The following is a 72,089-nucleotide window of genomic DNA, read 5'->3' as shown; positions in this document are numbered from 1 at the left end:
GCACCTTTGCCTTTGTCATTGCTGCTCCTTCTGCCTGGAATTATCCTCAGAACCTCCCCTTCCACTCATATATGATCACCTAGATAACCCCTTCCAATCATCCTTCAAAACCCAACATACCATCACATTTTCTAAGGTTTCCATGATGTTCTCAGCTTTAACTGGCTACACATCTCCTATGAACTCACAAATCTTTATCACTCTATACCATGGTTATTTATTTTACTATCTTCATTCGAGGCTGCAAACTTCTGAAAGTCAGGTATTAGATATTTTTTTCTCTATATCCTCCAGCCAAGTATGTCTTTCACTGAAAAAGGGCTCAATAAATACCTGTATACTAATTAAAACCCATAGTAATAACAAATTTAATCTTCTTGAGTCTCTCTGTAAGTGGAACAAATGTTTTCTAGGCAAGTCAAATAATTAAATTGGAATATTTTTCTGGTTTCAAGTTTAGAATGTCTAATATGTCAACATACCAATATCAAAAAGGAAAGTTTGTGACTCTCTCCTATGAGCAAAGTATAATGCTTGAGAGAATATTTTGTATTTTTTAAAAAACTTTCTAGTTTTCAAAGTGCTGTCACATGCGTTATTGAGGTTCATAACTGTGAAGTAAGTAACACAGGTATTATTATCCTCATTTTACAAATGAGAAAACTGAAGCTCAAAAAGAGAACTGGAATACATAAAATCACTCACACAGAAGTAAGGTAATTTGAAAACCATTTTAGGACTCTAAAAATATAAACATTTAAGCATTTACTACATGCAGTTGTTATTTCCACTGTATCAGATTCCTCTCACATTACTTACAGTCAAGCTGGGAAAAATACAGAAAGAAGTAAAATGCATTAATTTATTGAGAACTACCAGGAACTAATGTACATGCTCTCATTCTGTCTTCAAAATAGCCATGGAAGGTTGGAATTATTAATCCCTTTTACAGATACAATAAAATTAGGTTCAGAAAGAGTAACTTGTTAAGGGTTGCAGAATTATTGAGTGTTAGAGTCAGATTTTGCGCTGAGATTTGTCTGATTCTAGTCCAAATATGCTTAATATGGAAAGAAAGTGCCAAGAAAGCTAAGGAAGCATGACAGTCTTTAGTCTAATTGAGAATGGCATTATATCCAATGAGTCTGATCTGGTATATGGAAGGGATTGAACACTAGGAGTTTCTGGGAAGAGGTTGAAATAAGCTTCATCCCAGGAGAAGATGGGTGGATTGAAGCAGAACTCCTGTTACTAGCCAGTGGAAAAGGAACAGTGTCTAGTCTTCTCTAAAAAGGGACTTCTTAAGCAAGGTCTTCTAGATTTTCTGTGTACTAATGAAATGGTCTTAGGGTTTGAAACAAGGCTGCTGTCCTAGCAGGAAACTGATATTGGAAACAGGTGCTGGAATGGAAGACAAATCATATGCAGAGAGAATGGAAGAAGATGCAGGTCAATTTTCTGTGATGGGAACCTCTTTCTTTGAACATCTCTTAAGCTTTCTGTTATCATCATTCTTGATGGTGAAATGATCAATTCTAGGATTTCATTCACCGTCTCTGTGTTGATGACACCCACATGTCTCTAGTTCTAAGTTATCTCTTGAAGCCCAGACTCTTACCACAACTGCATGCTAGACAGCTCCACTTGGATGTTCTGAAGATAGCTTCACACTAAATACTTACAAAGTTAAACTTATATGCCACCTTCCAGAAAGCCTAATTTTCATGTAATATCTAGTTCAGTAAAATACATTGCACTTACTCATTTGCCTAGGCAAGAAACTTGAGTGTTATCCTTTACTTTCACATTTCATTAACATCTCTCTGTCCTTATGCAATCAATTTCAAAATCTTACGATTCTGCCTCCTTAACAGCTCCTGAAACTGTCTCATTCCCACTCCATCTCCTTTAATACTTCTAGATGATTGCCTTCAGGCATGCTTATCTCTATACCGTGATCCATAATGAACTTAGAGAGGTATTTGTAATATGTCCATCTGGTCATGCCATTTTTGTGCTTACAATCTTCCATTGGTTTCTTTTTGCCCTAAGAATAAAGGCTGACCTCTTTACTGTGAAATACAAGGATCTTTCTAAATTGGCCTCCGTCAGCCTTTCTATCCTCACAACTTACTTCCAGACCACAGCATTAATCCATGCCCTTTATGCTCCAGTAAAATATTTTAAAGTCCCTAAAAGTCTTCTCTGACCCGTCTCCCATAGGATTTGATATGTATCCTTTGCACCCCTTGTCATATTTACCTGAACATAGCACTTATTGAAATTGTTTAAAGTTTCGTCTACTCAATGAACTGTAAACTCATTAAGAGAAGGAACGATGTGCTTTTTACTGTTGTTTCCCTAGCACCTCTCAAGGCAGTTGGCACATTAATGTGATCAACCAATATTACTTGAATAAATGAAATGAGTCATGGGGGAATCACACTAGCTTGAGGGTCATGGGCCAATTCCAAACTCACTGTCTGTAGGGGGATAATGAGTCTGGTGATAGACATGGTTCTCACTGGCTCAGGGCCTTAGAGAGATTGAATTTGTAACTTGGAGATGTTCAGTACCAGTAGTTGGCCAAAGCTATAGCAGAAAGCCATTTTAGGACTCTAAAATATTCAGACACAGCTCATTTTAGACAAAAAGCTGGTATCTCTCTCCTAACTTTAAACTTTCATTTCTTTGATCTTATCCCTAGAAAAACTAAAACAGAGACTTGACTTCTTCTTTGGGTCCTGGTATATGTGAATCTTACAAGCTTGGACTTCCCTTGGCTGTTTCGTCTTCATAAGCCTCATTTGTAATGAGTAGTTTCATGGGCTGAAATGAAGGAGAAGATACTATCAGATAAAATGAAATAAGTTTACAGATCTTACAGTAAACTTAGGACTTTTATTCCTTTGTTCTTATTCCCAGAAAAACTAAAACAGAGACTTTCCCTCTTCTTTGGGTCCTGGTCTATGTGAACTTTACAAACTTGGACTTCACTTGGCTATTTTGTTCTCGTAAGCTTCATTTATAATAAATAGTTTAATGGGCTAAAATAAAAAATGCAAACAAAATAAGTTTACAGCTCTTGCAGTATTTATTTTATTTTATTTTATTTGTTTCATATCTGTTTATATTGATACCAAATAGTGAATTAATAGATTCACAGAAAAATAACAGATTCATATTTCTAGTTTATTTGTGGGCCACACATCCCAAACCCTGTTTTAGTAAGGATAAAAGCATCATGGAGAAAATCCACCCATTGGCACACTGGATAGATTCTGTGTTTCCTTTTTTGCCATATAATCCCTTGGCTGTTCCTTTGATCAGCAGTGCAAATCCTAATTAAGGTTTCATCTGATAATTTGATTTCATGATAAAGATCTATTCTCAGTCAGGAGCTTTGCCTCTTTAAATTCCCGAGGTTAATGAAAATCACTAATCCAATGGATAAACAGGCAATGGAAAAGTCAAATCATAACTTTCATGTTTTCAGAAATACTGTGATTTAAGGGTTTTTGGAGCCTCTTCTAATGAAGAAAGATTAAGATGCAAATTTTACTGAGAGGGAAGAGAAAACTTCCTAAGTAGGAAAGGAAATTATGAAAATGACATTGCTGTCTTCAAAGTACAGTAATTTCTAGTGCCACAAATCTCCCAGGTGTTGAGGTAATTCCCCTCCAAATGACAGGAGAGGACAAGAAGGTGAAGTTGAACCTTGTAGAATAAGAATAGTGCAAAGAATTCTGAGAATGACACCTAGACCCTTGCTTCCCATCCACTTGTCATGTGGCCCCTGAGTTTCTGAGCAGATCCCCTCAACTCTGAGTTTGATCAATGCCGAGTTCATCAAGAAAAGGTCACATTCTTTTATCAAGAAATGAACAATGAACAAACTAGGGAAGTAAATTGATGGATTTTTCTTTTTAGAATCCTATTAGTTCTGGGAAAATTCCAAAAGACTTTTATAACATTCCCCAAATGGCCAGAGCTAATAGCAGAGTTCAACATATTAACATTCAGAGGAATGAATCCATATTTATTTCATGAAATTTAATTATATACCAGAAGAAAAAAGAACCAAGAGGGACATAAAAGAGATAATACCAATGTATTGAGAAAATAAGCAAAAGAACATTTCTGAGACACAGAAAGAAAGAGGATAAAACAGAAGCTAACTTTAAATATACCCATGACCAGTTGTTTTGAATATTACTGGGAATCACTGGAAAGACCAAATTAATTTCAGAAAATGTGTTCTATACATTTTCACTTTATTTTACTAAAACATTGAAAATCATTGAAAATCATTGAAACATGTATTTGTCTTATGCCATCTAAGAAATTACCTGTCAAGAAAAACACACATGGAACACATTTACACAAACATATCCTCAAAATCCAGATTAAAAAGTAAATACATCTGCATTTGTATGTTTTACCCTGGAAAGTCGCTGGTTCTAATTTTTCTCTTCTAAGTGTGTGTGTGTAATTTCCAACTCATTTATGTGAAAACATTTTTTTTGAGCAGTGGAGCTGGGAAATAGGATATAGAGTATACTTTTTATTTAGAATTATAGAAAGATCAGTAATGATGGCAAAGTCGCTGCCTGCTGCAAGCCCTCGGGTGCACTTTATGACAGAGGTTCGTGGCTGGAGGCTATTTTCAAGTAAATGTAAATCACCAGTCATTGAAAAATCTACTACTAATTGAGGCTCTTGTCAAAATGCTCAGCTAAGGATCTCACTGCTTTCTCATTTAAAAACAGTGGCTCTTCCTAGCCAAGTAAAGAAGGGAAACTATCAGGGAAACATGACATGACCAATAATGAAATTTATTTTCCATTGTTACCGTTCTTCAAGCTGAAGAAATGGCTTTGACTCTGACCTGAAAACAAGGTATATATGTGTTGGGCTGGGGCAATGGTGGTGGATATGTATACCTTTCTGAACCAAGCACTCAGTGCTCTATCTTTTGGGGAGAGAAAGCCACAACATTTATTCAAATAACACATCCAGAAGTTTAACTTATCCTCTTTGTAAAAAGTGGTTTGTCTGTTTTTCTCTATCAGACATAGCCCAGGCTCCATCTAAATCTAAATGGCTTAAATCATGTACAGTGGACTCTAAATAGAGTACATCTAAATGCAAAGTGGTTACAGGAATGGAACAATTGGGTTTTATAAAACAGTCTTTATTTCAATCCAGAAGTAAACAACTCTTGTGTAAATAACTGCTCCATGAGAACCAGTCTCCCCACCCTTGAATAAAACAGCTTAAGGTTTAGAACCGAGGATATTTGCAGATTGAATAACTTTTATAAAATTCAAATGACCAATACAATTACTGTGTATTGATATTGAAATGAAAAGTGTTTATTAAAATTTTTCTATGGACAACGCATTTTGCTACTGTACGATAAGAAGATTCAATGTAGAATCAATGACATCAGCCTTCTAATAATGCAAATATCTGTTCTAAGGCAAATACTATTCCCAGTTGCAATCACCATACAAATACACACACACACACACACACACACACGAGATAGCAAATAAATGCATAGAAGCACCTATATGTATATACATAAATGCTACATAACTGAGAGGCAGTGTGGTATAGTGGTTAAGCACACAGACTTGAACCATACTGTCTATGTGTGGATATCAGCTCAAAGACTTTCTAACCATGTGACCCTTAGGCAAGTTATTTAACCTTTCAGCATCTCAGTTTCATCATCTGTATTATGTCTGATCTATAGATGATGAATCAAGAGTGTTATGATGCATAAATAAGTTAATCCACATGAAGTGTTTATTGCAGTGCCTGGGAAATGTAAATGCTCCATGAGTATCTGCCAATATGATTATTATAAAAGTCATAACAAAAATTAAATATATACACATAGATAACATACACACACACACATATATACAAGAACACTTATGATAGTATACCTGTTTTCTAGTTGGTTAAATCTAATTAGAAAAGAGATGCTATAATGTTATAGGCATTAAAGTGGAGAAATCTAAATTTAAAAATGAAATAGTACAGTTAAACGTGGTGGACTGAACTCTTGCACTTATCTTTGTATCTTTCCAAAACCCCATTAAAATGAGTATAAAGTAGTTTTAAAAAATTGTTAACCAACACAAACAGAGAAACGGAAGGTGTCTGTATAAGTGAACCAGTAAGAGCATTCTTGCTTGTGCTGTAGAACCCCAGGAAAATTCCAGAACTAGGAGCACTATGAACATAGGAAAAGAGTAAAACTGGCCAAAAATATTGTTACCTAAAAGGTGTCCCAATCCAGATCCCAAGAGGGATTCTTGGACCTTGTACAAGAAAGAATTCAGGACAAGTTGGTAAAGTGAAACCAAGTTTATTGAGAAAGTAAGAGAATAAAGCATGGCTACTCCGTAGGCAGAGCAGCCCCAAGCTGTTGGTTGGTCATTTTAATGGTTATTTCTTGAATATATGCTAAAAAGGGGTGGATTTTCATGTAATTTCTTTTTAGACCATACAGGGCAACTTCCTGACATTGCCATGGTATTTGTAAACTGTCATGGTGCTGGTGGGAGTGTAGCAGTGAGGATGACCAGAGGTCACTCTCATCGCCATTTTGGCTTTGGTGAGTTTTAGCTGGCTTCTTCAATGGAGCAAGGTCTTTATGACCTATATCTTGTGCTGACCTCCTGTCTCATCCTATGACTTAGAATGGCTTAACCTCCTGGGAATGCAGCTCAGCAGGTCTCAACCTTATTTTACCCAGCCCCTATTCAAGATGGAGTTGCTGTGGTTCAAGAGCCTCTGACATTTCCCCCCTTCCTTTTATAACAGTTGCAGAAGAACAAAGATCCATCTTCTGTAACTTCTTCATGCTGAATAGGAGTGATAATATTCCTGCCTAACTATTAGCATCTCTTTTATTCAGGGTAAAGAATACCTCAGTCAGAAAGCATCAATATGCTGAGGGGCCATTTGTAACTCTGAATTCCAGCAAAAGGTGATATCTGGAAGATTAACAAGTATTTAAGAGAACATTCAGTAAGCTCATTTTGCATTCCTACACAAAGAGTACAACAGCAATACATTCCACAACAGTAAAGCAAAATAAGTAATATTATACCAAGTAAACTAAATTAGAAGGCTTCTCATGAACTGGGCAACTGTTGGAACCAAGTTGATATGGGGTTGCTAGCAGATTCCAATAGAATTAGAATGCTGATCCAGATTTTTACATTACCCATTCCTCATGTTTCTTCTGAGCTGCAGCCAGAGATCAGATATCACTGGTTGTTTCACAGGAATAAGCAGTCAGTCTAAATTGCAGAAACAAACTTTAAAAAACTGATGACACTAGAATCTAATGATAGGTATACCATAGTTCTTGAAAAAATTTTTCTCTCTCTGGTCCCCAATTTTTACTTAAGACAAATCACACTAATACTGATTTACTTTATTAACCTTGGTCTCAGTATTTGTATAAAGTGCAGCAAGAATAATTATTTTTCACACAGGCATTTTTAAATTGGCTTTGATGGAACTTTGTTCCACAGGAGTTTCAGGTAAAACTTTTTTTAAAGCTGAGACCAGCCATAAGTTTGTACCACCAGATACCTATGAATTGAGTAAATTTCTCTCTTCTTAAGGTCCCAAGATAACTTGGGGCTTCTGGGTCTGTGAGAAAGTGACATTCTTTACTTACCACAGATTAGGAACCCTGCACAGGGACTGTGCTGTGTAGACAAAATATGAGGCCAGTTTTCCCAAGGGGGTTAAATTGGCTCTACAAGTCAAGTTTTATTCCTTAAAGGAAAGCATATCATTCCAGCCAAAGGCTTAGTAAAATAACCATTTCAACTGTGCCCTGTTGCAAAAGAAAACAGACTCTTATTGCATTTATGCAAATATTATCATAAATTAAGAATACTCACAAAAAGTTGTCAAATTCTGGAGAAATTAGATAGAGAGAAACAAATATTCTCCAAATTTTGTTTATAGGAATATACTTTACTCAATTGTTAAAAACTGTAAATAGCTCAAAAGAAAAGTTTCCTTGACTCTGAAAAACAAAACAATGGATCAGAAACATTTTAACCAAAGTAAAAAAAGATTACTTCAGTCTTCTGACAGTTTAGTCAATATAGTTAACTTCTGTTCTACTTGACATTCATGAACATTTCAGCTTTCCATGAGAGTTCAGAAAGTTTTTTCCCCTATTTTGATGTTACAATCTCCTCCAAAGTTATCAGAAATCTGCATTTAAGAATACCTGTTAGAGTTCTATAGTTGATTTTGAAACCATCTTTTAAAGAGGATTAAAATAAGACAACAGTTGTTTCTAGATGGTAAGAAGTCTTAGGATAGCCACTCTTAAAGCCACAGTTGATAAGGAAATTTTGGTTACTTCTTTGGAACACATAATTTATTATAATTATAATTATTACTGATAATGTACACTAAGTCATATCAGAATTATAGCAGTTTCCCATAATTTTGGAACACATAGCAATAATATATTTATATAAATATAGCCCAAAGACAGCCAAACACCATTTCCTATTTGACAATGCTTCCTGTATGATTTTTATACCAAATAAGCCAAATTTTACCTTTACTTTAGCACTATTAATGGTAAACCTAATTCTTAATAAAACCTTATAGACAAATCTATTTAACCTTGATCAGTTTGAACATAAGGTAAGATTCTTATAAACCTTTTATAACACTTTAAAGTTTTAGTTAAAGAGCAGATAAATGCCCTAAGAAAAACCTGTTGTGCTTTTATTCCAATGTTCAATTTGTGGAAAAACTGAATAACACCTCTTTTACTTTAGCCAATATGTTCACACACCAAATTTTTTACAAGCTCATTTTTTCACAAACCTTACACAATTTGCTCAAAGGTTCAGCTCATCTTATTTAACTTAAAACAATCTTTTAACCTTTGAAATTTAGGCAAGAAATCCACATTCCCATGCCTTCTAATAATCTTTTACCAAAAACACATTTCACTTTTCTTACACACTTTGTGTGTAAAAATGTTTTTTAAGTAGTCTCAATTACATATTATAATGTTAACTCTTAGTGACTTTTACTTTTCGTGAAAACCTTGGTAAGTCAGCGATTTTAATTATGAACCAGGTGTGGAGCCTAGGACCCAGATGGAAGGGCAGATAATGTCTGACTCTTTCCAGCATAGCTAGGAGGCATGGCTAACTCCACATGTCCTGGGCCTTACCTAGCTGTAAAGCAGGCAAGTTGTACAGTTAAGAGTCATAGTGGCATATTAGGAAGCATTTAGGAAGCCTGACAACCCTCAAATTGTACAGCATTTCTTGCATAAATTCCCTTTCACAAATTCTTTCATGACTTACACAGACAGTATACAACATGCTTGGACTTTCTGACTTGACCTAAATATCTTTTTAAGCAACCAGTCATTTTACTTTAGAAATAGAATGTACCATACATGATCCTTTCTTATATAAGACTGCTTTTTCTTTATAACCTTCTTTGCATAGCTAGGAGATATGGCTAATTCCACATGTCCCTAGGCCTTATCTAGAATCTAATGGCTTCAAGGTAAGTAAACTGAACAATTTTCAAAAGTCAAAGAACCAGTTTATCATGATAAAGCATTTAGCCTACCTTATATCTGACCTGCACAATTTAGACCAAATGTTTATATTTTTGAAGAAATTTTTATTTTACTAATAATCTTTGAAACTGTTTTTATTTCCCAAAGATTACTAAAAGTCACATGAACTAAAAGGCATTACACTTTCTACTTTTCTGACAAAATATTTTGTTTAAGCTCTTATTAAGCCAATTAATCAAAACTCTTTCATATCACACACAACACATATAAATATACCAAAAGAAAGAAGACCCTGTAGTTCTAAGGCTTATCACTTGCCAATTTTTATGTTTCTCTTTAAAGCATGCAGTTTCTAGAGGCTAATAGGCAGGCACAGCTGGAACTGCCAAGTTGGCTGGGCCATTCTGAACAACAAGTTTATGGGGTCCTAGGCTCACATTCTATCCTAAGGTATCCCTCTTTATGACAGAACAACACAGAAAGACACACAAAGTATGCTAGATTCACTAAAGCTCAAGATTAACTTCATGAATCCTTTTTCCCATTAATTACTTTACAGAGGTGATAAACAGTGATTTTTACCATTCATTCAACCAGTTTGCACACAGAGAGAGAGAGACAGACAGACAGACAGACAGACAGACAGACACAAGAAGTTTGGTAAGAAATTTTTACCATGCCAGGATTCTGGGTTCCCCTTCCCTGAGCAAACCTAGTACCCAGAAAGCTGCAGTACAGCCCTGGGTGCCAAGCCACAACACAAAGGAAAATTATATTTTTCTTTTTGGCCAGAGCAAAATATGTGTGACAAAACAGACATTAGCCACTCTGCTTAGCCCTTAATATCAAATTGGCAAGGCTCAAACTTGCCCCTAGTTGGGCTCAATCATTGGTAATCCAACCTCTGACCATGAGTTTCAACTTGTGGTCTCTAGGCAAGATGGTCGCCCTGAGTAATAGAAAAGATAAGAAAGGGAAATGATCAAGAGAAAAGCATTGCCTGTTGCTGGGTGGGGAAGGTGAAGAGCTCAGGGAGGCCAGAGAAAGACCCACCCATTGCAACAGCACTGAAAAGTTCGGGCAGCCACTTTTCAGTAGCAAAGGGATCTTTTCCAGCAGGCCCATCAGCTCTCAAGTTTCGCCCTTTGAGGAGGAAAAAGCTCCCCATGTCCCACGGTCCTGTATATACCTAATCCTGTCACTCATAGCTGTCAAAAAATAGTGCAAGGGAGGTTATTCCAAAGAGCATAGCAGTTAACATCCCATAGTGCCAAACCTGTTCTTAGCTGAGAGGGACTTTACTGAGAGAGACTTCTAACCTTCCTATGATGGACCTCAAACCCAAGATTGATCAAGTATCCTTGCCTTATATTGAGAGGACCCTTTAACTCTCCCTGTCTTAGGAAAGACTCTAACTCCCCTAAGTTGGGCCTCTAACCCAATCCCATCCTTTACCCAGATATACGCACCCCACTTACCCCAAGTCAGCCAATTGGTGCAGGCAGACAATTTTCCTTTTGGTCAGGGATCTCTTCAGTATCATCCCTTCAGGGTTCACCAGAAAGATGTTACCAGAAAGGGGTCCTAATACAGACCCCAAGAGAGGGTTCTCAGATCTTGCACAATAAATAATTTGAGGCAAATCTATACAGTAAAGTGAAAGGAAGTTGATTAAGAAAGCAAAGTTATAGCAGCCCTTAGGGTTGCTGATTGCCCATTTTTATGGTTATTTCTCTTTAGAGATAAGATCTTGCTATGTTTACCAGGCTGGTCTTGAGCTTTTGGCCTAAAGTGATCCTCCTGCCTCTGCCTCACAAAGCAGTGGGATTATAGGCATGAGCCATGTGCCCAGTATTTTATGGTTATTTCTTGATTATATTCTAAATGGGGGTTGATTATTCATCCCTCCTCTTTTTAGACCATATAGCGTACCTTCCTGACATTTGTAAACTGTCATGGCATTGGAGGGAGTGTAACAGTGAAGATGCACAGAGGTCACTCTCATTGCCATCTTGATTTTGGTGGGTTTTAGCTAGCTTCTTTACTGCAGCAAGATCTTTATGACCTATATTTCGTGCCAAGCTCCTATCTCATCCTGTGACTTAGAATGCCTTAACCTCCTGGGAATGCAACCCAGCAGGTCTCAGCCTTATTTTACCCAGCCCCTATTCAAGATGGAGCTGCTCTTGTTCAAACACCTCTGACAGTACGTATAAAGAGCCTTGAAGCTCCCCTTTTTCCTCCCCAACTCTTGCCAACAGGTGACTAGCCCTTCCCTCCATCTCCCCTATGGACAGATACATAAGATGCACACACACACACACACACACACACACAGAGCAAGAATTTTGGCTGGAAAATTGAACCAGAGAAACCCTGGACTTACCAGTATCAAGCACACAGAAATAGAAACTGAAAACGGGTCAAATCAGTCTCTGTATCAAATCATTAGCTTCTTAACTTCCTAGCCCCCTACACTCAGTCATACCCTCAGCACCCAGAGTCCTGCTCCTTGGCTTACACCCATAGGTAGGAAGCTGTAGGATTTCTCATTGATAAAGTGCAATTGAAGATAATACTGTTTAGAAGTCCACTAATGAAATGACCACATTCAGTTGATGGAAACCTCTAAAAGAACGCACAGAAATTTCCATTTGCCTTTAGTGCCTTACTTTTAAATATGAATGGGGAGCCAAGCTTTCACTGTAGAAGAAAGCCTCTATAATATATGAGAGAAAAGAACACAGACAAGCATAAAGAAAACTTGGATAAAATAGAAATAAAAAGTTGAAAAAAAGTATAAATATTCTCAGAATAATAAAAAATTCATTTATAAAAGAGTAATTGTGAAATTTGGGTACCTAGAAGACAAAACAGTAAATCAAACAGAAAACAAGGCAATCATGGAGTTGGAATCTGAGGATTAGTAGTAAATATATTCAGCTGGCATCTCTCCTCCTGGGATACCAGAAATCATTGTTTTCTGCTGGAAAACACACACCCTTTCTTTCCCTTCACCCTCCATGCATATGGCCAAAAAAGTGAGAATGTAGAAATTTAAAGACAGACATCTGCCCTAAAGTTTCCGGAGAGTCAAAGGCACTCTTACATGTACCTCCAAACAAATTACTTATGTCCTAAGGCAGTAGTAGAAAGATATTTTAAAATGATAACTTTAGTAGAATTTCTTTTTGTAAATGACAGAAACCTAGTCATTAAGCAAAGAGGGGAATGCTTTAGGGATTAAGTGAGGGACTAACATGGGGGCTCCCAATAACCCATGTGCATAGAAATTCCTAGAAAATGAGTGGCAGGAAATGTTAGATGTTCATTGAAATGGTAAAACAGGGAGGCACAATTTTCTGTTTAAAACAAGATCATAGCTATGCCGAAGTGAGAGCTTTCAAGCAACATGTGAATAATTCAGGTGTCATTAAAATAACAATAGCTAAAACTGATGTATTTGTCATTGCTTACTTTATTCTTGTTGAGGAACATTGACTTTAATCAATTATTTTTTTCATATAACTTGTAAAGGAAATATTGCACCAGAAAAGTTAAACAGGTAGAGAAGACATTATTGAAGACTATTCCAATAGGGAAAAAGAGACTATGGTAATTGGGAAGAGAGGTGGAACTCAACTCCACTGAAACAAAAGGCAGGAGCATTTTTAAGTGCTGGAGGGTGTTAGTGGGGAGGCAAGACAATGTGATAAAACCATCTGAGTTTGCTAATTGGAACTTATTGAAATTAGGCTCCTATCCTCCCACAGAAACTGAGAGACAGGGACTCTTTCTTGATGACTGCATTTTAAAGGGATGGCTCCCAGGTCCACGACATTTTTGGATGGTAAAACTGGCAAGAGACTGGGACAAGATTTACATCTAAAAGGTTCAAAGAAAGACTTTATAATTACAAGTTTTCTGAAGTAAATGCTTTAAGAAAGAGGAGGTCAGGGGCCTGTAGTCAGGAAGAAACCAAGCTGTAGTGTAGTCAAGCTGAGGTGAATATGAAGGCCATTTTAGTGAAACTTAAATAAAGCGACGTAATAATTCCCTTTATTATAAATAAAAAAGAAAAAGCATGGCATTTTGGGTCAAAATGATGAGGAATTCAAATTCTGGATCTTATCTCACCAGTTGTGTGAATTCCCATATAGTTGTCATTGAACACAAATGTGCTAAATTAAATAATATATGTAGAATGTTTGGCACAGTTCCAGACACAGCCTAAGAATTCGATAAATGTTAGGGTTTACTATTATGAAAGAGACCCTGAAAATTCAGATAAAGTTTCTGGGGTCTTCTGATATGATGCACTGAAAAGAACACAATTTTTCCTTTGCAACATTTCCACACTAAATGCATAACCTGAATCTGATTATGGGACAATATCCCATAAACCCAAATTGCGAGGCATTTTACACAATAACTGACTTTTGCTCTCAAAAGTTATCCATGTCATTAGATAAAGGAGAAACTGTTACAAATTAAAGTAGCCTAAAGAGACATGATACAATCTAGGATACAACATATGATCTGATATTTTCTTTTACTATAAAGGATGTTACTGTGACAATTGGCAAAATCTGAAAAAGATCAGCAGATTGGCTAAAAGAGTAATACTTTACCCAGGCTAAATTTTCTGATTTGGATAAATTATATGGCAATTGAGAGAATGAACTTACTTTTAGGAAGTATACACTGAGTATTTAGGAGTAAAGAGGTTTCCTGTCTACAACACATTCTCAAAAGGTTCAGAAAGGAATAATATGCATATGTAGAAAGAGAGGAAGAGTAAATTATAAAGAAAACATAACATTTGGGGGCTATGGGTGAAGGCTACATAAGTTTTTTTTTTTTAATACAATTTGTGGTAACAGAATAATGCCTCCTCCCAAAAAATGTGTTAATCCTCAGAACCTGTAAATATCTTAATCTGCCTGGCAAAACAGACTTTGCAGATATAAATAAGTAAGTTAAGGATCTTGAGGTGAGGAGATTATCCTGAGTTATCCAGATAGGGCCGGTGTAATCATAAACATTCTTACAAGTGAAAGATGACACAGGACAGTCAGAGTCCCAGAGAGATGTGAGCATGCCATAAAGGTGCCACAAACTGGAAAGTGCAGATGTTTCTAGAAGCTGCTAAAGGCAAGTGAAGAGATTTTTCTCAAGAGCCTCCAGAAGGAAGGCAGGCCTGCCGACACCTTGATTTTAACCCGTTAAAACTAAATTTGCGATGTTTCAAGCCACACATTTGTGGTTGATACAACAGCAATAAAGAAGTAATACACTATTCTTGCAAGTTTTCTATAAGTCTGAAATTATTTCAAAGCAAGTTTTAAAAAATTTTCTGGGGGATATTTTTTAAAAAGGAAAGTCTTCTTTCAGGGTTTTTGTTCTAAATGTTCAGAGATGGAATTTTAGTTAAAATTTGAAATAGCCATAAAAACTAAAGGTAATTACACCAGATTCTAAGTAGATATAACCAGACTCTATTCAATAATAGTCTACATCAACATGTACCACTGAGAATGTTTAGTAACTATTTTTAACTTATTTTAATAAAAGTCAGCATGCCAAAGATTATGGACAATGAATATTAGCGTTCTAATTAGCATAACAGAGGTATTTATAACTATTTTATTATGTATTTTTTTAAAAGAGAAATTAATTGGAATACAGTTCTCTTTTGTTATTATCCAATCCTTCCTCCCAACCAAAACTCCATTATATTCTGGACAATCATTTAAACCTTTATTCTTCAGCCCCAATTAAAACAAAGAGTAATATTTAACCTTTTATATTCAACCAAATAGGGGAGATAAGGTAATCAAAACTGCACAGGTAAATACTAAAGGGATCAATGGACACAGATTCAAGGGTAAAATATAATTGTTTCACTGTGTTAAAAAGTGTAATGACTCAGAAGTTGAGGGTAAATTGTTGGTATTAACTGAGCAAGCCTTCTTTAAAATGTCAGTTTCGACCTACAACTTGAAGTAGATGAAGAGTATGGCTTAGCATTTGATAAGCTAGTAAATTGGTAAAATTTATATAGGTCAGGAAAAAGTTTGAGAGGTAGCTGAAAGAACTGAGTATAGGAGAAGACAAGATCTTTTAGGGTTTTACAGGCACATTATCAAAAGATAAAAATAAATATGAGGTGTAATTGATGCCAAAATAAAAAAGACTTAAAAGCTTGAAGTTAGGATTGAGTTAGAGTTCAATGGAAATTGAAATCCTAAAGAATATTTTAGCTTCTGAAATCGTGTTGAAGTATTGACTGCATTATACTCTTTAATTTATAGTAAAGGTCTAAATGGCTTGTCATTTTGCTGTTACTTCCCAGTGCTACAGCTAATTACCTATTAATTACAGGGGACTGAAATGAAAGTATTTACCAAATTGGGTTTGTGCTGAATGGTGGGCAAGAGAAACAGGTTACAATTTCTTTCTTTAATTAATACTTAAACTCTATCATGTTAAAACCTGGACAGGCTCTGTGAGGTCATTTGTGCTGCTATAAAAGAGTATCACAGACTGGGTAATATATAGAGAAGATACATTTCTTTATTTTTTCCAGCTCTGGAGGCTGGGGGTTGAAGGTTGAGGTCCCCACCTCTGGTAAGAGCCTTCTTGCTGTGTCATCTCATGGCAGAAAGACAAGAAAGCAGGAGAGAGCAAGACGGCACTGACGTGCTTTTATAACAAGCCCACTCTTGCAGAAACTAACCCACTGCCTCGATAATGACACAAATCCATTCATGAGGGCTCTGCCTTGATGACCCAATCACCTTTCATTAGGCCTCACCTCCCAACACTGTTGCATTGGGTATTAAGTTTCCAGCATACCAACTTTAGGGGATGCATTCAGACCACAGCAGGCTCTCAACAGTGCCAGAGACCTTCGAAAATAACCCTGTCCCTGAAGAGCAAGTTTGAAAAGGAACATTTCAGCTTTCTATGGGGATGTTTGAATCTTTGTTGGTTTAGGCTAGACCCTTGATATTATTTAACATGGTTTATTGTACATAATTAGATTCTAATTTCTGGAGAGAGAGACATTTATTTTCAGCACTGAATTGGTAATTCGAGTGAGGGTAGTTTTAAATCCAGTGTGAGCGTTATTCATGCTGTATACTAACATACTTTAGTGGTAATTGTTTCTACTGCTTTTTAGGACACAGCTTGATGAATAAAATAAATTTGGAAAAGGAGAGACACAAAATGCAGAAATATAGACCATTAAAAAGCTTATAAACCCACAACAAATACTTTAATTACATTGGATGAATGTAAATCATGAATGCCGAGCAGCTGGATGCTATGAAAATGTAAATGCAAACTAATCAGGGGAAGTAGAATAAAGCTGGAAGCCCTATAAATCAAAATTTCCATTGGGGAAAATAGGGGCTGCCATCAGGCATTTTTCCATAACTACATCCTGGACATTTCAGCACATATATATACATATAGAAGATAATAGAAAGATTTAGGATTAGGCATCAGCCTTAAAATGACCCTATGGATTCTTATTTTTGTAATGTGCTTGCTTGAAATATGTGCCTGATTTAATTTTTATGAAGCCACTAAGCCATTGTAGCTGTTTTAATGATTTGGCTGGACCTGAAATTTAAAAATTGAGTTTTCCTGGTGGTATTCTTAACAGTATGTGAGGTGAACAAAGGGGAGAAATGGGTTTGAGAATATTCTTGATCTCATTAGCCAATCTACAATAAATGTTAGTTGAGAAGGTAATCTAAGTAAATATGAAGGTTATCAAAATTCTTGTTAGTCTTTCTTGTGTCATTTTAACTTTCAAAACAACTTCCAATTCTTTAAAACCCAAATGAGTTCTCCACTCTGAGCCGCTCTTTTCAAAATGTTGGTCTCCTCAGCTTTTTAACTGAAACATTCACCTCTCCACTGTGGGCATAAAACTCCGTTTCTCCATCTCCTCTATCAGTTTTCCTGTTGCAACCAAACCAGACCTTTCTTCCTATCAGTCCCTCAGCCCTGGATGGCCATCTATAACACAGGAGAATAAAAGAGCAAAACCTGTTAGATTTCTGCCTTAAAACATCCAGCACAACAAAAAACTCTTTCTCTGCATTTCTGCAAGTACTTATACTGCATAGTGATGCTCAAACCTGGCTATACATTAGAGTCACCTGGGGAACTTCTAAAACTATGGAGGCTTGGATCCCTTCTACTAGTGATTTTGTTATTAAGTAGTCTATTGTAGGGCCTGGGAATTAAATATGTATTTTTAAAACTCCCTTTGTAATTCTATTGTGCACCAGAATTAAGAAATGTGCTCTGGGTCTTGTATGTTATAGCTATGCTTATGAAAATTACCTGTTTGAGGAGCTTCCAGAGAAGAGAACCTTCATCTTCATTTTGATTGACCCAAGAGGCTCTCTCCTGTTCACAGGGAAAAAAAATCTCTATCTTTGTCTGAGATCCAACTCTTGATCTTTGTCATCTTGAAAAGCAAGGTTTTGTTACAGTAGGTAGCTAGTTGGGTGTGAGCAGGGCAGGAGAGGGCTCCCCTCTACACACAGCAGAAGGTGATGATCAGGCTGTTAACACTCTCTTTAAAGTACTATTTGGTCACAGCTGGTATCAGCGAACTGCAGTCTCCTAATAGATAGAAAACACCTGAAACTGGTGATAAGCAGCTTCTCAATAAGATCTCAGGAGTTTGGAGAAGTAATGCAAGATTCCAGAAGTATGCCAATGTATGAAAACCCCAAGTCTAAAGATCAAACTAGGCACTTGTCTTTCAAGTTGCTTGCTTGGCCTTCTTCCAAGTGCACGTTCCTTCCTTTCACTCTTGCTCTAAAGCTTTTTTGTAAACTATCTCTCCTGCTCTACAACTTGCCTCAGTCTCTCCTTCTGCCTTCTGTCCCTCAAATTCTTTCTTCTGTGGAGGGTAGGGGGCAAGAATTGAGGTTGCTGTAGACCCGTACAAATCAGATTTGCCACTGCTAACACTTTGACTCCTCCTCTTAAAATGATTTTTTCCTTTTCTGCTATGCTCATTTTTAGACAGTTCCTATAGACTCAACCACAGATTCTATCACAATCCATGCCTACTAAATTCATCTCAGTACCTGCAGACACCGACTAGCACAATGGTCTCAGAACCATTGTTTCCTCTGAGTCACTTAGTTCATAAATGTTAGTAAGGATACATGAATTGGGAATGCTTTTCATCCCTCTTTCCTTTCAGTCTTAGCCATTAGGGTGTCAAAGTTTTTATTTAATAGCCAAGTGAATGCCTAATAACTCTCTAAATGCTAGGCTGCTGGTACATTTTGTTGGACTGAGAATCTTACTCCTAAGATTATGAGATCTTTATTATTTTGAATCTGAGTGTTTATTTAACATTGGATATTAGCAGAAAGCTTCCTCTTCTAGGGGCTGAGATGAAAAGGTAGGTAAAAGAAAAGGCATCTAGCTATAAGAGAAAGTCAGGGTATTCATTTTGAAACATAATGAAACATTCAGCACACTTGGACATGTAATAGATATTTCTATCAAAGAATGTAGAGGCATTGATAAAACAGAAAATAATCCTTTGAGTCCAAGATATGAGCCTTAAAATAAATTAGTCCTGAAAGAGACCTTAATAATATGATTCAGTGACTTTTTTTTCAGTTGGACCCACTAAGATTTAGGGATCCCAGGACACTCCTCCTGGGACCTCTGGAGGAGGGGGCACCCAGGAGTAGCTAATGGGGTTCTAGATTCCTGGCCTTCTGTTTCAGTCAGAGTTGTTCAAAGTTGAACTTTAAGATGTAAACATTGAGGTATCCTTTAAAAAGAATCTGGAAGACCTTCATTGAAGAGTGAAAAGTTTAACTACCAAGAAAATTAGAAAACAAATCACTATGCAAGGAGCTGTAGAAAACCTTGAGGGACTTTGCAGCACATGGCACATATAGTTCAACATCTCAAAGGAAATGATTCTGCTTCAGTAAGGGGAGAACCGCTTGTCAACTGAAGTAAGGGAACAATAAAGCAGCAAGAAAGAAGGTCTCTTGGTTTGCCAAGTCCCCACTACTTTCTGATTGAAGAATCAAGGGGGACTTCTACCTAGATTAAATAATAAAAGAATTTGGTTTTTAGCTCTGTCATTACAAAGAAATCTTAGAGAACAAAACTTTACCTAGAAATATTTTCTTCTTGTAACTTATAGGAACTACAGCAACTTGTCTTTTACCCTTTCTCTACAATAAGAATAAGCCATGGCACATATAAGATACGAGCGTTCTAAGTGATGCTTGTGAGACATCGCCTATATCAGGGATCAGGCAACTTTTCCTTTAAAAAACCAGAGAGTAAGTATTTCAGCTTTGCAGGCTGCGTCTCTATAGCAACTTTACAGTAGAAGAGTGAACGTAGCCATTGACAATACATAAGAGATTGGGCATGGCAGAATTTGGCTCATGGCCTGTAGTTTGTTGACCTCTAATGCACACAACAAAGCTGTTTTGTTCATTAAACTTTTCCATTTTATGCTCCAGTGAATACACAGCTGGCACCAATATTTTACAGAGGAACATGCCTCATACATCTATAAATTTCTGACTTGCTTACCATAAGCAAGCTTAGATATGCCAGGTACATGCTGCCTAAAACACACCATAAGTAAGGATTCACCATTAGTAAATACTACCAGGAAATCTACAAAAAAAAAAAATATATATATATATTTATATATATATTTATATTTTTTATATTTATGTATATATTTTTTTGCAGATTTCCTGGTAGTATTTTTTTGTTTTTTGAGATGGACTCTTACTCTGCCACCCACGCTGGAGTGCAGTGGCACGATCTGGGCTCACTGCAACCTCCACCTCCCAGGTTCACACCATTCTCTTGCCTCAGCCTCCCGAGTAGCTGGAAAAATATTTGACACATCACTTCTTTCTCTCCCTTCTCTGACCCTCCTCCTTTGCCATTCCTTCTTAATTTTTTTCCTCCCCATGTGGTCCCAGGGTCAGGGTGGATTAAAGATCAGCTAATAATTCTTTCCTATCTTACTACACTGTGAGCTCTGTAAAAACCAGAGTTTTATTTACTAAAAAAAGTGATTCATCTGGAATATGTGTCAGTTCCATTCAAAAGATAACACTGTTTCTTCCAGAGTAGAAGGGATATAATGTAATCCACTTTCTAACAAGTAGCTGGTTGGCCTCCTTGAGGGATAGTGTCATATCCTGAGATCAGTATCAGATTTTGTTGTGGCCAGGCTGGACATTTGGCAGCTGCTAACTCATCCTTGATGACTGGGAGGCCATGCTGTTTGGCCCATAAGAACTTCATTTACACAACCAACATGTCAACACAGGAGTGGCTGATGGCAGAAGTTGGCTAATATCATTGAGCAAGTCAGTCTTCTGTCTACCTGGCTGTTTATTCCCTCTTCCATGGTGGTGTTAAATCTTATATAAGGGAAGAGTGCTTCACTTTTGATAAACTCTCCCTTATCTAACTTTGTGTTCTGCCCTTGTTGATCTAGCAATCTCAAGATTCAATCCCATTTTATGCTTTCTTAGCTATTGTTGATACATGCTCCTTCGATCCTGCAACATTTTCAGATTATAGTACCATTCCTACCTTAGCCAACCCAGTGATACCCTGGCTATCGTTGTGACTTAACCTTAGTTATTGGTTTGGTGGCAAGGAGATAAGGTGGAGATAGATCCTGAGGTTGGGAGAGGTGTGTCACATTTTCATTAAAGACAGAGGTCTCAGCATCTTTTTTAAGGAAGAGGGGGAAGAATGGTAGACTTTAAGGGAGAAGGTTGGGCCACTTCTGCAGTCTCAGAGGATTCAAGGGATTCTGGGGGTTCAAGGTATTTGAGTGCATTGATTAGACAGTCCTATATCAAGCCTCAGCGCCACATTGTTTCCAATCAGTGCCTTAATTTTGCCATAGCAAACTTGCTAGGGCTGAAAATTCAGCCTTCCTTAAGCACTGTTACCTTAATAGTTGATGCTAAACTTATCCAAGGGTTATCTATCCTTTGGCTGCAAGTGATAAAAGCTAATTTGTAGAATTCCCAGAAGACCCTCTGATTTTAACACTTTGTCTTAAATTGGTGATTAATCACCCTCAGGTTTTCTTTGTTTTTAATGATACGGCATCAGCAACAGCTGTTTAAATTCTAGTGTCCTTATGATTACCTCCGCTGAACCTCTCAAGCACTTGCATCATTGCACCTGCTAATTCATTTCCTTACACAGGTATACAATCTGAGTTTAGCACTGGTGAAAATTTTAACTGAGTCATTACAGAATGTCAGAGAACATCAGACTTGACCTACTATCAATGATAAAGTCATTCTTGTCAGACTCACCAGGTAGGTGATCCAGCTTCAAAATGTTTCCTTGGTCTACTCTTGGCATCAACTGTTCTCATGTCTCCAGTCTGGTTTCCCAGCTAAAAAATTATGAGATGGAGAATTGTATGCAGTAAATAGATTGGACATGCCTTTGGCAACAATACCTGTGAGGGAGTGAAAGACTCAGGATTGAGAGAAATTGAAGAGCAATAGAATAATAATAAATCCTTAGCTGATCCCATGCATACAGTCTGGCACTGGAACAGCTGTTCTTAGTTTTCTCAGATTGTGGAAAGAGAGTCAAACCTTTGTACCCTTGCACCAATCAGTAGTCAGTGAGGGAGGGGATATAAGGGATATAACCTTAGGTTAGGCAGTTCTCTTTGAGGAAGGCTTTTGGTTGTGGGGGATTTCAACTGTGAGCCATCAGGAGGCAAAGTCTTAGCAGCTAAGAGGAATGAGTTCTTTGATCCTGAATATAGAGGTAAGTTGTGAACCTCAACATCTAATTAAGTAATAGTGTAAACGAAAAGGAGGGTATATTTGAGATATAATTTGGGAATTATAAACAATAGAGTTCAGGCAATGGGCTTGAGGAATTAGGGAGAGGAAAGGGTATAATGTCATGCTAGACTTTCAACTTGGGTGGACTTGAAAATCCTAGAAAAAGGATTTATAATTAAACAAAAAAGCCTGCAGAACAGGCTTTTCTCTAATGGTTTCCAGACCAAAATATTCCAAATAGCTATGTCAAACATCTGGTTGGTAGGGTGCTTTCAAGATTTTCCAACTCTTCTCTGTCACCGCTAAATTGCCACTTCATTGTTTTGCCCTTTTATTCTGTTACTTGACACCAATTCCTATCCAACCCCCAAAATCCAAAGCCATGCAAATCATGACTATGCTTTCTAGCTTCCTCTCACACATAGTCACTCACCAATTCCTGCTGATTCTACTTTGTACATCTTAAACCTAAGCTGTCTTCCCCAACTCTGTCTCCACATCATTGCAGACTCTTCATTTCTGATTGAGATTATTTCAAATTTTTTTTGGTCCCAATCTTCTTTCCTCCAATTCATTTTCCATTCTTCTAGTGATTTTTTTCAACTAAAAATATTATGCCATTCTCCTTGCTTAAAATTCTTTGACAGGTTCCCATTACCTAAACAAAACATCCAAACTTCCTGGCATTGCATGCAGGACTCTTTATCATCTCACCCCTGACTGCCTTTCCCTAACGATTTTCCACTCAGCTCCAATAACACTCTACACATTGGATTTGAATGTGATGACTTGAAACACGTTTGTACTGAGGTATGTCTGAGTTCTGCCAGGAGTTTTTAAAGATAATTAATTGTATTCATTTGTCTACAAGAAAATTCGCCCTTGAAATAAACGTGAAAAGTACACAGATCATTTGTATCCTACAGTCAATGAGTTTCTGAAATAATCAGAATTGTATTCTAGGAGCAAGAGATGAAACATAGCATAATGACTGCAAACTTACCGATCTCTTGGAATTTAATTTTGTGAACTTGATTTTATAGACAAGAAAGCAAAAACCTTTCAAGTCATCTTTATACAAGAAAATAGACTTCACTTCTGCAGCCAAAAAAAAAAAAAAAGACAGTGGGGAGGAGTAGGAAGATATGTTTGAAGCATCTTTCCAGTCCTCTTTAGGGTCTAGATGAATTTTGAAATTCAAAATATCTCCTTTTGAATATTATTTCCTCTTGTGGAATGTGCTTTGCCTCTTAAATTCATAAAATAATGTAAAAAAGTAAGCCTGTCACATGTACAGGCCGGATAGGCTGCAGAATATTGGAAGTCTGTAATCATTTTTCATTACTGAAATTTACATTAAAAATCTTGTTAGATAATATTAGCAATATTTCAGTACAGAATCTTAGAGAAAGTTACTTATGAGTCTTTGGATTTATTTTCATGGATCCATACATAAATATTCCTCAATGGATTGCTACCTGACCACTTCTGCTTATCCAAATATAGTTGGGCCATAGGACAGGAGAATTTGAACATCAAAATGTACTCTTTATTCAATTCTGGGCACATATTTACAATCTTTGAAGCATTTTTATAAAATTCTAGTTATTTTAAGTGGTCGGATATTAACATACACTGAAAGCTACTTGATGGGAGACTGTAGGTTCCTTTCACTATATCCTTCACAGACAATATTACATTGCCTTGAGCATAGTAGATGTTCAATAAATAACAAATTCTTATAATTTATATCTATAAGATATAATTAAACTTGAATCTTTTAGATTCAAGCTTCACATTGTTCTGTAGGAGATATTTGACATTTGGATCAGCTGCAAAGCTGACCCTTCTATTAATGCATTGTTGTTCTTATCTGTGTGGATGCACAGAAAATATAACATATTTGGTATCTTTACAATTTCCCCTTAAAGTCAAAATTAGAATTCACTGTGTTGCCAAAAAAGTTCTTCCTTTAAAAAATATAGTATTTCTACTTTATTGATAACTTGACAGGCTGCATGAAATCAAAGAAATAGAACTATGCAATGGTATTTGAAGTAGCCCACTCAAGGAAAATTTCTATTCAAACAAGCACCCAGATTACCTAAGTAAGGATACTGAAATAGTGCATACACTTACATAACAAACCACAGATGATGATAATTGAGGACCAGTGGTTCAGGAGAATGTGACCATTCTGTGCCTGTAGATATATCCAAGGTGCTGATTAGGCTTCATGAAAGACAGCAGTTCTCCTTGAATCTTTCCTTTAACCTTAATTATGCTCCTTCAACTTGCATTTTCACTGTATTTGACTAGACAATGACAATCTAAGCACATTTTCACAAAATGTGCAATTTCCATAGAAATTGAAAGTGCACTTGTAAATTTAAAGTTCAGCTTCTTGCTGATCATTTGATACTCCATTTCCCACATAGACTTAAAGTGTCCCACTTGCTTGCGGGGCTGGGAATGACTATACTGAGACCAAAATCCCTCTTATAATAAGAAAGGACTCAGTTACTTGGAAAAATACCATTAAAACCTTTACTTCTGTGTGTTCTTTTTATAAAATGACCTCTATGAAATTGAGTTTTTCTTAAGTTTTATGCTCTGTACTTTGAAAGACCATGTGTAATTAAGAGAAAATTAAAACATGACAGAATTTTTAAAAGAACATAGCTTATTAAGGTCATGTATTAAAAATAGCATTTCAGATAACTTAGACATTCATACTGAATTCTCTAGAACAGGTTGCATAAGAGAAAAGGTCTAAATTCTCTGGATTTTCTTATAAATTATTTTGCTTATAAACCTAGTCATTCTTTTGCCATAATATGACCACCTCATCTTCTCATCTTCTCCTTATTAGAACATATCCAGTATAGATTTAGAAATACCCATTTTTAGAATAGACTTAGAAATATCTGTTAATGTAAGAAATGTGTACTTTTACTGTGCAAATCTAACACATTAACTGTCACTGGCTATGACATAAAACCTGTAATACAATTATCTTAGAAAATATACTGTAACTTTCCACATAAAACAGATTATTCCAGCAAAGTGTCCAAAGGTCCTTGGTTCCATCTGAGACAATTCTTTAATATATTTCTAAGAAGAGCATTAATTACTCAATAGGTATTTAAGCATTTATTCTAAACTGGGGACCATTCATAGAAGTGGATAAGACAGACATGGAGTTCACATTTAATTGAAGATGGTGACTAGGTGGAAAGTGATGATAAACATGACCCTTGTAGGTTGAGACATTATATAAACTAAAACAAGATAGTGTGTTAGAGTTAAAAAGATGTTCGTCTTCAATTGCTGCCCAGCCAACCAACCCACACTTAGTGAGTTAAAACAACCACAGTCATTTTACTCGCTAATTGCAATGTGGTCAGGACTTGACTGGGACATCACATTCCCACTCTAAATGATATCAGTTGAGGTACCTTTACTTGCATGGATTGCAGTTTGTTACTGACTGTTGGCAGTTCCTCTCCATGTGAGCCTCTTCACAGCATTGCTTTGGCTTCCTCATTGCAAGGCAGCTGGGTCTAGGAGCACGTGTTCCAAGAGGTAAGATGGGGAACCCACCAGTCCCTGATAGCCAGAGGCAGTAAACTAGAAAGGCATTGAATAAGCAGTTTCAACTGGCTAAGCGGTTGGGAGCCTACCGAGATACAAGGGAAGGGGTTAGACCCACCTCTTGATGGGAAGAATGGCAAATAGTTTAAGTTAATCTTAAGTTTATCACAGACAGTAACTGAAGGAAGTGGTCAGAAGAGAATTCTTTGAGAAGTTGACATTTCAGCTGAGATCTGAGGAGGAAAATGAAGCCTGAGGATAAAACTCATTAAACATTCATTCAGTAATAATTACTGAATCCCTCTCACTCACAAGGCACTTTAAAACCTATTAGGTATACACATGTAAATACAATTTTGTATTTCTCCTGGCATGTTTATATTAAAATGACAAAGTAAAACATACGTAAAAGTAACGATAAGGCAATGTGGTAAGTGTGCCAAAGTGTAAGTATAAAGGTGTGAGATTATAGAGAAAGGAATTTTAAATCTGCTTGGAGAAGTCAGAGATGGCTTCTCAGAGGAGGTAAATTCTGAATTATAGTTTGAAAGATAAATTTATCAGCTAGAGAAGATAAAGAGAATATCAATTTTGGGAAGGGATGAGTATTTTCAGAGATTAAGTAGGCACAGGGGAAAATGGAAACTGTAAACTACAATGGCTTGGTTAGAGGCTCAATTATGAAGCATGTCTGCAGCTGAGGCTGAAATGGAGCCTGTGGCTAGATCATAAAGGAACCTCAATATGTAGAGTGTAGTGTGCCGGCTAAAGATTTAGAATTTTATCCTGCAGGTTAATGAAGAGCCATAGGAGTTTCAAGTTCTAGTTTTACTTTGTCATTGGACTCAATATAGCAAATATAATTATATCTAAGAATTTAAAATGTCTGATTTTCTTTTATTTTTATGTTGAGTTCTCAGTTGCAACCACCACCCCTGGAACCAAAATATTTGAGTTAGAATTCTGGCACCATAACTTTCTTGGTGTGACCTTGGACAAGTCACCTAATTTCTCTGTCTCAATTTCCTCCTCTGTAGGACAGGAACAATGATAGTCCCTTTTCTTGTTGATTTATTGTGAGAATTTAAGGAAATCATTGTATGTAAAGTGTTTAGGTAGAACAGCACGTGGCTTGCAGTAAACATTTAGTGCTCATATTACACTGGTAGTTTCTTTTTGTGAGACTGTGCTGCACCCACCTCCTTACCCCTCCTTGAAGTTAAGGCAAAGTCTGCTGGAGGACCTATACCACCGAAATGGTCGCCCCATGCTTCTGGGTTTAAAAATTACGATTGTAAAGAGTCAATTATAAATACAAATTAGAACATTTATCTATCTCTACCACATTTAACATAAACAAAGATGCTGTTTTGCCCTTTAGTAAACCTTCCGGGATGAATTACATTTTTCCAAACACCAACTCAATTTAAGCACAGCTGGTGAAATCGACAAAGAAGTAGCCAAAAAAGTCTTGTTTTTCTTTCCTTTACCTGCCCTCTTAATACTTCTTCCTCAACCCAAGTCACCTCCTACCCCTTTCTCCTGTTTCTCTGCCCCACTGCCAAGACTCCTTCCTTCTACCCCTTTCTCATGTGCATTTCCTTTCTTAGACCTAGTTCAAGAAAATCTATTAATATCTTCAAATTAAAAAAGATGCCCACTGGTCCTATAATCAGTTTGTAATTGATAGCAACTATTTTAACTCGAAGCTAAACTCTCTGTTGCCAAGTGATACTTTTAATGTGAAGAAATCCTCATATGAAAGAGAACTTTCTTATAAAAGAACCAACTTTAAAAAATGAAAAGACATTAAAAATCCATTTCAACCCAACCATTTCAAGTAAATGCTGACCACTAGGCTGAATTTGTGGCTAGTTTACTGGTCATGGTTTGTGACCAGAAAAGGCTCTAAAAGAATCCATGATCTTTCCTTACTAATAGCCTCCAGTGCACATTTGTGCTGAAATGGGTAGTACACTTGCCAGAGGTGATATTCCAGGGCTGCGTCGTGCATCAGAGCTTCTCTTTTGAGGGCAGTGGCTTTTTGTTTCTCCTTGTGTTTGTATGTGTGTGTGCACGCATGCGGTTCTCAATCTCCAAGAGCCCATTGCCCTCTGACACATGCAGCAGCTGATTGGGATGGTTAGGTAGTAGTGGCTGCTTTATAGAATATAGAATGTGTAGCAGCCAGCAGGAGTCAGATGATAAGAGAAAAAGGCATCAAAAGCCAGTGCCATTCCATATGGAGATTGAAATGCTGCATTTCACCTCACGTTTTGAAACTAGAGGCTCTATATAATGTTTTTATAGTTGTATAACACTAATTGAATGCCAACTGTAAAGTAGGCTCTAAATGGAATATTAAGAAGTGACAATCTGTTCCTAGTGGGTTGGCAACTTAAATAAGGCAAACAAAACAGTAAGTAAATCGCAAGGGGAATAGCTCACATGGATAGAAGGTAGTATTAACTGATTCCTCTTTTTCACTGAGTCCTTACACTTTTCCGACTCTCTTTTTTCCACCCTCCATCAGTCACCTCCATGATGTGTGCATGCACTCCAACCTCACTCCTTGTACATTGCATAGTGAACAAGTGCTTGAGAAGACAGTGGCACTCTTCAAGATGGCTGGGTCTTGAAGTGCTGACATCAACTCTCTAGGGAACACATTCTGTATTGATAAATGTCAAATCCCAAAGAACAAATTTAACTTCAGGCAAGTCCAAATTTGACTTTCCCAGACAGTGGCACAGCACCTAACATCACCAAAGAGTGTGCAGATGGAGCCTAATTATGATAGTATAGGTGTTTAATAATACTGGAAAGATTTAAAGGCACTATATTTTAGTCATTTTGAAAATTTGTGTTGTTTTTAGTTAAATATCCGTTCGTGTTTGATTTGTTTGTTTGAATTTGAGATGTTTGTTCAAGCAGAAATGGCACATTTATTTAATGCAAAGCAAACTGACGTCATATTTATTATTTAGATCAATAAAAGGACACCCGATATACACTCTGCCAAAGGGCACAAGTACAAATCTTAAAACACTGGAGTCAGCAGCATTACAAAAATCCTATTTCAAAACCAATTCCCTCAAAATAGCCCCCTCTCAAAGATCACCAGTTTGGAAAGTTATATGCTAGGCTTTACAGGTCACTTGACTGAAGCTCTACCAAATTAAAAGGGAATTCCATAAGCAAATGAAAAGGTGAGACATAAACTAGGGGTGGTTGTTTGGATACGAATATGTAATACTTTCCAGGAATGAGGGAACTAGGTTGTATCTTGAAACACAGCTTTCAAAACTGTTATCTTTACAACTAATGGGTTTTCCAAGGCTTGTCTGTAAATCCCTGGTAGTGGTTATGGTGGTAGGTATGAGAACTCGCAAGTTATGCTGAATTAGCTTAATAAATGTCTAATACATCAAATTAGACCTCTTTTGAGGCATGAAAAATTAACACAGAAAGCATTACATCTGAAACAAAGAAACCAAAAAGGAGCCAACCCTGAAGAAAGGGAGCAGAAGATGGTAGGGACTCCCTGTTCTTGTGTGTGGGGTTCTTACAGGCATGTTAAATTATGATCACAGGTTTTTCTTTACTGCACTTCAGGCATATGCCACGTGTAGGAGTTATGATCAAGGGCCATGTAGGTGAATTTTTCCACCCCTTGTATTTTCAGTTCCATGCCCCTCTTAAGTCACTCACTTCCTTGACCATTCTGTAGCATTTTTTTTTCCTGACTTGAAATAGAATTCCACAGTGCCATTTCTTTACCAATAACTGCTTCATCCTTAAAACTATATGTTCACATTTCTCTCCTTCAGCTTGTTCACCCCTTTATTCCTTTTGGGAGTGTGCCTCAGCCTCAAGACCTCTTTTCCTTGACTCTTGCTTGGGCTTCCTTTCTCCTACCTGTCTGCAAAGTTACTCATTCCCTGTGGATTTTCCCTCAGCACCTTAAACATGCCTAAGCTTGCTTATCTCATAGAAGAAGAAAATCCTATCAATATTATGCACGTCCCCGGGTGTTACATTTACCACCCTTCATACACCAGTATCTTGAAAGAGTCGCCTACATGTAATATTTCTACCTTCTTCCCTCTTTCAACCATTTCCGTGCTCCACTGGAATTGTTCTCTGGCCACAGTCATTGACATATTTAGTGACTAAGAGGCATTAATCTGAAGGTTTTCTACCTTGTGCTGATAGCTCTGCTGTTCTATTTGATGTAGTCTGCATATTGGCATCATCAGCATCTGTGGAAGTAATAAGTAGCCCTATTAAAAGGAGAACCAACTACAAACACTAGGGCCTCTGGAAGGCTCTCCTGACTCTCTCCTGGACAGGTGACCCTCCCTGGACAGCACATTCTGTTCACCTGCCCATGCTTCAGACCAGCTCCTCTCTACTGCTCTGCTGGGTCTGCATAGGTCACAAACTTCATTTTAACCATCATGGTATTTTATTTTTTATTAACTCTTGAGACAGGGACTCACTCTGTCACCCAGGCTGGAGTGCAGTGGTGCAAACTTGGCTCACTGCAACTTCTGCCCCTTGGGCTCAAGTGATCCTACCCCATCAGCCTCCTGAGTAGCTGGGACTACAGGTGTACACCACCATGCCCAGCTTATTTTTATAATTTTTGGAGACCAGGTTTTGCCAAATTGCCCACGCTGGTCTCAAATTCCTGAGCTCAAGCAATATACCTGCTTCAGCCTCTCAAAATGTTGGGATTACAGGAGTGAGCCACCATGCCCGGCCAATAGCATTTATATACCTTCATCCACCTCAATTTTCTCCCGCCTTAACTTTCGTTGATGTATTTTAGTTTGGTTTGGTTTTGCTTCATTCTTCCTTGGTTGCATCTCTTTATCAGGATAACTTCTAAATATAATGTGTAAAGAAAAATTTGCATATTATAAAAAATTAATCTTGATAAATACTAAAATTGTCAATGAAACACAAATGTGTCAAGATGTTCACACTGTAAGAAGCTTAGAGGAATTGAAACCTACTGAGAGAATAACACATGTCTCTCACTCATGCCCCATTGAGACTAAGTCTACTTAGTAGAATCACATCACTATCTTCCCTCCCTACCATTTTCTTTTTTTTTACTATGTAAATGAAATTTTTATTTGATAATTGGATTGGTTTCAAACTTACAGAGAAGTTGCAATTGTAGTATTTTTTTTTCTGAATGACATGAGAGTAAATTTCTCACATGATACTTCATTATCCTCATACTTTGTTTCATACAATCCAAGGCATTCTACATAACCACAATATGGCCATCAATATCAATAAATTGTGATAGTATCATATTGTGGCCTCTGTATGTACCACCATTTCCTCATATGATCAATTAAATATAACTTCTGTTTGGAAAACATAAATTATAACAATGTAGAAAGCTTCTGACCAATCGATAATAAGGATCATAAGAATTCATTATAACTGGAGTCATATTAAAGCTTAGGAAAAGGATGAAAACTAATTCCACAATAACTAGTAAACAGTAAATTGATCTAAATACAAAAAACTATCAACTTGATTCTAGGCCCTCACTTTACATATTTTAAACAGTTTTTTAGTACTTTGTAGACACTATAGAAGCTTTGAGTTTTAGTATTTTTGACCATTTTTCTCTCAGACTTCAAATTTAAGATTGTTATATTTCAATTATGTCTGTTTTGTTTGGCTAACTATTCTGAGTTTTAAAATTTTATCTTTTCTTTAAATAGATTGCTTTACATTAGTAGATCTCAACCCAGGGTAATTTTGACCCAGCCCCTGGGTTGCCTAGAGATTTAGCAATGTGTGAAGACGTTTTTGGATGTTACAGCATTTGGATGTAGAGACCAGAGATGTTATGGAACATCTTCTAATGCGCAGAACAGTCTCCTGCAACAGAGAATTATCCAGTCCACAATGTCAATAATGCTGAGGTTCAAAAATCTTGCTCTAAAGCAAATTGGTTCAAACTGAAGATTTTTCAACCTCAATAAAACATTGATAAATCAAATACCTCTGAGGTACAACTTTTTAGTGCATTTTCAAGTGAATTTTACTGGTTTCTAATTTTTTTTTAATTGCTTATAGTTCAGGTTTGCATAACTTTCGTTGGCCAAAGCTGGGAACTCACAGGTGGGGCCTGTGTGGAAGAGTGGAAATCTACAGCTGGCCCCAGTAAGACGTGGTAGGATTTACATCTACTTTTTGGTTGAAGTAAAAAAAAAAAAATAGGTAGATTCTGGAATTGGGGTGAGGCCAGTCTGTGCTTCTATCAAGGAAATTTTTTAACTGGTACATGTATAAGAGGCAAAAGAACGGAACAGGTGTAGGTTTTGAGATGTCACTTACACTCATAAAGTCTATCAAACTGTCTTACTTCTGTAAAGACAAAGACCCCAAACACCCAGAGCAAATATTTCCCCATGGAACGGTTACCATTAGCAACTACATCCTGTTGCTAGGCAAGCTCAGGTCAGTTCTGGGAGTGAGTGAGTACCCTCCAGTCACAAGAGGCATGGGAAAGAAGATGTGCAGCACCCTTCTCATGACCCGTGAAGCATATTTCGGTACCCATTGGTTTGTCACAGCATAGGTAAGAGGAGAAGATGTGTAAGAGCTCCCCACCTAATTATGTTACTCGTGCTTTTTAAATGTGAGCTGGCTTTGAGGACATCACAAAGTTGTTTTTTACAGAGTATTTTGTTGGATGAAACTAAATTTGAATGCTGAATTTAAAGCCACCGTGAGGAATCATTTTTAATTTATCAAATAACTAAGATGTATTTTTAAAAATGAAAAGCTTGAAGTCAGTGTGGAAAAGTAAGAAACTTCATCCACAGCATTATAACCCCTAAGGCAAACTGTGACTTGGATGATCAATAACCGTTTTCTTGGGGGGAAAATAAAATTTTACTAGCAGTGGCCAAGCAGAGTAAGCCTGTTTATAATATAATCTGTCTTCATGTTACTAATGGGGAAGCTATTTTGAAATAACATGATAGGCTGGGTCAGTCTGTCAAAAGCCCAGCATATTTTTCTTACATTGCTTTCCTCCCCCAGGCAGGGACCCTGGCTTGCCCCTCAGCCCTGGGCATGCTCTGGGTGGGGGATAAAACTATTTATAAGAATCTTCAAAGATCACATATAAAATGTAAAATAGGGTATATTAAAATCTAACAGTTTATACAGGGGTGCTACAATTATGAATGATTTTAACTTTTCTCATTTTACTTGAGTTTTCTAAATATTCTCTAATAAATATGCATTATTACATTGTTTAAGCAAATTGCCTCCTGTATATCACTTTCTCTTAGAGCTCTCCAATCCTCAGACAATAGAACTAATATACTTGAGCTGCAGGGCTAGTGGATTAACCCTCCTGGCAACTTTTTATTATAACTGAAACCTTATTGTCCTGACAAAAGAAGAAATTGTAAAAATGCTAGACATAACAGGAGCTGTCAAGAAATAGAATAACTCTTATGTCCCTGAATTACTCCACACTTTATGCACCATCTACTAAAGTTTGTTCTATTCTGGATAGATCTTTCTCAAATATGTGTCTATACACACACACACACCCTACAAACAATGAAATGAGAGAGACCCCGAGACTCTCTAGCTTTTAACTAGGCACCAGAGTGTCAGAAAACTGTACTGCTTGGATAAACATTGAAGCATATGTCCTATGATTCTTATCATGATAATCTTTTAAATTAAACACACCTAACCCAGGAATCCATCATTTGGTTTTTATTACTCTTTTATCTTAGAACAGATTCTTAAACAGGACTTTTTTGGGATCTCCTTAATAGGTCCATGAAGGGTCAGGATGTCCACAAACCACTAAAATTATAGGTTAGGTAACAACTTTGGGCTATAACAACACAGTTTTATCTTCCACCTTACATGTATAACTTATTCTCTAAGAATTTTGTTTAATAAAAGGCAATCTGTGACAATCTGGAAAAGGAATCTAGATTAATCCTTGCAGTAAGTTGTTCTTTTTTTTTTCTTTTTTTAAGAGACAGGGTCTCTATCACCCAGTTTGGAGTGCAGCAGTGCCATCATAGCTCACTGCAGCCTTGAACTCCTAGGCTCAAGCAGTCTCTGGAGTAGGTAGGGACTACAGGAGTATGTCACCATGCCTGGCTAACTTAAATTTTTTGTATAATTGAGGTTTTACTATGTTGCCCAGACTGGTCTTAAGTCCTGGCCTGAAGTAATCCTCCTGCCTCAGTCTTCCAACAAACTGGAACTACAGGTGCACTCCCATTCCTATACTATAGCCACTCCAGAGAGCTGCAAGATATTTTGTGTTTCCTCTCATAGCAGTATAGATGAATCCTAACCTAGAGAGACAATATTATTATTAAATGATAAATCTAAGGGATACAGAGTGGTGGGTCTAGCCAGGGTTCTCCCTAATCAGACCAGTCATTTCTGGATGGAACTACTGACAAGAACACCTTAGGGCTTCCTCGCAGTTAGTTCTGTTAACACTACACTTTATTCTTCCTAAACCAGTCGGATTTATCCTCAGTAATGCAACTCTGATTGTACCCCTCAGTTTAAAATCCTTTAATAACCACCCATGGCCTTAGAATGAAGTACAAATTCTTTAATTTGTCTTATAAAAATTGGCCTCCAAGGTCTGACTGCTGGCTGTATTTTCAATGTCACGTTACCCCTTTTTGGCCATATCAGGCTTTCCAATTAGCTCCCAAGGTACACCCTGCCCATTCATGTCTTAATACTTACTTCCCTGGCTGGTGATGGCCAGTGTGATAAGGGCAGTAATTGAGGTACATATCAGCCTATGAGTATACAGAGAAGGGAGATGACTGACTGTGTGGAGAAACTGAGAGAAGAATCAGAAGCCAAGTAGCATTGTCAAACTTTTTTACAGAACATAAGGACTTAGGGTCAAAGCAGTTAAAAACACTTTCATACATTTGACATTTATTCAACAAATACTTTTCAAGTGCTGCAAATGTGCCAATGTTAATCTAGGTCCTGGAGATATGATATAATGAACAACAGTCTGTGATCTTACATATCTAAACTTCTAGGGTAAAGGCAAACATTAAACAAAGAAGCAAACAGATACAAAGCATAAGGCAAGGAGTGAAATTGTTAGGAAGAGAAAACTGGATAATAGAAGCAATAAAGTAATGTGGGAGAAAGGTGATTGTATTAGACAGAATGTCAGGGAAGGTGCCTTGAGAGATCCTATTTGAAGGAAAATCTGAATGAAGAGAAGGATGGAGCCATAAAACTATCTCGGGAGATTGTTCAAGGCCCTGGCATTTTCAGCTATTCTGAGCCTGATTGTACTTGGCAGGTTGAAGAGCAGGGGGAACAGGGAGTGAGAGGGAGAGAGTGGTAGATCAAGTTTGGAGAGGAGGCCATGGTCAGATCTTTCAGGGCCATATATTCCTTGGTAAGAACTTTAGATTTTATTCTAAGGATGAAGAGAGCCAGTGGAACATTTTAAGAAGTGGTGTGTCTTGTTCCTACTTGTCATCTGTGAACACAGCTTGCTGAGGGCAGACCTGGTACTGGAGCTAGGATGTGTGTATGCCCAGTTTTTCCAGGCGCAGTCCCCATTTACACATACTGTCCTGGTGTAATTAGTAAAAGTACCTCCTTTCGCTCTCAGTGGTGTCCTAGTATGGACGATAAATCATATGGTTGGCCTGCCTAACACCCAAGTGCCTCCTTTCCCTGGCTAGTGGTTTTTCTACTGCACTGTATAGTGCATCTTAATCTGTTTGGCACCAAAATTTCAGTCTGTTGGGAGATTTATTTTAAAAGAAGGAATCCATTTCTACCATTTCTAAATATACAATGTAAAATCATGAAAATAAGATATACTTTAGAACTTTGGGCTAATTTGTATGGAATGAACTTGTTCTGTAAAGTATATTTACTACGAGTAGTAGATTGACTCTCCATACATCTTGACCATCATGACTTATTCAATGGAGGCTACCTACCATTGTACCTTATTCAATGGAGGCTTTGGCCAGGAAGAATCAGTCTTAAATAAAATGACCACAATATATGGAAACAACATCATTATCTGTCCCTGAGTGCAGAGACTACATCAAATTGCATTGTTTGTCCTTCAGAGCCAGGCACATTGGTAGGCACAGAACAAGCCTTCACTTAATATTTTTAAACAAATGTTCAAACAACGTGAATAGCATCAGATCCTGGAATTTAAAGATGCTGCATAAGGTTTCAACACCAATCTTATTAGTCTGGCACAGTACAATAACTAGAGGGTTAAAATGTATGATTTTTTGCATTCTATTTTAATGAAATGTGTCTTATACAACATTGTTTTTATACTCAGTGTTTTTTTTCCTTAAATGTGATTACTCTTTCAATTTACAGTTGATAACAGTAATGAGCCATAATTCCTAGACTTAAAGGTAACTAATATAATTATAAAATTTCTCATAGAGATGGCATTTTATGTGAAATTATTATGACACTAATTTCAATCCTGGTTGTTACATGTGTGTGTCTATGTTTAATGGTTAAATGAATTAAATGGAATAGTAGATTATGGAGGCATCTGAATGGTACTTTGATATATATGATCACAAATTTAATCAAATGTAAAATGTAATAACCTAATGTGGGTTTTTACAGATTGACTCTAAAGTACCATTGTTTTTCCTTATATTGGTATTTCCTGCCTTTTCTTGGATTGAAAACTTTCCTCTGTTTTCCAGAAGTAAAAGGGACCTTGCCAGGTGAGGTTCTCAAAGTATTTGGGAACCACTTTCCACTGAACACACCACTGTAGTTTTCTTTCAACTTCCCTAGTTTTTCTTAATTAATGTCTCTGACACTTGTTCAGAATGAAACATGTTTTCATTGCATGGACTCTTAAGATAAACAGAACACCACCACCACCCTGGGCAAATTTATCCTTTGTAACGTCCCCAACCTGGGCTAATTATCTATAACGTTAGATTTAGAAATTTACTGCAACGGTTTTCCTCTTGAGACAAAGACATTTTTTTTCTCTGCATGTTTTAAAGTCCAGGTCTCAGATTAAAGACAGCAGCCATCCTGCTCCCCATTTTGCAGACCTGCTTTCTACAGGAAAGTGCTGTTTAGCACTCAGGACTGCCCATTTTGTTGATGATAATACAATGTGTTTTTCTGAGCTTCCAAATAGAATCTGTTTCTGTGAAAATGGAAGGGACTCTTGGTGTGCAGAGCAGACTCTTTGGTACTCCTTCAGGGTATGACAGGAAAAGCACCAAGCCTGTATGCTGAAGCCAGGACCCTGTGTTCAAGCTTGACTGTCCCCCTCAGCTGAGTGTATGACCTCGAATGAGCTGTCTGAGCTCTCAAATTGTGTTGGTTTCCTTACTTCTAAAAGGATTGCAACGGATGATCTGTAATGTCTTTTCTAGCTCTAAAATTTTTTTAATGCTCTATTTAGTTTAGAAATAGAGGTCTTTCTTGTGGCTTATATCTGACCTGGTGCTTTAAACCTTTTTGCCTTGCAGCTGATTCTCTATAAAGTTAAATGTTCATTCTTGCGTACGCCATGGTTTATTAGAAATGACTGTCAGGAAATGTAGAGAATCCTATATTTAACATCTCAGTATTGGATACTAGTTTGATATAAATAGCAAGTTGTTATCTGAGTAGATTACAATAGATTTACTATCAAGCAAATTAAATCACTGGGGACAGATGTGTTTTTAGAATTGTCTGAGACAATCAATCCGTGAGTAGAAAATTTTTGGTACCTGCCAAGCTGTCCTGTATAATTCAAAAATATGTCACCCAAATACTTCCTTTTCTGTGGCTGATAGAGAGTGTTAGCAGGAAAGGAATGATCACAAAGGGGCAAGTGTATGCTAATGTAAATTGTACACTACAGGCTTTCTGGAGATTATGAAGCATTTGGAAGAATGAGAGAGTGAGTAGAAAAGTGACACAGGAAGCAACGTGATGGATAACAAAGGATGCAGGAAGGAGATGAGGGACAAGGAAATAATTTAATACTGCGTGGCCAATGAAGTGTCTGAGTTTTATATAAAGAGAAAAGAGGAGGAAGATATAGAAGGGAAATGACCAAAGTCATGAGCAAGAAAGATGATCTGAACTCATTAGAATGGAAGAAAAATGGTGATGTGGAGGCAGCCTGTGATAAAAATGGGAGTTTTTAAGATCGGTGGTAATGCATCAATGTAAGAGATTAGGAATATACATGTTGAGCAGTCAATGGAAAAAAAAGATACTTCTTTTTTCCCAAATGCTTTCCCAGTGGGTTTTGGATAACTACTATTATACTACTCGCAATATTCAGGTCTTTATATTAAAGACACAGCAAGGATGTCAACATATAAATTTTAGGGGAACACAACTGAGCCATAACCATGACTCTGGTTATATCATTTTAACTAAAATGTGTATGAGTGAAATCATGCAAAATTAGAATGAAATTCTTCTAGTATTAAATAGATGCCATCACAGGGAAACATTACCCTTAGATCATGTCTATGAATTTAAGGTTTATAATCTGATATAGGAATTTGTTGTGGGGAAAAGATATGTCAAAGGATATTTATTTTGCCTTATCAGCACTAATTTCTCTTTCTCTAGTGAATACTTGGGCAATTTGTATCCTGGTCAACAATCTGGTTTCGGGAAACCTACTCATACAGTGCCAGAAGCAATGGGCACATTCCACAATCTACCTTATCCTATCACTATATCAAGTGGTCTAGGACTGGGACTAATTTCTAGAAGAAGAGAAAATAGAAAGCAAACAAACTCTTCCCTCGAAGTTAGTGCAGCGGTAAAGTAAGATTTTTTTATCTCTGGTTGTGAAGATGTGAGTTGTGGCCCCAGAATTTTTGAGTGTATCTGTCCCAGGTTAGATTTGCTGAAAGATGATTTTAAACTGGAGTTTAGCATAAAAAATGTATATGAAGCTTTTTTTCTGTTACCCTTCCTTCCAAAAAAAATTACACAGCAAAACTTTAGCCAACTAGAACCTCTTTATTCATTATCTCAGAGAAAATACACTATCCCTAACCAGAATCACCCTTAAGAAAGTATGTTTGGTAGACCAGGAGGACAGCAAACTTACTCTGCAAGGATCAGACAGTGAATATTTTAGGCTTTCCAGATTAGATTAGTTTTCTTTTGCTGCCATAATAACATTACCATAAACTTAATGGCTTAAAATAATACAATTCTATTATCTTATAGTTCTGCAGGTCAGAAGTCCTAAAATGAAGATGTTGGCAGGGCAGTGCATTTTCTGGAGGTTTTAAGAGAAAGTTTATCTTCTTCCCTGTTACAACTCCCCACCTGCATTCCTTGGAATGTGATCCTTTCTTCTGGTCTTCAAAAACAGCTACAGAGTATCTCCAAATCACTCTCCTTCTCTGACCTTCACATTAGGCCCACTCAGATAATCTAGCATAATCTTCCCATCTCAATCTTTAGTCACCTGTGCAAAGTCTCTTTACCATTTAATATATTCACAAGTTCCGGGAATTAGGACATGGATATTTTGGAGGCTACCACATGAGCCCTTTGTTCTCTTGTTGCAACTACTCTTTATAGAGGAAAAACAGCCACACACAATATGTAAACCAATGGGAGTAGCCGTAACCCAATAAATACATATTTACAAAAACAGATTATAAGCCAAATTTATCCCTTGGGCCACAGTTTTCCAACCCTTGGGGTAGATTTTTATTTTTTTTATTTTTTTTTTGGCCACTGTGGATACTTTGAGTAGAAGATTTTAATACAGAGAAGTAGAAGCACCAGGAGTGGTGGCTCACCTCTGTAATCCTAGTACTTTGGGAGGTCGAGGCGGGTGGGTCACTTGGTCAGGAGTTCGAGACCAACCTGGCCCACATGGTGAAACCCCCATCTCTACTAAAAATACAAAAATTAGCTAGGCCTGGTGGCAGATGCCTGTAATCTCAGCTACCTGGGAGGCTGAGGCAGGAGAATCGCTTGAACCTGGGAGGTGGAGGTTGCAGTGAGCCAAGATCACACCACTGTACTCCAGCCTAGGCAACAGAAGAGAGGAATCCCAGAATCCCTGCCTTTACTTATGCACCTACCCTTGGCTAATGCTAAAAATAGTGGTCTATTCTTTCCATTTGCCTCCCAAATCCCACCTAGGAGCTTCTTATGATGGAATATAGCCAAATGCCTTTTGGTAAGGGAGTCTAAGGAACATAATTTCCAAGGGTTTAGCTGCTTCATGGTAAGAGTTTAGAAGGGTTTGTGTAGTCTTCAGTGAGAGATGCCATGATATGGCAGATAGACAAGAGAAATATGTGTTGAAACATGGATGGGGTTCTTTTTTGCCAGAGAATGTTTCCCAGTTCCACAGTGTGGCTGATTATATATTATCAGTGTATGAATGTGTCTGCTTTTGTCCACTTCTTGCTTTCACTGCTGGACACATGTAGCCTGCTACTCAGGCTCTGAGCTAAGTCCTAGTTGGATCACTACCCCGCCTATACCTTCTTTCCATCTATGTGACCTTGGACAAATTGTCTTACCTTTATCTGCCTTTGTTGCCTCAGGCTTTTTAATACTAAAATATTTGTGATAGTATCTAACATATGGTTTAGATAGGAGGAGAATTAGATAATATATATAAAGTGCCTGGTACAAAGCTAAAAAAAAAAACAAAACAAAACACTGTTTACCTACATCACCTACTGAGACCAAGTATCTTACAGAATTTTAAGTAAAGAACTGGTTGTTCATTAGGTGTTCATCCTGGGAAAACTTCCAACACCTACTTTATCAAGCAAATACATAAAGTTTATGACTGTGATGATGATATAAGAAGCTACCATTTATTACTTACTTCTGTATGTCTAGCTATAAAAGGGGAAGTATCTTCAGCTGTAGAAGGGGAATGACCACTAAAACTTACAAGTCCTGGTGGACAAAACTTCAACCTTTTCTCTTCCCTCCGCTGACACCCCTTGCATCTGACTTCCCTTTCTTGCTCTTATTCATCCCACCCTATGAAGGAAATAATCTCTCTCAGGTACTTGGCTTGCTTATTTATCCTTATATCCATGTATATTAGTCAGGGTCTTCCAGAGAAATAGAACCAATAGAAGGGGTGTGTGTGTGTGTGTGTGTATGCATGCACGCATGTGTGTGTAAAATGAGATTATTACAGAATTCCGTAAAATGTTATAATTATTTTATGATTATGGAGGCTGAGAAGTCCCATGTTCTGTAATTTACAAGAAGACCCTGGAAAGCCAGTGATGTCAATACCAGTTCGAGTCTGAAAGCCTGAGAACCTGGAAAGTAGGTGATGTAATATCCAGTCTGAGGGCAGAGACCAATATCTCAGTTCAAGCAATAAGGCAGAAAGAGAGAATTCAACTTTCATTCAATTTTTTCAGTCTATTCAGACTCTCAACATGTTGGATGTTGCTCACCTCATTGGGGAGGGCCATCTTATTTATTTGGTTTACCAATTCAAATGCTAACCTCTTCTGGAAATGCCCTTGCAGACATACCCAGAAATAGTGTTTACCAGATACCTGGGCATCCTGTAGCCAAGTCAAGTTGATGCGTAAAATTAACCACATCATGTGAAGTGATAAATAGAACCACAGAACCAGGTTAGCATGAATACAGAGTTATGTGGACCTGGCCATCTCTGAAAGGGAGAAAAAATATCTCGTTTTGTCTTCAGGTTCCTGACACATTCTCTGATCAAGCTTTACCATCAATAATACTGAAGTCTGATATCCCATTTGCTTCAGCCCTTTTGTTTAGATCCTGTAATCAGGACTCAGAGTTGTTGGGGAAAAATAAATGATGGGATTTATATACCAAATCCTACTCTATACCTTAAAAAATGGGTTTGAAGCATTTTACTTTTATTTATCTTTGGTTAATAATTTTATTTAAAAGTTTCTTAACATGAGGTTAACAAAGCATGCTTTACTTTCTGCTTATTATTGAGAGATACATAAAACTTCACCCAAAATAGTTTCCTTATAAGATGCGTATATACCTTTTAAAGAAGGCATATGCCTTTACAATTTAATAATTTGGTTAATAAATTTTTGTAGAGAATTTAAATTATGAGATAGAAGAGATGAGGTATAGCATGCAAGATACGACTTTTACTTTTCTGGCACATTACATATTGTGCCAGTGGAAGTTTATACTTTTATTCTTAGAAATGAGAAAAACTGAATATATGTAACTTCCTTAAGGGGGTCACACAACTAATTGTAATGTCTAAGAATTGGCCAGTGACAGAAACGTAATGAATGAACACTCACCTTTGCCATTTTTAGTCCTTGTCCTGCATCTGGCTCTTTATCATCATGGTTGGACTGGACAGAGAGAGCTCCTGTGCACATACACAACCAGGAGCTCCTGACGGCCCTCATGCATAAAGGAGCTCTGCAGTGAGTTGGAAATCAGCAGTACTGCTAAGCTGAGAAATCCTCCACTGCAGATCATCCCAGAGGCAAGAGCAAGTGAAGAATATGCTGTCAGCTCCCTGCATTTTTCCCTTTAGAAGAAACTCAGTGCTGGTTAATAGAGGCCAGAGGTCTCTATGGCCTTTGGATGAATTGAGGGTTCTATCATTGAGCACTAGAAGGGAGAAGACCAGGCCTAAGGGGAAGAAGTAGTAAAACCTCTCCTATGAAGCAAAAAATCAGCTGGAATAACCTGCTTATAATAAACTGGGATTAATAAAAGCCTAGTTGACTCAGAATTATTGTGAGCATACTGTTAAGCCAACAGAAAGATGAGCCTTATCTATGGGCATATATACAAGTATATACTGCCTATATGAGGATATTTACAAAACTTACCTTTTATTTTCTCATTGATTTGCTTTTAATACCTAGCTTGGTTTCAGTAAGAACCTCTACAAACAAAAGCATTGAGAAAAATTAAAATTCATACTGCTAGACATTTATAAAACCTAACTTACAAGGCCAGGCGCAGTGGCTCCTCCCTGTAATCCAAGCACTTTGGGAGTCCGAGGCAGGCAGATGATGAGGTCAAGAGATCGAGACCATCCTGGCCAACACAGTGAAGCCCTATCTCTACTAAAAATACAAAATATTAGCCAGGCATGGTGGCGCATGCCTGTAGTCCCAGCTACTTGAGAGGCTGAGGCAGGAGAATCACTTGAACCCAGGAGGCAGAGGTTGCAGTGAGCTGAGATCATGCCACTGCACTCCAGCCTGGTGACAGAGTGAGATTCGGTCACTAAATAAACAAGTAAACCCTACCTTTCACTCTCAAACATTGAACTGAAGGTATGGTAAAAGTTTTTTCCCCAAAACTTCTAATACCTAAACTTGAGGTCGTATATTTTAACTAATTAGAACGCCAAATTAGGCATCAGCAAGTATGAATTTCAGAATCCTAGACTGAAACTATCATTAACATTCTGTAAATTAGAGTCTCAGGTTCCTCATGAGAAATATATAATCTGCTTTATAAAGTTACTTGTGAAAAGGCCAAATTACATAGTAAGTGTAATGACATTTTGAGAATCTTCAGCGTTACTAAATTGTAGAATATATCATTTAAGAAATCTGTTTCATTTTTCCTTGTACATAATACTGGATTATGTCAGTAATGACACAGGGGGTACAATCCATGAAGGAGTTATTCTGAGGGAGACTCCTGGTTCAGATTGCAAACTCAGGAGTGACTCGAGAAGAACACACTTCATATGGATTGAGAATATCATAAGAGACTACGAACAGATGCAAAAGCAAACTACTTGTGTTCACTTGGAGAAAGGTGACTACTGGGTGCCACAAGTTGTGATATTAAGCTTGATTTTATTCAACATCTTTATTAATCATCCAGAAGATGAGCAAAACAGCACATTAATTAAATCTGCAGATGGTGATAAACAGGGAGACATTTCAGGGTCTATTGTGGGCAAAGGAACAATATGAAAAGACTGGGTTTAGAAGGAGGCAGAGCAAGACACTAATGAGTATTTGTTTTGGCGCAATAGACTTGAAATACACCTAGAATAGAATATGAAAATGCTGCTAAAGGCCTTGAACAGTGTGATGAAAAACAATTAGTGGTGATAAGGATACAAATTAAAATATTATTGGCAGCAAAAAAGAGCTGTTCTACTGAATTCCCATTTTGTTTGTCATGTCATGTCATCACTTTGCTTGACATCCAGGTGGAATTCACTTCACAGGTGAGGCATGCCAGATGAGACTAGAATCTGCAAACTGATGTGAGACTGAGAGTATAAAAGAACCACACTTGGATATCCTCTCAAATATGCATTCTAAGACTGATGTCAGTAAGGTAGTTGCCACTGGCTTGTTAAGTCATGGACCTCTTATTTCCAGGGTCTTGGGCACAGTTTATTCTACATAAAGTTACCACTAGAATCATATTCCTCTAACAGTATTCAATACACCATTTCCCTGTTGAATGAGCTAACATACAGCAGGTCCTCCAATAATGTCATTTAATTCAATGTCATTTGGTTATAACATTAAGGGGAAAAAAATTGATTCCCTGCTAGAGTCGCTGTGAAATTTGCACATGTTCCCCATGTCTAAGAGTTTTCTGTGGGTATTTCAATTTCCTTCCACATCCAAAGGTGTACATGTTAGGTTAATTGGGGTGTCTAAATGGTCCCCATCTGAGTGAGCGTCCTGCAATGGGATGACATTCCCTCCAGGGTTGATTCCCACCTTGTGCCCTGAGCTGCTGAGAAGGGCCCTGACCACCTACCATCCTGAACCTGGAATAAGCATTTTGAATGAATGAATGAATACAAAGTGTTGTAAAATGAAAATTTGTAAAGTATATAATCAAACAAATGCATCACAATAAGCGATTCAGTAGGAAAGTGCTCAACAAGCCCCTATACATGATTATTTTGAATATGTTTTGATATATTTTGAACAATATTTATGATTGCTTTGAACATGTTTTGATGTAGGTGGTAGGAGATGCACTTTACCACTTTCTCTTTTCAAACGCTTATTTCCTGAATTAACCCACCACCATGACTGTTGTAACTCTCTGATAAAAATTGGGCAGATAATTATTAATCTTTCTTAAATGTAGGTGTAGTTCATTTATTTCAGCATTTAATAGAATTGTTGTAGGTCTTTATTTAGGAGTTTGGTAATGTTTTTGTTACCAGAAATATGCCATAGGAACTTAACTTTTTTACATCAATTAGACTATGGTAAAATTGGTTTTATTATGTGTCGTTTTTTTAAAGCTGCAGTTTCCAAGAACTTATCTATGATGATAAATGAGGACTTACTGTAGAGGTGGTTAAATATCTCTGAATTAAGACTCTTGCTTGCATTCTTACCATTTTCCTTCTTTTTTTCATTTTTATGATGGTCATTGGGTTCTAAATAAACTTAGTTGATTGTCCGTCAGAATAGTTCTATATAAATTTGTAACTTTTGATATGTCTTCTCACCTGATTTTCTTTCCATCTCTATATTAGTCAAAGTCTCAACAAGAAATAGATGGCACATTAAAAATAGACTATTTGAAAAAAGATTTATTTACAAAGGGATTATTTATAGAGGTATCAGTTTAGGGGAACCACATATTTGACACAGCAACCTACGGTTTAATATGAGTCGACATCAAATGTTAGGCCCTCTAGGTCCAAAGGCGTGTGGAACTTACCAGAACCTGGAAGAAGTTATGGAGAGTTGGAAGCCTTGAAGACGAACAGTGACATTTGATCCAGGTACACATAGTCAGCTAGAGACAATACTATTGGGAAGGAATGAGATACCTTGATCTCACTGTCCTCCCTCCATCCAATCACTGCTGGGGACTCTCCATTGACTCAATCAACTAAAAGTCAGACAATGGAAACCTATTTATGTGGCCCATATAGGTCACCCTCCCATGGCAAAGAAGAGTGTAGAGGGGTACAGAGGTGTATGTGAAGGGGCAGATGGAAGATTTCCAACATGACATTTTTGCATAGAACTTTGAAAAGATGAAAAGTTTGGGATGAAGCCATAGGCACATGAGCCACCCAGAGTATATTCTAGCGTCTTCTTGCCTGAGAATATAGTCAATAGGACATATAAGTAGTGGTTGATTGACCAAAGTATATCTTATTTTGTTATAACAAACTTGAAACCAAAAGTTCTATCACAATTTTTAAAAGATTATGAAATACATGGTATATACAACAGCATATATGCAACGACTAGGTAAATTATAAAGAATAATAACAAATGTATACCCAAGCATCCATAACAAATCTTACATAGATAATTATTCTTACAGTGAAGTCCCCCTGTGGGATATTTCTGGCAACATCCTTCAATCTACTGCAGGGATAAACATTGCTCTGTTTTGTGTTTATAGCTCACTGCATCCTTGAACTTCCAGGCTCAAGTGATCCAGCCACCTCAACCTCCTGAGTAGCTAGGACTACAGGCACATGCCACCATTCCCAGCTAATTTTTAAATTTTTTTTTGTAGAGATGGGGTCTCACTTTTTGAACTCCTAGCTTCAAGTAATCCTCCTACCATAGCTTGCCAAAGCGGTGGGATTACAGACATGAGTCACCACTCCCGACTTATATAGATTCTTTTACCCCTATATGATGTACATTTAATAGCCAACTTCTGAAATGTATATAAATGGTGTCATACTAGATATGCCCTAATATGATTTGCTTTTTATCACTTAACATTGTATTTCTAAGATTCATCCATGTTATTGCACACTGTTCACTTATTTTCACAGTCAGAGTTCTTTATCACATGAATATCTTACAATTATTCTCCTGTGCTGGACATATGTTTATAGTTTGCTGCTGAAAATAAGGCCACTATGCATATTCTTAATTGTTTGTTGGCACGTATACCAAAGACATATCTAAGACCCGTGAGACTAGGTCAGGGCATATGTATATTTTCAGCTTTACTAGATAATTCCATAATTTTGTATGAATTTACTCTCCCAAGAGCAGTGTTTGAGTTTCTGTTGATTCTCATTCTTACCAACTCTGTTACTTAATTAAAAAAAAATTGTGAGCTTATGTGAGAGAGCATCCCATCATGGTTTTAGTTTTTAGGTCCATAATTGGTAATGAATTTGAGCAGCTTTTAATGCTTATTGACTGTATTTTTTTCCTTCTGTGGGAAATATTTGAGCTATATGTTTTGCCCTTTATTTGGAGATTGTTTTTATTTTTAATATTTGTAGAATTTATATGTTCTAGACAAGAAACTTTTGGTAGGGGTTATGTTGTAAATATATTCTCTTAGGTTGCATATTTACAACTTTGTCTCCTTTGAGAATCAGAAAGTCTTAGTCTTATTATACCTAAATTTTTGATATTTTTGTGGTTTACATTTTTGTTGAAGGAATCCTTCTCTTTCTCAAAGATAAAGGTAATATTCTTTTTCAAAAATTTTACCTTTTACATTTAAGTACTTAATCCATTATGTACATCTCATTCAAGAAATGTTTTTGTTACTGCACTCCAACCTGGGTGACAGCGTGACTCCGTCTCAAAAAAAAAAAAAAAAGGTTTTTAAATTCAGCAGTACATGTGCAGATTTCTTATATAGGTAAGTTGTATGTCACTGGAGATTTCTGTACATTCTTACTGAGATTGGTTGAAAGTGCATGCAATCTTTAGATCATATTGACAAGAACTTAGGATATCCTTAGCATATTTTGTCTGCTTATGCATTCACATAGCATGTTTCTTCTTCATATATTCATTCTTTAATTTCTTTCAATAAAGCATTATATCTTTCTCTTTTGTGTACATATGGTTTTTTTGTTATTTGTTTTTTGAGACAGGGTCTTGCTCTGTTGTCCAGGCTGGAGTGCAGTGGTACAATCATGGCTCACTGCAGCCTCAACTTCCTGAGCTCAAGGGATCCTCCCATCCCCATCCTCCCGAATAGCTAGAACCACAGGTATGCACCACCACACCTGGCTAATTTTTGTGTGTGTGTAGCTTTTTTTTTTTATTTTGGTAGAGATGGGTTTTTGCCATATTGCCCAGGCTGGTCTCAAACTCCTGGGATCAAACAATATTCCCGCTTTGACCTCCCAAAGTGGTGGGATTACAGGCATAAGCCATTGTATCGGACCTATATTTTACTTGTAAACAATATTATTTTGTTAGATTTACTTCTAAGTGTCTTATACATACATATTTTTGCTCTTGTAAATTTATCCTTTACAAATTTTTGTACTTTTTAATCCTGGTGGATAAAAATGCAGTTGACTTTTTCCTCCCTTTTTTGGTCTTTTATTTAGCAAATTTGCTAATCTTTTTAATGCAGTTATTTTGTTCATAAACTATTTGACGTTTTTGATGTAGGTAAAACATCTGTTAATGGTACTTTTGTTTTATTTCATTCCAATGAGTAAAGTTTTGTTTCTTTTATTTCAATCCCTATGTCTTTATTGCTTTTTCTTACCTTATGATGCTATCTGGGAGCTCCACTATGTTGCATAGATAAGGCAGTCACGGACATCCTCATCTTTTCCTGAAGTTAAAGGGACTATTTCTCAAATTGTTCACCATCAGGTAGAATGTGTGCTGTCAATAAGAATAATACTTTGAAGCTAGAATTTTGGTACTACCGAGATCATTTTAATGTCAATTCAGGAATCACTTCTGTTGAGAACATTGACAATGTTACAGAAGTTGATGCTACACAGGCCTAAAATTAAGCTTCTGACGACCTAATAGTCAAACAGATTTAGAAGTAAACTGGGAGAACAGATTTTTTTTTTCCTTTGTCCTCTTCAACTTCCCTCTTCTTCATCTCCTCGGACTCTGACCCACCATATCCCATTATAATTACTCAACCCAAATATCCAGAACTGCCTTTGTTTGATATGATGAAGATTGTGGGAACAATAACCTTGAGGGTAAAATATCAGGGGTTTGGCTTTGATGTGTTTAATTAGAACTCCTTTTTAAAAATGTCCAACTGGTGGTGATGAATAGGCAGCTGATTGCAGAGTCCAGAGTTCAGGGTAGATGTCCAGGCTAAGGACTGAAATCTGGTGAGCCTTCACTCTAAGTAGGAAGTAGTTAAGCCATAAGCCTAGGTGGAATCACTTAGGGGTGAGTGGAAACGAGGAGAGAGAACCAAGGACTGAGAACTGGGAACTCATATTTTAAGATTGGGAATATGAAGAGAAACAACGACTAAGAACTGTCAGTGAAGAAAGACAACCCAGAGTGTCTGGTTATTCTGAAGCCAAGTGCCACAGCTGTATCAAGGAGGAAGGTGCAATCACCTGTGTCAAAAGATGGTGTTAGGTCAAGAAAGAGGATTGAACTGAACACTACATTTTACAATACCAGGTCATTAGTAATCTTTGCATGATTTGATTGAATCTGTCATCAACTATTTCATCAAGAAAAGGAAGATGGGACATTATTCCATATATAATTGTGTGACCTAATGTCTTCACTTAAGAATACTTTATAAACAGTTTCTTTGTGCTTCTATGTTGTCAGTTTTAATAAACGAATAGTAGTCTTATGTGTAGATGTGTCATAGTACATTTAATTAACTCCATATGTTTAGATAGATGGTTTCTTTCATTTTTTTCCTGCTTCTAAAGACACACTGAAAACCATAAATATTGTAAAATGAATTTTCTATTTATGTAATTCTATATTTACTTCATTAGGTTACCTGGACTTAGGAAGACTTCCTGGCTCAAAAATACATGCAACATATGCTATATCATAGCATATGAAAGCATATGATGCTCTGATATTTCACAAAAACACACAAATAGCTAATAATGAAATTAAATACTATGTTTATCTACTATCAATCCAATAAATGCAAATTAAACCTGTTGAGGAGGTTTAATCAAAATTTTGAGAGCTATTCTAAGGCTCCCTGCTTAAGTGAAAGTAGTTGAGAGTTAAATCTGGTTAATGTCTTTATTTTTCTTTTATTCAATAGTTTTTTGAGTGATTACGATATGCTTGACCCTGGGGAGACAATGGCTGTAAGACAAACAAAATCCTATTGAACTACAGCCTTACAACATCCTGCATTTCCTTAGCTAGTAAACAGTGTAGAAAATCATTTAGTCTTTATCTCCTCTTCTGCCAGTTGATAAGTAGGATTTATGCAATTTTTGGTGTTTAACTGATCTCTTGATGTTAGATAAGGACCATTTATACCAGGGATTCAAATAGAGCTTTGATTGAGCTGGAAAATTATTTTGAGGTTAAGTAGTCTTGTCCCTTCTATTACTCCTGATAATTACCCTACCATTTATCATTGGATATGAATTTTTACATTTTTAGGACAGGGTTTGGGGGATGAATGTCAGAATCATAAAATGTTCCAATATGGAGGGTTAGGCTTTTATATTTGTTATTGGGGATTGGTGGGGTTTTAAGGGTGTTTAAGAAATGGTTTAAAACATAATGTAAACCCCTTGGACAATGTCTGAAATATACAATCTACTCCTATGAGAACAAAAGACAAAAGAATAAATAAAAACCCTCCAAATTCTGCAAGGCAGATGGGTTTCTGTCATCTCTTACTAAAAGAATCAAATGGGTTAAAGATGGAGTGTTTGGTTCTTTTAACAAAAACAAGTAAAAACCACCATGCTAGTGAAGAGAGGAAAAGTAAACCATGCATGGTTGGAAGGGTGCAAGGAATAGGAGCTGCATGTGCTGCTGGTGGGAACATCAATTGGTGCCTCTCTGGAGGGTAATTCAGCAATATGTTTTTAGAGCCTTAAAATGTTCCATTCCTTATAATTTATCCTGGTGAGATATTTGGAGGTATTCTCAAAGATTTATGTATTATATTTATTACAGTATTATAAGAATAAAGAGTTGAAAACAATATAAAAGTCCACCAATAGATACTTGCTAAAATAAATAAATATATATATGTGATTTGTTACTCTGTAGCAGTTTATATTTCCAAAGACGATTTGATGGCATGAGGGAAATATTCACAATATAATGCTAAACTAAAACTGTCAGATACGAACAGCATTAAATAGCAACCACTTATTGATCATTAATTTTGCACTAGGATGTATATTTAGGGCTTCATAAACACGTCATTTAATCCTCTAACAAATCTAGCAGATAACTATTGCTATACTCAATTTATGCATTATAAATTTGAGATTAGAGAGTTAAGCTGCATTTCAAACCCAAACTGTCCGAGTAAACAGAGCAGCCCCAAATATGCAAGGACACTTGGTTGAAAATGTATATGTCTGAAAATCAGAGAAACTTTATCTGTTTCAAGTGCAAGGAATAGAGAAAGCAAGGCTGTATTTTGGAGAATGTTACATCCCTCAAAATACTTCAATCTGGTAGGTGATGAAGATACCTTCAAAGATTTTAAGTAAGGGAGTGAAATGATCAGATTTCTTCTGAGGAGTGATAAATGAAGAACCATACCAAGGATGTGATTGCAATTGGGTACTTGGCAATCATATAAACACCAGTTGCTAACGGTCTAGCGTGTAGGGAGTAATTGTGAAGATGGAGAGCAAGGGGCAGATTAGAAACGCACTGTGGGTAAAGAATTAACTAGACTCTGAGAGGCAAGGTGTTAAGTTCTAAGCTACAGGAAAGGGAGCAGACAGTAAGAACTAGTTTCAGGCTGCTCTGTCTGTGCAGTAGACATTCTTTTATTTCCTTGCCTTTTTAAAAGAATGTCAGTGGCTATAGGCACAGAAATATCTAATGATATATCCCAGGGAAAGTTCATATGTGAAACAGATGATGCCATGTTTTGTTTTGCAGATATTTTATGTGAGGAACCAACGATTCAGAAGCAGGTGGTTTTGGCGTTCGGGGCAAAAACTGTTGAAAATACATATTTGATGGTTATTTGCCAATAAATATTATTTAAAGCCCTGGGACTTAATGAGATTTTCAACAAGGATATAGAAAGGTTCTCAATTGGCCATGGAGAAGTGTACCGAAATCGCCTAGAAAGAATTTCTAAATTACATATTCCAGCATTGTGCACTTCAGAGATTGTTATGTATTCAACTTTTTAATGGGGAATGGAGACAGTCTGGTTTAAAGGGGTACATAGGGCTGAGCTCATATTTTTTAAAACTGCTAAACACAAAAATGATACTAAATATAAATGTATTAAATGAGAAATTTATGGATGCAATTAGAATTCTTGAAGCACTATCACCTGAATGAAGTGTTGAGGCTAAGCTAACTCTGATCATGTACTTAATTGGTGATGGAACAAATCAGGAGAGATTTCCTTTGTAGGAGCAATAAGGCCTGAAAGCAATTATTACTTAGCATGCCTGAACTTACATGTGGTTTGCATTTCAACATCATATTTATAATTAGGTATTGAATCTTCGATTTTATTTTCTCTCAGGAATAGTTTTCCAGGCAAACTAAAAAGAGCCAGATTCATCCCCAATATGTCCTAAATAGTGTGCATTTTTAAGGAAAACTAATACCAAATCGTATTTATGTAATACTGCTACAATAATTAAACCATGAAAAGCAAACAGGATAGACTGAACATATAAGAAGTATACTTGAGTTAAGAAGATGAAGGCTAGAGAAAAGTGAGTCATAATGGATGAGCTACTAAAGAAAAGAGAGTGAGGTTAAAGAACTCCTCAAGTGGTCCACTAGGTAGATATTTCGGTCCAGAACATCTTAGGTGCTCTCCAGAGAGTTGTCGGTTACAGGCATGAAGGAATCAGATGTTGGCTGCAGTCATCTCCTCATATGAAACACTTGCAGATATCCCTCTTAATTCGCAAAGGTTAATATTAGAAACACCTTTTCAGACACACAGGGACCATCAGAGAATAATAAAAAGTATACAGAAGTCCATTATTGTATACATCTCTCCCATTTAAGCTATTGTTGGTTTTAATGTGACAGTTAATAATCATGTATTTTTCTATTTATATGTAAGAGTTATAGTGAATTGTAAGATTTGTAATTTATTTGCTTTATTATAGCTTCTAAATCATCTTCACAGGGGAGAAAAGAATTTCAATGGCAAATTTGGAGGGTAAACTTTTGTGGAGTCATATTTGACCATATTAGAAAAAAATAAGATGATTTTTGCCATTAAGAGCGTTTTGTCATTTAAAAAGGCAATCTATTTTAAGCAGGTCAGACTAAAACTGAATTAAAAGGCAGTGGAATATAGTTTATACTTGAGTCATTTGGGTGGGGTAGGGGATAATCAGTTTAGTCTAGTTAGATCCTAGAACAGGAAATGAACTTCTAAGGGCATTGTTGCAACATTTCATGCATCAGTTGTTGATGAATGAGAATCTGGATTTCAGCTGTGTAATGAAGATAGAGATTAGTGGACAGATAAAAGACACAGTTTGATGATAGAACTAATTATACTCAAAGACACCCCTTCCAAATCTAGCTTTAGACACACACTCCACTGCCAGCTAGCCTTCACTCTTTCCTGTGTGAATCAGAATGAGCACAGACTCAGGTTTAGTGCATAGAAGATTCTTTTTTTTATTATTATACTTTAAGTTCTAGGATACATGTGTACAACATGCAGATTTGTTACATATGTATACATGTGCCATGTTGGTGTGCTGCACTCATCAACTCGTCATCTACATTAGGTATATCTCCTAATGCTATCCCTCCCCCCTCCTCCCTCCCCACAATAGGACCCAGTGTGCGATGTTCCCCTTCCTGTGTCCAAGTGATCTCATTGTTCAGTTCCCACCCATGAGTGAGAACATGTGGTTTTTGGTTTTCTGTTCTTGTGATAGTTTGCTGAGAATGATGGTTTCCAGCTACACCCATGTCCCTACAAAGGACATGAACTCTTCCTTTTTTATGGTTGCATAGTATTCCGTGGTGTATATGTGCCACATTTTCTTAATCCAGTCTGTCACTGATGGACATTTGGGTTGATTCCAAGTCTTTGCTATTGTGAATAGCGCCGCAATAAACATACGTGTGCATGTGTCTTTATAGCAGCATGACTTATAATCCTCTGGGTATATCCCCAGTAATGGGATGGTTGGGTCAAATAGTATTTCTAGTTCTAGATCAGGCAAGAGAAATAAATAAAGGGTATTCAGTTAGGAAAAGAAGAAGTCAAATTGCAGATGACATGATTGTACATTTAGAAAACCCCATTGTCTCAGCCCAAAATCTCCTTAAGCTGATAAGCAACTTCAGCGAAGTCTCAGGATACACAATCAATGTGCAAAAATCACAAGCATTCTTATACACCAGTAACAAACAGAGAGCCAAATCATGAACGAACTCCCATTCACAATTGCTTCAAAGAGAATAAAATACCTAAGAATCCAACTTACAAGGGATGTAAAGGACCTCTTCAAGGAGAACTACAAACCACTACTCAGTGAAATAAAAGAGGACACAAACAAATGGAAGAACATTCCATACTCATGGATAGGAAGAATCAATATTTTGAAAATGGCCATACTGCCCAAGGTAATTTATAGATTCAATGCCATCCCCATTAAGCTACCAATGACTTTCTTCACAGAATTGGAAAAAACTGCTTTAAAGTTCATATGGAACCAAAAAAGACCCCACACTGCCAAGAGAATCCTAAGCCAAAAGAACAAAGCTGGAGGCATCATGCTACCTGACTTTAAACTGTAATACAAGGCTACAGTAACTAAAACAGCATGGTACTGGTACCAAAACAGAGATATAGACCAATGGAACAGAACAGAATGCTCAGAAATAATATCACACATCTACAGCCATCTGATTTTGACAAAGCTGACAAAAGCAATGGGGAAAGGATTGCCTGTTTAATAAATGGTGCTGGGAAAATTGGCTAGCCATAAGTAGAAAGCTGAAACTGGATCCATTCCTTACTCCTTATACAAAAATTAATTCAAGATGGATTAAGGACTTAAATGTTAGACCTAAAACCATAAAAACCCTAGAAGAAAATCTAGGTAATACCTTTCAGGACATAGGCATGGGCAAGGACTTCATGTTGAAAACACCAAAAGCAATGTCAACAAAAGCCATAATTGACAAATGGGATCTAATTTAAACTAAAGAGCTGCACAGCAAAAGAAACTACCATCAGAGTGAACATGCAACCTAAGAATGGGAGAAAATTTTTGCAATCTACTCATCTGACAAAGGGCTAATATCCAGAACCTATAAATAACTCAATCAAATTTACAAGAAAAAAACAAACAACCCCATCAAAATGTGAGCAAAGGATATGAACAGACACTTCTCAAAAGAAGACATTCATACAGCCAACAGACACATGAAAAAATGCTCATCATCACTGGCCATCAGAGAAATGCAAATCAAAATCACAATGAGATACCATCTCACACCAGTTAGAATGGCAATCATTAAAAAGTCAGGAAACAACAGGTGCTGGAGAGGATGTGGAGAAATAGGAACACTTTTACACCGTTGGTGGGACTGTAAACTAGTTCAACCATTGTGGAAAACAGTGTGGTGATTCCTCAAGGATCTAGAGCTAGAAGTGCATTGAAGGTTCTTAATGTACTTGGGCACATTCCAAAGGCAGCCATCAGGTTTTCACAATTGCTCTTCCAATCTGAATTCTCCTATGAGGGTTAGGTATTGAAGCTGAATACAGTACACCTGGAGCTCTGCCGGTGTATATTCTGGTACCCTATCTTGGGCTGCCAATGAGGGTTTTCAGGAGAAAGATGGAAAGTGAATCTTCTCTGGGCTACATGAAGCAAGGAGATGTGAAACCCAGTGTTGAAAGTCTTTTCTCCAAACATTTTCCATCATTTTCTTAGGACTCTAGCATGGATTCTTCTATTTCCCACTATGAAAGGAAGTAGTGAACTTCGTGAGGTAAACTTTGTGAGATTAAAATTGGTACTATATAACATGTTTTTTGATGCTCTCTTCCTCAGGGCCAGGAACTAGTTAAAGTACTTTGACTAGTCCTTGGCCTTTCTGAGAGCATCCTGAAGTCTAAACTCCAAGTTCTAATTTTTGGGCAGGGTATGGGGTAGCAGTTATTCTCATATTCAGCTTGCTAAACTATAAAATGGCATAAACATTTTGGAAGTAAGTTTGGTTATATGTATCAATAGCCTTAAAAAATATGCAAACCCTTTGATCTGGCAAGGTCTCTTATAAACTTCATGTGGCTTCTTATCTGACACCAAGGTTGTGGTCCAAAAGATTAATGCACCTGAACTGCACCTGAGGGAACTGTTGAGAAGACCTTGATGCTGTTTGTCACTGTTCCCCTAGCTAGTTCATTGACCCTCAGCCCCTTCTGGCTAGAGATCCATAATCCAGCCATCTTCTAGCAGACCTAGGCTCTCTACCTCACCTTGACTTTCTGACACTGGTCTTGTTCAGGTCCCTAATTCAGAGTGCAGTTCTTATTTGTCAATCTTGTGGTTATATCAGTGTTTTAATTATAAGAAGATATTTGTGTTTCATGGAGGTAAAGAGTTTTCACCAGCTTTCTGTTTCTACATCTCACTGGAGTTTATAGTCCCAGGCTCTTGCCCATATTCACCAAACCCTGTTGGCCTGGAGATGTATTAATGCTTTCAACAGTCACTTGGCATACACATTGCCTGAGGATATTATTAATATGTAGGTGTATCATTCAGTAGCTTTGGGGTGGGGCCCAGGTAATGTTGTGATATTGACCTGCAGATCAAACTTTGAGCAACGAGGAATTAGGCTACTTTTGCTATATGTTATTCTCATATAAATGATACATTAAACAGTATAAGTAGCCATAAAATAAACCTCAGCCTACATGCCCAATCATTAATCTGACTTGCAGCTTATTTTTGTTGCATTTAAAAGGAAATCTGTACTCATTATGGAAAAGTGACCATGTGGGAAACCTGAAAATAGGTGTAAGTGGTGTTGTAAGGAACAGGTCCACATGTTTAGTTTTACCAATAGAAAAATTTCAGGGCAAATAGAATTTCTGTGGACTTGATTTTTATAGTAATCAAAAAACTGTAATCTGTCTTATGTGGACAGGAACAAAAAGGTCTTTTCTTGCCTTCCATAGCATAACATTACCACAGTTCTGAATTATCTGAGAGTATCTTTGCATAAGAAAAGGATTTGAACTTCCTAAGAGGCCTTTATAGTACATTTCGGCATCCTTCCTCCAAGAATGTCAATATTCTTTGCAAACTTTGGCTGAATCACCGTCATTGCAGCCCATACGATAGGCATCTGAACATCTCACAGTATCTTCTTTTCAGTGCATACAGGGACTTTAAATTGGGGCATGGTGTGTCATGACTCGGGGAAGAGTGTCAGATAAAGCTTTTTCAAAAGGGAACACTGAGCCCAATAGCTAACACAGGAGACAGAAATAAGGGGGTGTCAAATTAGGCTTTTTCGAAAGGGAACATTGTGCCCAATACCTGAAGAGATAGAAAAGTATTTTTCTGCTCAATGTGACTAAATGCTCTTTACTGGTTGACAGAGAAAGTGAAAAATTTTACAGCGTTTTGCAAGCATGACTCATAGCCTCAAGGTGTAGGCATTTCCACAGGAATGGATTGGAGGCTGTAGCTATTATATACCCCTGCATGCTTTCACAATAGTTTTTCATTTTCCTATTTTGTGTATTCTAAGAACCTAGTCTTAACTCCTTAGGTAACCCTGAAAGCCACTAAAGAGTCTAGTTTCCTTGAAGAATAAGATCTCCAATTCTAGATAAGTGTTTATTTGCCTGAATGTGTTATACACTTGAATTTAGTCAATATTCTCTACAGGAAACAAAGAAAGGCGTTCTCTCCTTCAAGTGCTAAAGGGCACCATGTTGAACTATCCAGAGGACAAGTTGTTTATACGTTATCTCAACATGTTTTGTCATCGCTGGTAACCTTTGTGTATGTTTTCTGTCAATAGAATATACATTTTAAGAGGTGAGAAAATGGTGTTTGTAACTGCACTTTGAATCCAGAATGAATTCAAATATATTAATAAATGACATTGACAGTCACCAATATTAAGGACATTTGGAATAGCTAATCTCTAGTTTATGAATAATAAGTTGTCTTGGTTTTAATAATTTACTTAAATATTTTCCCTCTATTCTTTATCTGTAAAGTTGCAAGGTCTTTCTGCCTCCCCTTAGATGATTACTAGTTATACTCTTAGAGGGCAGATATAAGTTAATGAGCTCCAAGGGAGGGGACAAGAAAGCAAGAACAAAAACAGCATATTGCCTTCAAGACTATTAATGTCCCTTTGTGGAGGATGGCAACAGCTAATGTCTGGCAAGAGCAGTGGAGGAAGAAATTGCTGCAGGTTCAGGTGGGAGAGTGAGTCACCTTGAGGCTGGCACTGCTGATGAGGTTTGGAGAATAATCTTTCCATTAGGAGTAGAATCCTCCTTTGAGGATGGGGGTGTTATTAATGTCCAGTACTTGAAATGTTTGATTTACTTCCTGTGTACTGCAAGGAAAGAAAGCATTAAAACCCCACACATCACAGATCCACAGAGAATATCTGTAAATGCATCTAACCTCAAAGATACTAGGAAATTTTAGGATTATGGAGCATTTCTTTGCATGTGGGGGCATAAATGACAGCACAGAAATATAAGTTACTGAAATAGATAAATAGGTGCAGGTAAGTATATAGGGTAGGTAGATATGTCACCAACTGTGATTTTTAGTAGAATAATATCAAATATTGACTTACCCTATGCTGTGCTACTTTGAAAAGGTATTGTTTATGGAAAAATTGTAGATATTACAATAGCTAAATAGTCATTTCTAGTGTCTTTATAAGCAAGAAAATATCTAGTAGACTTTATACATAATAAAAATGTGATTTTCATAGGGCTAGATTTAAAATTGTGTGCCTATCTTAAATGCCAATTCATTGTAATAAGGTATTAGCTTGCTGTTGCTTAAATTTGTATATTTTATTCTTACTCACTTTTAAATACCTTTTCTTAATCCCTTATTTTTGGCTCATTTGATATGATTATCATTCCAGTTTCTTGCCTCCTGAATAATAGATTCTAAATCATTCTCATTTGATCTTTGATTCCTTATTAAAAATCCTGAAGCCTAACAGCTAATGATGCTGTTGATGCATGGCAATGCTGCATTTAATCAAGGATTTTTTCATTATTGCACAATATCCCTCTTACCTCATCAATTTATAATTTGTCTTTCTGTTGCATTTCTTTTTGGTATTTAAGAAGTTTGCAACCGAAGTTCATAGGTTCAAGCCCCCAAAATGACCTCATGACTAATAGATGTTTTCACTTCTAATTGGTATAATTTTATGACTGACACTGCTTTATTGAGGAGGCATTGGGCATTATGTATGTATAATACACACACACACATACACACACACACACACAAGTTATGTCCTTCTAGTTCAGTCTTTAGTAATTGGATTTTTTTAGTCAAAAAAGGTATGCATAGGAGTCAAGTCATTGCAGACCCAGGCTACCCAGTGCTTTTGAAAGCTATAACAATTCTATGTATTTCATGACCATATTTATTTTCCCAAGGAACGAATCACTTAAAATATCCCAGATCCTCAATGTGAGATAGCTGCCATTTGGTTTCAAAGTAGTCAAATGGATATTTAAGTTGGTCTTATTGTACCAGTTAGCATAGTTGGACAGTAAAGAAAACCTGTGGTTAGCTGTATAGCTTAAATGTACAAGAGAAATTTGCAATGCATTTGGAGTTTTGATGCCTTAAAGTTATTTCATAATAAATTACTCCATAATAACATTCTAGAGAGCATGAAGGATGTTCATTAAATATTAGTATGTGCGAAATCCATGATATATATTTAGCTAACTTAAAAATACCCTGGTCATCTATGAGGACTTATTGAGCTCTCAATGCTAATACAAACGAGTTTATTGATTCAACTTTAGTTTCCTTGTTCTGTTCCCAGATTTGAATGGCACAACTGTGTGCTCAGGTCACAAGGAGGACCATGCCACACTGTGAATAAGGAAGGAAAGTTCATTTGATTACTGAAAAAATAATTGACCAAGGCACATTTTCTACTTATTGTTAAAAAGGCATCATACTTTCTTTTTTTTTTTTTTTTTTAATTTTATTTTATTTTATTTTTTTATTTATTTATTATTATTATACTGTAAGTTGTAGGGTACATGTGCATAACGTGCAGGTTTGTTACATATGTATACTTGTGCCTTGTTGGTGTGCTGCACCCATCAACTCGTCATTTACATCAGGTATAACTCCCAATGCAATCCCTCCCCCCTCCCCCCTCCCCATGATAGGCCCCGGTGTGTGATGTTCCCCTTCCCGAGTCCAAGTGATCTCATTGTTCAGTTCCCACCTATGAGTGAGAACATGCGGTGTTTGGTTTTCTGTTCTTGTGATAGTTTGCTAAGAATGATGGATTCCAGCTGCATCCATGTCCCTACAAAGGACACAAACTCATCCTTTTTTATGGCTGCATAGTATTCCATGGTGTATATGTGCCACATTTTCTTAATCCAATCTGTCACTGATGGACATTTGGGTTGATTCCAAGTCTTTGCTATTGTGAATAGTGCTGCAATAAACATACGTGTGCATGTGTCTTTAGAGCAGTATAATTTATAATCCTTTGGGTATATACCCAGTAATGGGATGGCTGGGTCATATGGTACATCTAGTTCTAGATCCTTGAGGAATCGCCATACTGTTTTCCATAATGGTTGAACTAGTTTACAATCCCACCAACAGTGTAAAAGTGTTCCTATTTCTCCACATCCTCTCCAGCACCTGTTGTTTCCTGACTTTTTAATGATCGCCATTCTAACTGGTGTGAGATGGTATCTCATTGTGGTTTTGATTTGCATTTCTCTGATGGCCAGTGATGATGAGCATTTTTTCATGTGTTTGTTGGCTGTATGAATGTCTTCTTTTGAGAAATGTCTATTCATATCCTTTGCCCACTTTTTGATGGGGTTGTTTGTTTTTTTCTTGTAAATTTGTTTGAGTTCTTTGTAGGTTCTGGATATTAGCCCTTTGTCAGATGAGTAGATTGCAAAAATTTTCTCCCATTCTGTAGGTTGCCTGTTCACTCTGATGGTAGTTTCTTTTGCTGTGCAGAAGCTCTTTAGTTTAATGAGATCCCATTTGTCAATTTTGGCTTTTGCTGCCATTGCTTTTGGTGTTTTAGACATGAAGTCTTTGCCCATGCCTATGTCCTGAATGGTACTACCTAGGTTTTCCTCTAGGATTTTTATGGTATTAGGTCTAACATTTAAGTCTCTAATCCATCTTGAATTAATTTTCGTATAAGGAGTAAGGAAAGGATCCAGTTTCAGCTTTCTACTTATGGCTAGCCAATTTTCCCAGCACCATTTATTAAATAGGGAATCCTTTCCCCATTTCTTGTTTTTCTCAGGTTTGTCAAAGATCAGATGGCTGTAGATGTGTGGTATTATTTCTGAGGACTCTGTTCTGTTCCATTGGTCTATATCTCTGTTTTGGTACCAGTACCATGCTGTTTTGGTTACTGTAGCCTTGTAGTATAGTTTGAAGTCAGGTAGCGTGATGCCTCCAGCTTTGTTCTTTTGACTTAGGATTGTCTTGGAGATGCGGGCTCTTTTTTGGTTCCATATGAACTTTAAAGCAGTTTTTTCCAATTCTGTGAAGAAACTCATTGGTAGCTTGATGGGGATGGCATTGAATCTATAAATTACCTTGGGCAGTATGGCCATTTTCACGATATTGATTCTTCCTATCCATGAGCATGGTATGTTCTTCCATTTGTTTGTGTCCTCTTTGATTTCACTGAGCAGTGGTTTGTAGTTCTCCTTGAAGAGGTCCTTTACATCCCTTGTAAGTTGGATTCCTAGGTATTTGATTCTCTTTGAAGCAATTGTGAATGGAAGTTCATTCATGATTTGGCTCTCTGTTTGTCTGTTACTGGTGTATAAGAAGGCATCATACTTTCTTATGAAGAAAATGAAAGAACTGACACCACTTTACACTTGCAAACGACAGATATCAAAAAGCCATAAAGTATGAAAGAGGCAGGAGATTATTGGTAGCTTAAAGAACATAAACCTTGCTGATACATTTGCAGCAGAACAATTATTAAAAAGGAGAAAAACAATTAAATACCACCGCTTAGATGCAAATTCTCAGTCCAATGTGCCTTTCTCCAATAGTTTACTAAGGAAAACCAATAGAAAATTAACAAAATTAGGCTATGCAAAAACTTAAAAAAGTAAGTAGCTCTACATACAAGACCTGCAGATAATCAAGTTGATAATAATTACACATTTAAAGAATATGAACAATCCCAAAGTAGGCTGGTTTATACAGAATGTAAACTGCTAGAAGTGCCCATTTGTTTAAAATACTATCTAGGAAAGAACAATAGTGACTCAGGGCACTAGATAAGAGTACACTACAGGGTGGGTCACCTGGTTTTATTCACCCAGTAAAAATATCTATTAAGATTCTCTTTCCTATTTTCTGATTTCATCTGTACCAGTCAACCTACTGATTACTAATAGACTTCCCAGATTCTTAAATACTGCTGTGGCTAAGAGCAAATAATAATAATAAAGATTTCTGACTAAAAAATAAATATTCTATTTTAAACTTCTATCTCCTAGAATATTGTTTTCCTTCTTTCATCGAACAAATATTTTTAGTGACAACTATGTGCCAGGAATTTCGCTACTTGTCAAAGATTTAGCAGTAAGCAACAACAAATGTGGTCACTGCCGGCTTTCTAGTGGGTAAGAGAGATAGTTATGATCCTGTTTCTCCATGCTGCTCCTGCCAATATTCCATCAGGAAATCCCTGTTATCTTTATTTTCAACATGTGTCAATAAACTGATTACATCTCAATATCTTTTCTGCATGTACCTCGGTCTGAGCCACTCATATCACACGTGAATTTTGGCAATAGTTTCCTAGCAGGTCTTTCTGTTTTTAGTCTTCCCTCCTTCCTGCATGGCCTATTTTCAACTGAGCAGCAGGAGTGATGCCTTCAGAATGCAGGTCAGACCACATTCGTTTTCGACTGAAAATTCTGCAATGACTCCCATTTTACTGAGAGCAAAAGCTTGTGTCTTTGCCCTGCCCCATCTCCAGCTTCATTTTTAATCCCTTCTCTTTGCTTACTGTACTGCAGCCACCATGGCTTCCCTGCCCTTCCACAGACCATATACACTCAAACCTCAGGACTTTTGCAAGGGCTGTTCTTCATGACTGGAATGATCTTCACCCAGAAATTGCTCCAAGTTTTTCTCAAATGTTACCTTCTTAATGAGGCCTTCCCTGATCATACTAATTTAAAATTATAATCTATTCACACTTCTTATTCTGCTCTATTTTAAAAGCACTAACATACTATATAATTTTCTGAACACTTGGATTATTTATTTTCTTCTCCCTCACTATAATATTAGCTCTTTAATGGGAGAGGTTTCATTCATTGATATATCCAGCAGCATGCTTGGCACATAGTAGTCATTCAATAAATAGTTTGAATGCTTAATGAATGAGCCAAGTAAAATAAATGTATACTTAAAAATCATGATGATAATAATTAACATATTGCTCACTATTTGCTAGCATTATTTTAAATGCGTTACATATAAATTTCTCTAAAATTACCTTATCCTCAAAACAATCCTATGCGACAGGTAGACATTGTTATCTCTATTTTTTGTTTTTGTTTTTGAGACAGTCTTGCTCTGTCACCCAGGCCAAACTGCAGTGGCATAATCATGGCTCACTGCAACTTCAACCTCCTGGACTCAAGCTAATCCTCCCACCTCAGCCTCCAAAATAGCTGGGACTACAGTGGTGCTCTATCATGCCAGACTTTTTTTTTTTTTTTGTAGAGATGGGGTTTCCCCATGTTGCCCAGGTTGTCTCAAACTCTTGGACTCATGATCCACCTGTCTCTGCTTCCCTAAGTGCTGGGATTACAGGTATGAGCCACCATGCTGGCTGTGTTATTTCTATTTTAAATAGGAAGCAACTGAGACATAGAAAGGTTGAAAGCTTGCCCAAGTCATATGCTAATAAATGGTAGAGTTGGGGTTCAAAGGCAGGCAGCCAGGCTCGCAAAGAGTCCACAGTCTTTACTGTGACTCTCTCCTACCTTCCTACAGTCATGAATTTAGCAGTGTGAAGAAAAGGCTTATCTCGCAGGGGATCTGGATCTGGTTTGATGAGAAAGATGAGTATCATTTAGTTGCTGGGGAGAAGAACCAATCTTTCTAGGTCAGCTCAGCTTTGGAGACCTGAGATGAGGGGAACTTTACAAGCTGAGGATTATTTCGTGGCAAAGTTAGCTAATGCCACCCAGTCAGTGAGTCTCTTAAGGGCCACGCCATCTCTTTTCTACAATGCGGTGCCCCAAAAAGATGAAATTATTTTGCAGTATGGTTGGTTACTGATCAACTTGTGTGAAGAATTCCTCACATTGACTGCATAAATTAAGAATAATGTCACTTAGCTTTTCAAATTATAGCACACCACTTATTTTGAGAAGGCAAAATCGAGGAAAATTTTATGCATTCTGTTAAGTGGACTGCGAAGGGTGCTGTTAATGAGCTTGATTATGATCCCTTGTGACTGAGTGGGCTTCACCAGCAATAGAAATAGACTAATCGGTTCCTGGAGGTTGCTTTGACTGCCCTGGTGAAACCTCAGCTGCACTATTCTGAGAAGTAACAGCATGGGGTAGTGGGTAGACACTCATTTATAATTCCGTGCTTAGTTACAGTTGGGGAAAGTAACTGGAGCATGCATATATCAAGAGCCTGAGGTGAGTGTGCAGTCTAGTTTCCTCTATCCAGCACCCACCTCACTTCTGCTTCTATCCATTTTCATGGAACCCTTATAAGCATTCATTGTAGTTTTAGGCCATTCTCCCACAGGCATAAGAAGATAACCACAGAGGGTTTCTAAGAACTATATTACAACCAGCTCTCCTAAATATCCCATTCTATGGCTTTTCAGATGTCAAGCAAGTGATTTAATACTAATATATTTAAGAACCATTGGCAGAAAACTTTACACTTTATTGCATCTCACATAGAGCAGTTGATCAGGCACATTTCTGGGCATCCTCCTCAACAAAATTGAAATTCAAATATAGGGACTAAAATTGGTATCATGTTTTTCAGTCAGGATCTTATAAAGTTTTTGGTGAGACTCTTATTTAATACCTATCTTTTACAAGATATCTTTAGAAAAACAATTGCAGGTACCAATTGTTAATATTATTTAAGGATCCATGTTTTACAAACTGGTTATTATTATTAGGCTGGTAAGATTAAGAATTTAAACTCGATTTGCCTTACAAGGCTTATTTCTGTTTGCCATCCTAATGAATTCTCCGGCAAAACAGATCCAGTTGCTGTCTCCTGAACTATGACTTGTACTTTTTAAACTCATACCAATTTCCTGCCTAGAAAGCCACTTCTTCCCATCTCTGCCTCTTAAAATTCCATCTCTGAAGACCTTCTCTTATCAGTCCAATAGAAAGTGAGGGTCTCACGCATTTTCTATGCTGATTGTGACACTGATAAAATCCTTCATTCATTTATTCAAGAAATATTTTTTATGCACAGTATTTTTCAATACTGGCATAGATCTAGAGACAGCAGTGAAAAAAATGAAGTTAGTCTTGCATTTACAAAATATATAGAAATAGATATATTAGTTCACATATATTAAAAAGCACAGAAAGAATATATAAGCATAGAATAAATAATATATATTAAATAGTTAAATAAGCACAGAAATATATAAAGCAAATGTGATAAGAATTATATTGGAAAACTGGAATGTGCTATGAAAAAAATGTTCAATAAGAACATGAGAAGACACCCCTGAGTAAGTGACATTTTAAGATCTGATGAATGAGTGAAAGTAATTCAGGCTAGGAGTAGAAGGAAAAATTTTCAAGGCAGAGATAATTACATTTACAAAATCTGAGATAGGAAATGTCTTGGTGTATTCCTGGAACTGAAAGAAAGTTGATGTGTCTTTTCGTTATATATGCACCATTCTTATCTCTTCTAGATGGAAGAGAACTTGTTTTTTATTTCTTTATACTCCATAATGATTAACATAGTGTTTTATACATAACAGTTGCTCAAAATAATGTGCTAGAGGACTTCTGCTTCCAGTAACTGCAGTTAGCTGATATTAATGTTATATCCCTTTGTAAATAATTATAAAAACTGGACAAAATATAAGAGACAACTGATTTCAGGCATTGGAAACAGAGCAGCTGTATCATCCTTGAGATACAGAAATCTGTGAAATGAGCTTTGTTAACCCCCCAGATTTACGCCTGAGACAATTTCTGGAACTTTGCAGTAGGGAGATGGATCCTGAGTAGAAAGCAGAGTCTTCTGGAGCTGACGTGATAGAGATAAGAATGTGAGGGGCAGCTGGAACTGGAAGGGCAGATATAAAGATGAGGCTTCTGTGGGGGGAAGACAGCCCAGAAATTTGCATGAGGGTTTATCTGTGTCCTAGGTTGACAGCTAGGTTGCTTATGCGTGGGTATTGAGTCCAAAAGGCCTAGCAGAGTGACTTCTAGAGGGAGCTAAGAGCAGTACAGAGGTGCTAGAGGATGTACAGGGCTAAAAGATGTCAGAATTCTGACCCAGTTGGGCTGGAGAGACCTCACTGAAGAACTCAGGCATTTGATGATGATTCTAGAAACATGATGTCCTGGGGGAATGAAAATACCCTAGATCTAATGAGAAAACTGAAATCAATCTACCCTACAAAGCACAGAACCAACACTAATAGGTGTAAGACGATCTTATCCATAAATTAACTGTCTGATAAAACAGGATTAAAATAAAAACAACATAAATTAGACTCCATGCAAAGTAACATATACAATAAAAAAATTCCAGACTATAATCCAGAAAAAAAGCACCCAATAATAACATGTCAAAAATCACAGATATTAGAGATAACATATATGGATTTTTAAAAGAGTTATAAACTCATGTAAAAATTTATAGAAAAATATGGAAAATTTCAGCAAAGAAATAGAAAATATAAAAAGATTAAAAATTTAAAACTCAAAAATAAAATATTTGAGATAAAAAATTACTGAGTGGTTTAGAAAAAGATTAGATACTGCAGAAGAAAGGGTCAATAACATCCAAATTGAATAAGGGAGAGAAAAATAAATACTTGAAATATTAACAGCACTTTAATGGCCTGTGAGAAAATATTAAGTCAATATAAGTATAATTAGAGTCCCCAAAATGATTAAGAATGCATCAGAATAAAAAATTGGGTAAGTGAATGAAAATTCTCCAAATTTGGTGAAAAACAATACCACACAGATTCAAGAAGTTCAATGAACTCCAAGAACCATAAGTCAAAGAAATAACATCTAAGTACATCATAGTCAGTTAAAAAGGGATATTAACAACTTTATGCCAATAGAAGACACTTTGACAAGTTAGATGAAATAGACAAAATCTTAGAACAACAGAAACTCCCCCAAACTGACATAAGAATAAATAGAAAATCTGAATAATCCTATGCCTATTAAATAAATATAATTCATAAATACTTTCCTATAAAAAAACCTTACGGTCCAGATAGCTTCACTGATGAATTCTATCATATATTTAATAATGATTAATACCAATTTTACACGAACGATTTTAGAAATAGGAGAGGGTGGCAACATTTCCTATATTTTTTCATATGGCCAGCATAACCATGTAACTATAATAAGGGCATGAATAAAAAAATAAAATTACAGAACAACATGTATTACAAAATACTTATAAAAATGTTAAACAAATGTTAGCAAATCCAACATTATATATAAAGAACATCTAATCAAATGGAATTTATCTCCAAATTGTAAGGTTGTGACAAATTAAGAAAATACATCATATTGATAAGATAAATTTATATAGTTATCTTAACTGAGGTAAAAAATGGGCATATAACAATCATTTATGACAAACTTTCACCAAACTAGGCATGAGAAAACACTTCATAAATATATAAATGATATCTGTGAAAAACATCCAGCTAACATATTTAGTATTGATATACTTTTTCCTTAATATCAACAAGGCAAGGGTTTCACTCTTATCACTTCTAATAAATGCTCTACTAAAGCTTCTACAATAAACTTAATAAGGCAAAGAAAAAGAAATGATATAAAGATTTGAACAAAAGAAATGTCTGTTCATAGATGACATGATTACATGATTGTGTGTGTAGAAAATCCTATGAAACCAGAAAAATATACTATAACTAATGAATGAATTTAGAAATATTTTAAGAAACAAGGCCAATACAGAGAAATCAATTGATTTTTATATATTGGCAATGAATAATTGAAAAATAACATTAGCCATTTAGTAGCACCAAAAAGCATACTTTAAATACTTACGAATAGACTTAACAAAAGACATTTAAGTAAAACGTTGTTGAGAGAAAACTTTAAAAAGACTTAAATAATAAAGAAAAATGGTATGTCCATGAATTGAAAAACTCAATATTTTCTTTCTTTCCAAATTAATACATTCAAGGCAATTGCAATAAAAATCTTAACACAGACATTAAGAAGCTGATTCTAAAACTTATGTAGAATAAAATACCTAGAATAGACAAAGCAATCACCCCAAAAGGAAAGAAACTTGGAGATATTGCATTATTTAATCTCAAGAATTACTGTCAACTGACAATAATTGAGGTATCGTGGCACTTGAATATGTATTAGCAAATAGATCAATAGAACTAAATAGTTCATGCAGAAATAGCACCTCTCTTATATGGTCAGATGATGCTAATGCAGTTTATTGGGGGAAAAGAAAATCTTTTCAACAAATAGTATTGCAATAACTAGATAAAGTAAGGAAAACAGTGAACATTATTTCCTACCTCACAACATATACAAAAATTAAAAGCTAAACTATACAGTTTCTAGCACAAGAGGTAGAAGAGCTTATATGGTAACTTTGGGCTAGGTGAATATTTTTTAACCAGGTTACAATGAGCTCTAAATATTAAACCAAAAATGATAAATTGTGGCCAGGAGCAGTGGCTCACTGTTGTAATCCCAGGTCTTTGCGAGGCCAAGGTGGGAAGCTGGGAGTTTGAGACCAGCTTAGGCCACATAGCAAAACCACTTCTCCATAAAATTTTAAATATTAGTTGGGCATAATATTGTGTACCTATAGTCCTAGCTGCTTGAGAGGTTAAGGCAGAAGGATTGCTTGAGCCTAGAAGTTCAAGGCTTCAGTAAGCTCTGATTGTCGTACTGCACTCTAGGCAGGGAAAAAAAATTAGATTAAAAATCTCTACTCAACAGATATCATAAAGAAAATGGAAAATAAGAGGTAGATGGAGGAATATATTCACAATTGCTGTATTTCATAAAAAGTTATCTCCAGAATATATTAACTACTCTTAAAACTAATAAAAAGCAAACAACAAAATTAAAAATGGGCGAAGGTTTTGAACAGATATTTCTCAAAATAAGACATATAAATGGATAAAAGTACTGCATGAAAATGTGCCCAATATCTTTAGTCACTGGACACATTTAAACTATGTTATACTATTTTACTCCAAACAAAATGTCTCAAAACAAAAATAACAACAATACATTATATGTCGGCAAGATTGTGGAGAAATAGAATTGTTATGCATTGCCAATGGGATTGAGTGTGAATTGGTATGATTTTTTAAAAATTGGTGAATTCTTATAAAATTAAACATATACATACCATATGACTTAGCTTTTCCACTTTTTGATATTGTATTACTTTCATATTGCTGCTAAAACAATCACAAACTTAGTGGCTTAAAACAAAGTGGTTATCTTGCAATTCTGAAAAAAGACGGTTTTTTCTTTTTGGGGTCCTCTTTGGCTAAAATCAAGGTGTTAACAGGGCTGCATTCTTCTCTTGATACTCTGGGGGAGTGCCTTTTCCACCCTTTAGAGACAGCTCACATTTCTTTGCTTGTGGTTACCTTCCATCTTCAAGGTTAACACTGGTCAGTCAAGTCTTTTTCATATCACATCACTCTGACACAGAGTCTTCTACCTCCCTCATTCACATTCATAGATGCTTGTATCCAGGAATACCTGGATAATACAGGATTAGCTCCTTATTTTGAGGTTAACTGATTAGCAATTAATTCTACCTGCTACCTGAATTCCCCTTAGTTACAGCTAATATATGTGCAGGTTCTAGAAACTTAATGTGGACATCTTTGAGAGGTCATTATTTTGTCTACCGCAGGTATTTATCTAAAAGAATTAAAAATATGTGCTCATGACACACTTGCACAAGTTTGGTTGAAATGTCTTTATTCATAATATCCTAAAACAACAACTTGAATGTTTACCATTAGGGCAATGGATGACCAAATTGGAATAAAATATTAAAATGGAAAACTCTTCAAAATAAGAAAAAAAGTTAGACATTTTAACAAATTAAACATTCCCCAAAACATTACATTGAATAAAAGAAGCAGGACACAAAAGAGTAAATACTATATAATTCCTTTTTGTGGCATTTAAGAACAGCAAAATGATCTATCGTTAGAGAAAGGAAATTATTAGTGTTTTTAGGGGGCAAAATTGACTAGAAAGGGGAATGAGAGAAATTGCTGAGGTAAGTAATGGAAATATTTTATTGTTGGTTCAAGTTGGGGTTACACGTAAGGGGTGTGTGTGTGTGTGTATAACATGTATATAAAATCTACATCTGTGTGAATTTTACTCTATTCAAAAATGTAAACATTGGAGTAATACATATAATAAATGAATAATCCACCTGTATTTCTGTAATTAAGCAATCAAAACAAAAAGAAATGGTAATGGTCAAAACATCACTGTTTCTTGTTTCTATGAACTTACAAGTTTAATTTTTAAAAATAGACCTTTCATGTTCAAATTTAATGTCTAAACATTGGGAATAAATTTGAACATGAAAATTCTACCTTTTTATCTTGTTAGAGATACTTTAGAGCTTTTAAAAATATAAATCAAATATAATTTTTGAAAATTCGAGGGGAAAAAAATCTGTATGAAATGTTCCATGCAACAATGAAGTTACATTTGTGTGTGTAAAATGAGGTCAGGGACCTTAGTGGTCATGACTACATAGTTTATGAAGGTTCTCCAAAGACTCCTGTGCTGCCACTTTGCAGTTAGTGTCCCATGGTGATTTGGAGAATTACTGACTCTCTTATTGTAGATCTCTCCCTCCAGGATTGAGGTTTAAGTCCCTGGGGCTAGGATAGAAGGCAATCTGAATGACAGATAGAGTGTTATGATTAGAATTGCCCCCTCAACCTCCAGAGCTTTGATCTTAGAAAAATCTAATGTGTCTTGGTGCTCTCTACTCTTTTGATTATTTTACCCTCAAGAGTCTCCTCAGCAGTTTTTGAAAATAGACTGTCAGATGTGTTTGAATCTAAGGTAAATGCAGTCTAACTCGCCCAGTTGGAACCATTGCTACATATAAAAGATTTTGTAAAAGATTGCTGGTTGTCTTAGTCCATTTTGTACTACTGTAACAGAATACCTGAGACTGGGTAATTTATAAAGAACAGAGATATATTACTTCTCATTTTGGAGGCTTAGAAGTCCAAGATCGAGAGGCCTATATGGTGAGGGCCTTCTTGCTGCACAATCTCATGGCCGAAGGTGGAATGGCAAGAGAACACATGCTATAACATGAATGAATCTGTTCTCTGGTCTGCTGTCATGACCAAATCACCTCTTAAAGATCCTGCCTATCAACACTGTAGCGTTGAGGATTACGTTTCCAACACATAAACTTTGGGGGAAAAGTTCAAACCCTAGCACTAGACTATCAAGAAGTCAACTGTAAGGCCGGGCGCGGTGGCTCAAGCCTGTAATCCCAGCACTTTGGGAGGCCAAGGTGGGCGGATCACGAGGTCAGCAGA

The sequence above is a fragment of the Papio anubis genome, chromosome 7 (genome assembly GCF_008728515.1).
Source record: "Papio anubis isolate 15944 chromosome 7, Panubis1.0, whole genome shotgun sequence".
In the NCBI taxonomy this organism is placed as follows: Eukaryota; Metazoa; Chordata; class Mammalia; order Primates; family Cercopithecidae; genus Papio; species Papio anubis.
This window is presented reverse-complemented; position numbering follows the sequence as displayed.